Source organism: Ipomoea triloba, chromosome 9, assembly GCF_003576645.1.
Source record: "Ipomoea triloba cultivar NCNSP0323 chromosome 9, ASM357664v1".
NCBI lineage: Eukaryota > Viridiplantae > Streptophyta > Magnoliopsida > Solanales > Convolvulaceae > Ipomoea > Ipomoea triloba.
This window is the reverse complement of record NC_044924.1, coordinates 29,119,726-29,185,423: the sequence shown is the minus strand read 5'-3', so window position 1 is coordinate 29,185,423 and position 65,698 is coordinate 29,119,726. Positions and strand designations below refer to the sequence as shown.

The following is a 65,698-nucleotide window of genomic DNA, read 5'->3' as shown; positions in this document are numbered from 1 at the left end:
CAATCTGTCTAGAGATTAATTAAATCTCTCTAGCTCTCCCTCCCGGCCTCCCCAACCCCTGCTTCCCTTTTCTTCCTCTTTCTTTCTCCCATTAGAGCTGAGATACCCTAAATGCTAACATCACATACATAATGACTCACACTCGCATTAGCTACACAGCCCTGCATTGCCACATGAGTTGTATAAATAAGCTAGCATCTTGTACTTGCGATGCGCGAAAATTCATGCCCAATATTAAAACATTGATAAATATAAATAATAAAAATTATAAAATTATATATACACAAATAATTTTTTTTGAGTATCATTGACTCTGTTACAATGTAATATATATTCATAACACATATATATGATTTACCATTCATAGAAATTTAATTAAGATATAATCAATCATTAAATTAATTATATAGGCCCTGTTTGGTAAATAATCAGCCTATCAGCCAATTTTGGCTTATTTGACCACTATTAGTTGTTTGGTTAATAAGCTTTTTGTAACTCCAAAATGCTAAAATTCAAAAGGCTACTCAAAGTAGTCTTTTCAATTAGCTTTTTGAAAAAAGAAATTATACCAAACAGCTATCAGCTAACAGCTAATTTATCAAATAACTTTCTACAATCAGCTAATATTATCAACAAATCATACCTTCTAACTCAAACAGCCAACAGCCATTTACCAAACAAGGCCATAATGATTTTAATAAAATGATAATTAAAGAATAACAAAAAGATATGATAGATATAGGTGTATGGTAATTTTTGTCTAACAAGAATGTAGTAGGGACAATTTTGTCTAATAATATTAAAGTGTACAACATTTAAAGTAAAATGTATACAAATATTAGCATACAAAAAGAGGGACCTAAATCAAGGATATAACCTTAATTAAGGCTTATTATGTTTTTAGATAAATAAATATAAATAAATAAATAAATAATTTTTAGGAAGACAGGTTTACAATTCCACTCGTAAATTTTGTGGTTGAGATTAAATATATATTTCAAAAATATAATTAATTGGTTCACAATTGTAACGAAATTTCATTATTTCAAACACTCGTAACCCTTTTTCACTTAAAGAAATTTCCAAAGATCGCGCTGTAGTTACTGTTTCTTGCTTCTACACTGTTAAAAAGTTGTGGTGGATGCCGCCTTGATTTCTTCTAGATGGTTGAATAGGATTAAACAACAAGTTAATGAGGTCACAAAATTGGTTAATTTCCCAGCTTATCTTACCATCTTCCTAACCCCCTTTGACAATTTTAGAGTTAAATCATCATGGTCAATGCTGCCTAATTATACGTGAACTTCCACATTTTTGCATTGTAGAGATTAGACCTATCTATAAAATCTTTGGGGGGTTTATTTTTTGTTTACAACTGTTAACTAATAATTATTAAAGTGAATATACAATTATTTAAATTATAATAGTTTTAAATAAACAATAATTAAAATACAATTGACATTTCTGAGGATCAAACGTGATATATAACATCTATTTAGATAATACGTACTCTATATAAGATATTTGCATACATAATCTGAAATCTAAAGTACCCGGTGCTGCATTTATTCCTAAAATCATTCCTTACCTTCATTCTCTGACGTGTCATTATTGTACTGTTTTTTTTTTAATGTTACTTCTTTACCTCCTATCTGATAATATAACCCTTTAATATCTAATGACTAGATTAGACCGTGAATTAGCTTATCCTTCTATGTTAAAAATAATTTATTTCAATGATCATATTTAAAAAAAAAAAAAAAATTCATGTCACACTGATATCCATATGTACAATTAATCTAATTAAGAAAAAGATTTACCCTTTTATTTGAGTCAATCCCTCTATGTAGAGTATAATACAAGGAATAGAAGTGGGCGTATCCGTAGCATACAAGGAATAGAGGTCAAAGTTTAATCGTAAAACGTGTCTAAACATGGGTGATTCTTGAGGTCTAATTAAATTAGGCCTAAATCGAAATAATCAAAAAAGTTATAATCAAATTGACCAAAAAAATTAATGAGAAAATTCTAAATTGTTTTAAGTTATAAATTTAGTTATTTTTAAAATTTTTTACAAATGTAGCCTTTTAATTACTAAACAAGTTATAAATTTAGTTCCTAAATTAACTAAGCCATCAGTTAAGCTCCATTAATTGTATCTAAGCTCCTATTTTAAATGAGTTTCACTATGTATACTTTTAAATTTTACTGCCTGATATAACAAATAATGATAAGTTATTTTTATCACGTGAATCCACAGCAAAATGCTACACCAACAACTTGTGAGAAAAAATAAAAGTTGAAAGTAAAATATACGAGTCAACCAATTTTTTTTCATTTTCAATAGAGAATAGAGTTGCCAATTCAACTTTGATGTGTGGATAATCAATTAATCATGTCATAGATTGATGCAATAGTGTCGTACATTTTAGTAAAGTGAAAACTATGATGTATTGAAAGAAGAATAAAGTATTCGGAGGCAACCCAATAAAGTTGGTCATGATTAGTTTGTTAATCATAAGATTATAAATTTGATTTTTTGTGAAAATTATATGTGGAGTATTAGTTTTCTTGGTTTAAGCCGTTCATCTATATACAACCTAGATGGTTTACCTCCATATGGGTGACGACATGCTTTCTTGTAAATTGAAAAATAATGTATTTTCTTCGTCCCATTTTATGTGTTGGTTCGATTAACGAGACTTAACTGTAGTTATTTTCAAATCAATTTTTATGGTATTACATATGTTTAGTATTAGTATATAAAATTTATAGGATAAATTAGTCCTTCAGTGATATCCGTGGTACATATTTAGTCCCTAAATTATATGCATATCTATTTTTAACCCCTAAGTTATGTATGGAGTGACGATTTTAATCTTTGAAGAATAATCAAATCAGCCACTTTATTAAGTGACAAATTGGTGGCAGAAATAGTCCCCGAGAGACTAAAATCATCATTTCGTACATAACTTAGGGGTTAAAGATGATTGCACAACTCCTCGACTAAGTTTGCACCACGGGTATTGCTGAAGAGCTAAAAATGCAATTTTTCTAAATTTATATATTATCAAACAAAAAAAATTAAAAGTTATAAGAAAGTACTAAAGAAAATAAATAAAAAAGATATAATTAATGTGATAATGATTAGGTAAAAGGACAAGTAAAATCAGTCAGGAGAGTATCAAATTGTATGAAATATAGTATTTAACGACTAAATAATATGATTAATAATTAAAAGCGATAAAGTACAAATAAGTTATTGAAATATTTGGGAAACAACACATCGAACTCGAATAACCCTCAAATAAATCACTGAATTTGAAAAAAAAAAAAAAGAGCAATTAATCTACTGAACCTGGAAAAAAAAAAAAAAAGCAACTAACATTTTTAATAGATTAACTCTAAATTTTTGCTGACTGGATTGCCAAATGTGTTTTTTTTTTTACTTTATTATTATTACTATCCACCTAGATAGTAATAACTTTTAAAGTAATTATAATCCAAATAGTTTTGTCTTGTCGAGATCTGATTTATTTACTTATTATTTTTTTCACTGGATCTTCTGTTTATTTAATAAATCATATATCGACAAGACAAAACTATTTTGATCATAATTACTTTAAAATATATTACTATCCAGGTAAATAATAATAATAATAATAATAATAATAATAATAATAATAATAATAATAATAATAATGTAAAAATAAAATCAATTTGGCAATCCAGTCAGCAAGAACCTGGAGTTAACCTATTAAAAATGTTAATTGCTTTTTTTTCGAGTTCAGTGACTTATTTGGAGGTTATTCGAGTTTGATGACTTAATTACTGTTTTTCAAATAGTTTAGTAGCTTATTTGTACTCTATTCCTAATTAAAATTTAAAAATTAAGTAGGCATCTCAAATTTCGATAGAAAGTTACTAAAAGAACTATATTGTCAAACAATCAATTAAGGTGACCACTTTGGTTATCATCATACATGTTATACTCATGTGTGACTAAACTATCTATAAACATACCTTAACAATCAAAGAATAAAAATCAAACACACTTATTAGTAAACTAGTTTTATACGCGCATGGCGCGAATGGGTTGATGCCCAATGTTTATATTTAAATAAATATTTGAAAGTATATCAATGCAAGATTATATAGGAGAAGTTTATATATGGGTAATTGAATATCGATTTTTTTTTTTAAAATATCTAACTCAAAGTATATGAATCCAAGATAATATAGAAAATTCATTATAATTATTACTAAAATAAATGTTTGCAACCTTGTAAAATCGATAGTCTAAATATTTGGTCTAAAAATGATAGTCTAAATAAATACTACTTTTAATTTGAATTTTTCTAAGTGTTCTTTATTCTCTTTTGAGTAACATTGTCATTGTCTTCATCTTTACTATTTGTTCTCTTCTTTTTTTTTTGGTAGTGTGCTATTTGCAATTCGGTTATTGTTGGTAGCATAGATGACAACGTCATGCAATGAGATTATGATATAGGAGCTATGGACTTTCCTTTAGGTGTTCTGCTTGGGGTTCATTTGGTTCAACCATTATTGTTGAATGAGTTATTGTGGATAAAGAAATCCCTAGTTTAAGAAGAAAAGATTAAATAAATTAATAAAAATTTGAAAATTTAAAATATTATGTATTCCAAAGATATTAAAAGGTAGTTTCTCGCTTCAATTTGCTGGGTAATGGGTTATTTGAGTACTTTCATTGTCAACAAATCGCCCAAGTAGTTAATATGATTGGTTTCAAACTATTCTTTTTTATTTTTTTCATGGTATTAAAGAAATACATATGTATCATTTTTTGGTGTAACTACTAATTTATTTAATTCATTAAGAGTAAAATAGAGTGATTCCGCTTCAATTTGTTGGGTTATTTGAGTACTCTCTTTGTTAACCAATCCCCAAGTAGTTAATATAATTAGTTTCAAATTATTTTAAATTTTTTTTCATAGTATTAATAAAATACTTGGTAAATAAATATATAACATTATTTTGTAATATAACTTTGATATTTAATTACAAGATATTGTAAAAATAAGATAAATGGACAATGTAATGAATATCAATTGATAAATTTTAATGTAAAGAATCTTTGCATGAGAGAAAATAAAGACAATATAACTAATGAAATTATTTCTCTTATTTAATTTAATTTTTTGATAATGAATAATTTTTTCAAATAAAGGTATTGTAGACACATAATTCTAAATTAAAGAAATACATATGTATCATTTTTTATTGTAACTACTATTTTATTTAATTTAATAAGAGTAAAAATGTAAAATAGAGTGAGAAACTTAATTATGTCAAATTTGATTGAGATGAGGTTCGAACCTAAGACCTTTCTTATAAAAATTAATGGGTAAGTTAAAAGTTAACGGAATATTAATGGCGAAGAGATTATTTAACGAAAAACTTAACGGATAATCATAAAAGTAAGGTTAAAAAGGTTAAATTAGGTAATCTCTATTAATAATATTAATCTGAATTATCTTAACCATCTATTTGATTAAATAATTCATCTGAACCATCCATTACCGCCATTTTTCTACCCATTTTAGGTCTAACTCCCTTTGGCTCTTATTAGTATATAGTAGATATAATACTTAATGACCAATAATTTTTCAGTTTAGTACTATATTAAAACGTGAACACTAAAGAAATGTAAATGTGTGGTTTAAAATAAATTGAAAAATAAAATAGTAAGAGCAAATATGTCAAAAGCACAAAGTGCATCTTTCAAAGCTCGACATGCCAAAAATATAGAAGAAAAATGTTAAATATTTCATAATTTCACTAAGATTATGAACTATATATATTAAACACATATATATTACGAATTATTTTCCAAAAATTGCTTTATGACTGACCGACGGGGTTAAAATTGTAATTTTTCACTAGTCTTATTTTAGCAGGTTTTAGTACCTAATTTTGGTGTTTATTTTGGGTTTTAGTCTTTCATTTGATGTTTATGATAAGAGTTAATATATCATATTTAATTTTTTTTAATTATAAAAAATGCGTCTCCATTTAGTCGTCTTTCAATTCTACTTTATCAATTATTCAATTATTACATTATTTTTTCACTTTTCATTCTTAAATTCAAATTTAGTTACTTAATTATTAAAAATGTACTACTTTAAGTCTTGGAGTATCACACTCAAAGGACTAGAAATGGTATGTTATCAATCGTGAAGCGATTAGATATAAACAATTTTAAACTTGATCACTAGAAGACAAAATAGTGTAAATAGTCAAGGGATTTAAACTTAAATTAACCCTTTTATTGTAATTATGATAATATTATTGTGTAAAAGATTTGTATAGAAGTGATCAAATTAGACAATTTATTAAGGAAAAAAACACACATTTCCCAACATGTCTTACCTTATTGTTAACTTCCTCATTGACAAATGCTAAATATGATGTCAACTGAAGCCTTCATATTCTTAGCATTCAATTTGTTAATTGCATCTAAATGAATTTCTTCTTTTACTTGTTCCAAAAGCATTCAACTCTCCATATTTCATCACCTAATGTAACCTTGAGTTAAAAAAATCTTTGGTAAATTTCAAAACCCAGATTAAATTTGGTAAACTTGCCTGCTAAATGGTGTCATTAATCACTGTAAATCTAAGCCTTTACGTAAAGATGTTGCCATGTTGGGAATATATATTTGCGTGCAAGAATTGTTAAACGTATAACTAACCATCTCGAAATCGGTAGTCAAGTGGCTGGAATGTCACTCTCGTACTAAAAGGTTACTAATTTGATTTTTGCCAACACCTTCTCAATCTAACCCGTCACACAGGGTCACCTTTGAATAGTGGTTGTAGATTCCTCGTCATCCAAAAAAAACATATAACTAACAAATTGAAGATGTTTATAAATTTGTACATTTTTGTGTGAGTTCATATGTTCAGAGATTAGAATACAATGTCGAGTTTTAATTTCAGAAAGAGTTTATTACCGAAATGATCCCTCGACTATTGCGAAATTATCAATTGGGTCCTCAATAATTTTTCTTGCCCAATTAAGTCCTCGATTTTGAAAATTTTAACTAATTTGGTCCTCCGTTTATTTTGTTGTTAAACAACCGTTAAATTGGGACCAAATTGATAATTTTGTTATAGTCAAGGGACCATTTCGGTAATTAATTTTTGACTGAAATGGTCTCTTGACTATAATGAAATTACCAATTTGGTCCCGATTTAACGGATATCAAAATGGTTAAATTTTTCAAAGTCGATGACATAATTATCGAGAACCAAATTAGTAATTTCACAATAGTCGAGGACCATTTCGATAATAAACTCTTTCAGAAATTTATTTTTAAGTTGTGTTTTTACATATCATAATATGTACTTTCTAGTTTTGCATGATAAATTTTAGAGTTTGTACATTCATACCTAGACACGAGTGTGCACTTGGACATGAGTTCCCTTGAATACCTTTAATTAGCCATTAATTATGTTTTATTGTTTTGTTGTTACATGGTTCAAGTGGCAAATGAACTTCTTTGTAGAACGATTTTTGGTATATCTTGAATTTGATTTTCACAAGTAATAATTTTTTATTGGGCCAACTCCTGTGCCTCTCGAAGCGAACCAAGGTTAGTCAGGTGGGCCCGAATACAAAAAACTCATACCATAAGCGCGCACAAAAAAAAAAAAAAAAAAAAAAAAAAAAAAGAAGCCATATTTGCATATTTCACTGTCATACCTGAGTAACAACATAAGTTGCATAATCATATAACATATTAAACAACATAAAGATAAACCTAAGAATTTCTTTGACTCAAGATAAATAAAATCCCATATTCTTACCAGAGAAAGACCAATCTGGCCAACAGAACAACCCAGGGAAACTCAGTTTATACTAAAAAATGAAGAGACATGATGTTTTTTTTTTGTTCTTTAATTTCCCGGGCTCTATTCTCTGTCAATGATAACCTGCTGAGAAGAGCGGGGGATGGCTCGAGCAGATTGCTCAGAAGCAGTCGCGAGGCCCTGCAACATCCTCAGGATCTCAGAGGTGTCCTCGAGGTAGTACTTTGCCTTGCTGGGCTTCTGCCCGACTGTGCAAGCGAACACTTCAGCAACCGGGGACAGCGATTCTTGAGCCACCGCACTCATTATCACCTCGAATATATCCTCGTCTGACCTGTCATCCCCGATGCACAGCACGAAATCAGGCAGCATATCCTTCTGCTTCATCATCGCTAGCAGTCGTTCTGCCACAAGACCTTTGTTCACTCCCTGGAAGTTTTGTTCGAGAGTTACTTTACTACTTCGAGTCTTTGCCCGACTTAGATTCAAGCCGTTGAGCATATAATATACTAAATATAAACGCGTAGTCTCACTAAATAGTTTAAATATTTCTCCAATTTGGTATCAGAGTTAAGGTTCAAAGGGTTGAAGTATAGGACTTATTGTGCTAACCTGAGGCTTAACCTCGACAATGTGAGGGCCACTCTTGACAGAAACAGGCTCATTAGCAAGAACACTTTCGAGGTGATCTTGGAGCTCCTTGGCTTGACACGACCCGAAATCCCGATCTGCATATTGGTAATTCCAAACGAGGGCACTGTCCTTGGTCTCGATAAAAGAACCGTCAGTTGTCTCCGTGTAGAGTACCATTACGGGTTCAGCAATTTGCTTCCAGTAGAAATCTGGCACCGCAATAGAAGTTTCCCATTCTTCATTCCGACTTGGCCTGAAATAGGTACAACAATGATAGGAGAAAGCATTTTTCGTAAAAGAAAGAGGATATGAGATGAAACTCGATTGAATATCATCAAAACCGAACTCAGTTTTTAACAACAGACACAAATGTTTTAACATATGCAAGAACAAACTAAAGCAACTGCTTGGCCCCCCGTCTAATACAAGGCCTAAAAGCACCAGGCCAAATGCTCGTAATTATCTTGTACCTATGAGGTTTTGTTCCCGTTTTCAAACTCATAAATGAATCATACAATAATTTAAAGACAAGACTATGGCTTTCCCATTTTAGACTTCATTAAATATCCTTTAATGACTACCTCGATTATTCTGGTATCTAACCATCTGATCTTAACCCTTTCTCGGTATAGTCTTGAAAAGAACAGCATGCTTAAAATTTTTACTGATTATATATAGATTAAAAAAAAAATTAATACTTATTTCAAATCTAGGACTCCAAATTCAGTACTGAAATGGCAGAAAAATGTGTAGTAGTGTGAAAGTTTGATGTACTTACCGAACGAAATATCCATGCTCGGCTGCAATTCCCAAATTTTCACTGGAGGAAAACCATTGAGTTAAAGTCTGTCTGTCTTTTCCACTAACGAGGAAAACGACATTCTTGGGATCCTTGCACAAGTTATTTAGGATACCAACAGCCTCGTCGTTTGGACCCTTGCTGATAGAATTCGGGAGTGTCATAGCGCCATCGTAGTCCAAAAGAATTGCCCGGTTCTTGGTCCTTTTGTAAGCAGACACGATATGTTCAACCGATAGCTTCCTGAAGCTAGGGTCCAAGGCAATTACTCGGAAGCCTAAGCCAAACCCGATACCCCAACACCTCCTCTTCACGTGATCCCCACAGGCTCGGTCAAGGTCTTGCATAAAGCTATGTGCCCAATATGCAACGTCGTGAGTGCTCACATACTTGTAATGTTTCTCGTGCCTCATCTGTTTCTCAGGCTCGGAAACAACCAAAGCGGAATCCATTGCTTCAGCGACTGCATCAATATTCCACGGGTTGACTCTAATTGCACCGCTAAGCGATGGGGAGCACCCAATGAACTCTGATACCACCAGCATGCTCTTTTTAGGCGTTGTCGGGTTTAGCCCCAAGGTCTCGTCCAGCCTATCAGTTCCTTGCCGACATATAACATACTCGTAAGGTATTAGATTCATTCCATCCCGTACTGCTGTCACAAGACAACACTCCGCTACTACATAGTAGGCAATTCGTTCATAGAACTGAAGAGGGGTATCGATTAGAATAACTGGCTCGTATCCCGGCTTTCCAAACTTCCGGTTGATGTTCTTGACAGTGGTATCGGTTTCAGACTGGACCTCCTGCACGTCTTTCCCTCTGCCTCGGGCTGGATTTGCAATTTGAACCAAAACGATTTTTCCTCTTAGAGCAGGATGTTGAATTAGGAATTGCTCAAAGGCTAGGAGTTTAAGGCTTATTCCTTTGAATATGTCCATGTCATCAACCCCGAGCAACACTGTCTGGCCACGGAATTTATCTCGAAGCTCAGCAACCCTAGCTTCAGTCTCGGGAAGGTCCAGCACGGATTGAAGTTGCCCCATATGGATACCAACTGGCAAAATCTTAATGCTCACGGTTCGCCCATAGTACTCTAGCCCGATGTAGCCTCGTTTGGACTGATATGGAATCCCGAGCATTCTGCTACAACACGAAAGGAAATGCCTGGCATAATCGAAGGTATGAAAGCCAATAAGGTCGGAGTTGAGGAGAGCTCGAAGAAGCTCAGCTCGTACTGGTAGAGTTCGGTATATCTCTGAAGACGGGAATGGGCTATGCAGGAAGAATCCTAGCTTCACTCGGTTAAACCTCTTCCTCAGAAACGTTGGCAACACCATCAAATGGTAGTCATGAACCCACACGAAATCATCATCGGGGCTTATCACTTCCATCACTTTATCCGCGAATATTTTGTTCACGGACACATATGCTTGCCACAGGTTGCGGTCGAACCTGCCACCGAGATCCGGGGAGAGAGGAAGCATGTAATGGAACAAAGGCCATAGCTGCTGTTTACAAAAACCATGGTAGAATTTGCTGAAGAGCTCGGGAGGAATGAAAGCCGGGACACATTTGAATGTTTCGAGCAAAGTTTGGGCCACATCGTCTTGCTCGTTCGGATCTATTTCTTCCTTGAGACAACCAACATAAATCACTTCCACATCTTCCCCAAGCCCATCTTTGAGCTGCAAGAGAAGAGAATCCTCGTCCCAACTAAAGTTCCACCCTTCTTCCCCATCTGTTCTCCTATGCGCCCGAAGAGGAAGCTGGTTCCCAACAATAATCATCCTCTCTTGAGAAATCGAGGAGGGAACATCCGAACCACCATTGCTTCTACTCTCGTCGTCAAGCTCAGATAACACCCCGGCCACAGTGGCAACCCGGGAGAGTTTCTTCCCCGCCCGCCCAAAAGTTAGGGATTCGCCAGAAGCAAGGTCCAATAAGTTCGAGTATGACCTCGAAACCATTGTCAATTCACACAATATACACCTCTCAAAAATCAAGAAAACCAGCAAGTGATAGAAATCAAACTCTGGGGAAAATGGGAAACATCAACTGTTAAAGAGAGCAGAATATTATTAATAACACAAACTACATAGAGTGAATACAAAAAGTAGGAATTGGTCCCATTCAAGAAACACAATCATAACACAAACTACTAAGAGTGAATCAAGGACCCCTCACATAATTATTGCTTCTCACAATAATATAGCTCCACAAACACCACATCAGAACTAACAGAAATGATATGAAATTAACCACAGAATCTCCATGAATAATCATCAAGAACTAACACAAATGATATGAAATTAACCACAGAATCTCCATGAGAACACAAATAGTCATCAAGCAATCCAGAAATCACAGAAGCCAGAAGACAAAATCCATCTAAATATGTGATCAAACTTGAATTTAAAAGGAAAAGGATTTGAAGGAACCTGCAAAGGGAGATAAACACAACCCCAAGCTAAATCTAATCAGAGATTCAGAGAAAACAGTGAGCATAAGAAAAATCACCTGAGTAGACAAAATCAAGAAAACCCAAGCAGTAGATAATCCATCAGTAAAGATGAGAAAAAGCAAGAGCCACTGAAATCGAAAGCTACCAATCTTCCATCAAGAGCAATAAGGTCCAAGAGAGTGCGAGAGAATCCACTAGGCTAGTTAGTACTAGTACTAGTAAAAGCAACACTACAACTAATTCAAACAAAAATTTTGAGGTTTCAACAAAGTGAATAAATTACTATACTGTTTGCCAGTGCCCGCCCAGTAGTCGCACGTAGCAAAAACAAAGAACCCAAAAAAAAAAAAAAAAAAAGACCAATCAGTAAGCAAACTACAGTAAGAACCTTTGATAGTTTGAGAGAGAGCACAGCTTACCTCTCAAAGGCAGTGAAAGATGGCCATATAAATAAATAAAAATTTACCCAAAGATTCCCACTTTAAATATCTTAATACAAGATTCCCCACACCCTCTCTCTCTCTATATCTCTCTAGCAGCAACAATGGCATTATAACAAAAAAAAAATGACTTTTTTGAGTTTTTCCACTACCCAACAAAAGAGAACTGTTTTCCCTCCTTTATTTTTTCTTTTCAACAGAAATGGAAAATTTGGGCACATTTCGGGTGAAAGATGTGATTTTTCTCCGCCATCTCTCCACCCTTTGGCACAATATTGAAAAAAGGTGGAGTCTTTATGCAAAGAATGTGATCCTCACTCAGAAAGACAAAAAACCATCACGCTATGAACGACACTCACAATCTGTCATTCTGTTGTGTGTGTATGATTTGTGTGACGAGGGCAGAGAACAGATAACAGTGTGCTGCACTTCCTTGTCACCCTTTTAAAAGTTTGGCGTGAACTCTAATGTGTCTGTGTCTATATCATACTTAGTAAATTACTTCATCATATATACCGTGCACATCCTGGGCAGTGACTGTGCAGTCTTAGAGCACCCAAAACAAATTTAATAAAGTTAAAAGTCATTTAATTATCAGGTTGTTAATTTGGTAGCTATAAAATTATAAATTCATATTCTAATGAGAACTATATATAATTCAGTAGTTATAAGGTTGATTGTTTTTTTCATCATCTAAAAAAATAAAATTAAAGCATTTTAGTCCGTTTGGACTTTGGATAAAACTTAGTCTGCTTTTAAATATTAATAGACTGCCAAAGACTTTGTGGCTTTCCTAATGAGATGGTCACAAGTTTAAATTCCAGTAGTGGAACATAACTTTTTTTTTGGCGAATAGATAAGAGATTCAATAGTACTCAAAAAAAATAAAATTAATAGACTAAATTTGTTTAAATAGACATCTCAGATTTTCATTAACTTATTTATATCATTTCTCTTATTAAACTTGTCGTGTTTATTATTTATTGATTTTAAAAAGTAAAAGTATTCGTTTCCAAACAACAAAAGAAAAAAAAAAAGTAAAAGTATTTTGTTATTAGACCAAGAGGTATCATGGGTATGTCTTAACTATAAGAAACATATTTAATTCGTACGATACTTAATTAAGAGGCGGTGATATTGATTTTTTAAAGGTAAAGGTATATTTAATATTATTAAATGGAATATTAATTATGATTTATTGTAATTAAAGCTTCCCGTATCTCTCAAAATTTTAATGAGGGTACATTTCCCACGTCAATGTAAAAAGCGTGTCATACACGCGATAATCATTTGCGGGTCTCGGGGCCGGTGTAGGTCACGAAAACTACATGAACGGGCAAACAACAACAAAAAAACGTTTTCAAAGACTAAAACACTCAAAAAAAAATCCAAATTGAATAAAATTTATGATTGTAATTATAGGTGGCATGATTACACCTCAACTATGTTAGAATGAAAAACTCCCACTAATAAAGTAATAATTTGGGAAAATGTTTTTTTGGGAGGGAATAAATTCACAATCTCTATTAGAAGGTATGCAATAGGTAAATCGCATTTATGTGCAATATGAGTAAATTGTACTAGAAAGATTATATGTGACAGGTAGGATCAAAAGGGTGCTGACAAAAATAGAATTCATGACATTCTAAGTACAAGAATCATGTTATACACATTCAATCACCCATTTCAAAGCAACTTATTCAGTATTATTTGTTTCAAAGTAATGCTATATCGATTTGATTTTTTTATTTGAATAATAAGTATATTCATTTTTTTATATTTGGTGGCGTTCATCAATTCACGATAACTAATAAATAAATAAATCAACATATGCAAAATCAAGAAAGTAAATTAGCATTATTTTAGTTTTAAGAGTCTTAAAAAAAACAAAAAAACAAAAAACAAAGACAAAAAAAAAAAAAAAAAAAAAAAAAAAAAAACTCACGTGATTTGGACATAATCCTCACACTGCCACCGCTAAAGTTTGAACTTTGGTCTCTGCTCACGTGATTTAAGAAGATACAATTAAATTAGAGAAGCCTAGAAAACGTGGATGACCAATACTCACGATCTGCATTTTTAAAAAAAAAAACTTTTTAGAGAATGACTTTTCCATGTTTTCTAGCTTTTAAAAATTAGATGAAAACATGTTTTTCCCTTTCACTCTTTATCCTCCATCTGATCACATTTTTTTTATCCCTTTCACTCTTTATCCTCCATCTGATCACATTTTTTTTATCTCTGAATTATTTTTTCCATGTTTTCTAACTTTAAAAAATTAGATGAGAACATGTTTTTGCCTTTCACTCTTTATCCTCAATTAGATGAGAACATGTTTTTGCCTTTCACTCTTTATCCTCCATCTGATCACATTTTTTTTATCCCTTTCACTCTTTATCCTCCATCTGATCACATTTTTTTTATCTCTGAATTATTTTTTCCATGTTTTCTAACTTTAAAAAATTAGATGAGAACATGTTTTTGCCTTTCACTCTTTATCCTCCATCTGATCACATTTTTTTTATCTCTGAATTATTTTTTCCATGTTTTCTAACTTTAAAAAATTAGATGAGAACATGTTTTTGCCTTTCACTCTTTATCCTCCATCTGATCACATTTTTTTTATCTCTGAATTATTTTTTCCATGTTTTCTAACTTTTAAAAAATTAGATGAAAACATGTTTTTCCATTTCAATTGTTTTTATTACCATCTTGCATCTAATCACGTCTTTCATTTCTCTTGGTAGCCTTTCATTGTCTTTCTCTAATGTATTAAAAGCATTTGTATTATTTAATATTTATTTTGTGATCAATATCATTATTGAATGAATTGACTGATTTCATTATAAACTAATCAAATTACTTAAAATTACATAATTTTTTTTATTACAAATAGCATTACTCAATAAGGAACTTCATTTGTTTCAATAATAATAATAATAATAATAATAATAATAATAATAATAAGCCAACTGCGTGATGACATCTTGGTTACCATTTTAAATGAGTGGTCATAGGTTCGAACACATGTAGTTAAAAACTACCTGCAACCTCCCCAAATGCGAGAAGCATTTCTATACTTACAAATATTCTCAACTTTATTTTTCATACTCAAATATGTGTACACTTTGAGAATCAATTTTTCTTTTACCTATTATCCATTTTATGTGTATAATATATCAACTTAAACATCTCATTTACGAAAATTTGAACTTACCTTACCCAAATTAAAAGTGGACCCCATTGAAAATTATACCACAAAATAGTTTTTAAACCAATTTTTCCAACAAGATCAACATTAAGAAAGAAAAAAAAAAATCTACATATGTATTATGAAGTAATTTTAATTTTTTTTTATATATTTGCATATTTTAAAACGTCGATGACAATTATTTAAATGTTAATTGGAGATTTATAACATTTTTAGAGGAAAATTGGAATAATAGAAACATGTTTAGATGAAAATTAGAAATGAAAAATATTTTTCAAAGTTTACAATTTTTTTTATACAGAAAATTACGGCATCAATAATGTATCTCTTTATATATATATATATATATATATATATATATATATATATATATGAGTTTTCTCATACCCATCACGTACACAACATTTAACTACCTCCTTATTATCACTAAAATAATTATTTATATACCTATATAGTATATACTATATTTAGAGCAATAGAAAAAGACAAAAATAAACAATAATACTCCGTAATAATAAAGATGCATATAATAGAAAGTTAGGCGAGTACAACTTTAAAAAGTGCACATAACATGCATGCTGGCTAATACGTAAAATACAAATGTCTCTTATCTGTATTTTAATTATTATTTAAAATTTAAAATTATTACGATGTATTCAGACATTTCACGATAATACTCTAGAATTGTCAAGTCACACCATTTTTTCTCTATTTGCTTAAGTGAAGGAGATTTCTACTCACTTTTTATGCATTGGATGTGCCCTTAGAAAACATGAAAAATGATTCTCCAAAAGGAAAAAGAGAGTAAACAATACACCAAGTAATATTCATTTACCATTTTTTCACTACTTTTTGAAAAACTAAAAATAAAAAATTGAGTTGGAATTAAAAAATAAAAACAAAAACAAAAACAAAAACAAAAACAAAAGTACGCAAACTAAACAAATCCCTTAAATTTGTCGATTTGTCAATTGTCATACTTCTAAACAACAATGACAATGGGTCATATGTTAGTCAAAAGATTTATAATGTGGCCCTTATTTCCAATCCAACTCATCATTACAAAATACAAATGCATCGTTTTCCTTTACTCCTACATGGAGTTTTTGAATATTCATATAATCATATTTGAGAAGGAACATATAATCATATTTAGATAAGAGCATTCTCAATAGTTGTAATTTTGTAGGAGTTTTTGTAAATATAATTAGGAAAATAAAGATGTGATGGAAGATAAAAAAAGGAAAAAAATAAATAAATAAAGTTGAAAAAAAAAAAAGAAGCTTCATTAACGCGTCTAGTTGGACGCTGTGTTGCGCTTCACGCGACCAATAAGAGGAAAGTTGTTTTCCTTGGTAAGTCCCACAATTCTAATAAAATCAATGCATTGCAGAGAGATCTTATTTCTTTTCTCTCTTCTTCTTCTCCCTTCCACATAAGATTTGCATCCTCAAAAACCACACCAAAAGCCACTAATGGAGATGCCTAAGTAGTATTTACTTTATGAGGTGCGGGTATTAATTACAAAAAATAATAATAATAAATGAATTAAATGAACGAGTTCAATTTTAGTGTATTTATGTTATGTTTGCCTATTTATAAACTAATACTTGTATTATATCATCCCTACAAAGATATTATAAAATGGTATTTAATTTGAGATCCAACTTTCATTTTTGAGCTAATTTTTGTTGTGAAATTAGGACATTGATTTGAGTGTCTTAATGTTCTTGTTGAGAGACTGGTGCATAGTAGAAAATGACTACCTCAAAGCCAAATAAATTTACATTTTTATTAGTTACATTTAAGTTTCTAATTCTATGTAGGGACGTCTAAGTTGTCAAAATCCTTATATCTAATCAATTTCCTATTTATAATAATGAGGTTAGTTACTTTCATTACCTCTTCTTCTTTTTTTTTTCAAGCAAAGTGTAAATAGTTTGGGAATAAGATCTTAAATGGAATGGACCATGCTAAAGCAAATGACCCAACAATTACCACTTTTTATTAGTCACATGGGTCACCAAATTACTACTAATCCATTAAAAAAATTGAGAGTAAGAATGGTAATTTTAGGGGTGAGAAATTATCCAATTGGAATAGAATTAATGACCGTTTTGTTCCCTCGATTATTTTGTAATTACTAAATTGATCATTGACTATCAATTTTGATCAATTAAATTCTCAACTATTGATTTCGTAACCGATTTAATCCTCCGTAATGACCAAATTGGTCCTCGGTCAGTTTGGCGGAGGACTAAATCGGTTACGAAATCAATAGTTAAAGATTTAATTGATCAAGAATGATATTTGATTACCAATTTAATAATTATGACATAACTGAGAGATAAAACGGTGATTAATTCAATTATAATATATAAGAAACAGGAGTCAACTACTTGAAGTGGAATCTTAAGCAAAGTGGAAGTGCATTATGGATCCTTGTAATGGAATATAAAAGACACCAGTGAATATTGGGCTGTGCACTATTCTATTAATATATGTTGTTGTATGTATTCTCAAAAAGAGGTTATTCAACTTTCGTTACCCGATTATAATGATATTTTCATTTTTAGTTTTCAATTTTAAAAGTCATTTTAATTTTAATACATAATAATTTTAAATACAGTAGGGGAGTATTTGAAGTATTTTGAACTAAGGACTATTTGAAAACTTAGAAAATATTTTTTGAAAAGTTATTTTAAAAAAACTCATTTTTCGAAATATATTTTTAACTTTGTAGTGTTTGGTTGAATGTTAGATTTTTTTTTTATTTGGTTGAAAATTAAGAAATTGTAGTTCCTCTGTTTGGTTTCATTTTTCTAAATTAAACATATTATTTGTTATAATAATAATAATAATAATTGGTGGTGATGTGGTAGTGGTTGTTGTGTGGTAATAATAAATTGAAAACTAATTTGAAGAGAGATTGAGAGAGAAAATATAATCACGAAAAAGTATATTGAAAATGTCACATTTTCCAACAAATTGAACATTTTCTCTATTGACCAGATGAATATTTTCATTTGATTTTATTTTTCTTAAATACCCAAACACGTAAAAATCTAAAAAATGACTTTAGTTCCGAGTTTCGAAAGAGTTTCGAAATAGAACCTAAAAGTATGAAACATTTTTAAAGTTAAAATCAAATGTAAAATTGTCAATATAGTCAAAGAATAAAAAATAAAATAAAATCATACTAAAAATTAATAAATCATCTGTTAATTATTCTTAGGTTGTAATAACATATTTCAAGGATACAAACAATTTTTTGATACATCCAATGATTCAATGAAGAATGAGAATACCATTTGAACTCCAATCTAAAAAGACGTTTATACTTTATCGTACTACCAAGTTAGACCCAAGATCCTACGACCAGACTATGGGTCAATAAATGATATGTAGATGTTTTTATTCATCTGCTATTATTATTTCAACTGAATCAGATAAGGAGGCTCTATATTACTATATACAATCATCACGAAGTAATCTTATACTAATCATGAAAAAACCAGCCCAAAAGTGTTGAGAGAGGAACTTGAGTCACTTAAACATGTTTGACCGAGGGTCTAAAGCATCTGAGCCGAGAGAGGAACTTGAGTTGCTTAAACATGACCGTCATTTTTGAAACGAACTTAGAACTTGGTTCCAGACTTCCAGTAGTACAACATGCAGAGCCATAACTTTCTTTTTGGATGACGAGAAAAACATACAGCCACTGCCCGTGAGTATGCACTTGGTAAATCCCGCCTGTGACCCTAGTCGGCAAAGAACCATAAGGAGGTAAACCAGCTTAGATTTCGCATAGCTAACTGGCTCAAACCAAAGAGATCAAAAACTGTTTCCACTAGGAGTCAAACTTAGAACCTTGAGGTTACCAAACCAACAGCCCAACCAAATTGGTTATCTGCAATGCCACAACTTTTTCATACAATATATGTAACCTAAACTCCATTTCCTGTGTAAGAAGAAGTATCAGTCACTCTATTTTCCCTGAAAATTAAGGTATTTTGGCACATCTCAAAGTTAAGGTGAGCATTTGTCTCTCAAAGTAATTACTCCCTATAAATCTGGCATAAAGATGCATATGTTCCACCAATTGTACGAAAATTGGAACAGATATTAGCTATGTTCCACCACTTAGAAAATTGAAATAGCCATCAGTCAATCCACCTATGCACATTTGGTTAACTCCGCAAGCTGGATGAACTGACAAGTGACAGATATCACTACATTGTGACACTTTCGAGAACAAAGATACAAGGCATATACAAATTTTGCAGAGCAAAAGCACACTTGAACGCCTAAAAAAACAGTAAATGGAGCAAAATGAAATGACCTTACCTCAGTTACTCCTTTGTGCATTGTCTGCATCGAAATCCACGCCCTCATCATCATCACTATCCTCGTCTGTGTAATCGGATCCAACATCACAATCTAAATCAGAAACCAAATCCTCTTCACTATCCCCATTACGAGAAGCAATTCCTTGAGGTATTGCATGATCAGTTCCATTATTGACATACTTTCTTCTAACATGAGCTGCTTCATCGTCTTCTCTATCTCTCCTATAACTAACCAATTCTTTATCTACCTTGGCTTTTCTTGGACTCAATAAGACAAGTTCAGCCAACTTTCTTCTAGCCAAATACAAATTGTTTGGCTCAACCAGCTCCCCTTTCTTATAAGCCTCTCTGAGGAAAACTGTATGAAGTTTCCCATGATTTCCCCGAGTTGAAATGTAAAATATCCCCTGGTGCTGCAGGAGAAAGTCTTTGAGCTTCTTTGGCAAATTCATAGTCAACCTAAAATGTGCAATCCTCTCTAAAGTTATCTTCTTTTCAACGGTCAATGACAACAACTCATGAATGGTGGCAACAGCCCTCTTCTCCATTCTTTTCTGTGCTTCAAGTGACCTCAAATCATACCCAGAGATATCCTCATATGGAGACCAATAAGGCAATCTTTGCCATTTCCAAACCGCAATCTTATAGTACTTCCCAATCTTGAAACCAGGAGGGAAATTCACAATAAATGAAAACCGAATATTCTCAGCTTCCCCGCCCTTTTCTCTATACTCTTTCTCCCTTGCATTCTCAATAGAACACACAGCTAACCTTGGGTCTTTCTCTACAATCTCAATGTACTTGTTTCTAGTCTCTTCTGCATCAAACAATCTAAAATACTGAGGGTACTTGAGAATTACTGAGTACTCAAAATCATCTGGCAGGCCAAACTCCTTCCTTGCAATCCGAACATGTTCCAGTCGGAGCCGACCTGTATTTGACAGCATCAGGAGCTTCCTTAGCCGGGTCACAGCGTCAGGGATTTGAGCTAAAAGGGCTTGATTTTCTTGATCAATTTGCATGTGAGCTTTCCGGGTAAACCTGCAGTACAGGATTCTCTGAACCGGGTGTTCAAATATCTCAAAAACATGGGGGAATTTGAGGATGAAATGGCCTGCTTCAAACTGTTTGAAACCAATCCTGCGTGATAGCATGTCCAAGCGAGAAACTGAGAGCATAGAGCTTGGCTGAGTGAGGATGAGCTCCTGGAATTTTAGGACTTTGCGCATTTTCTTTTCCACCTCCATGTAGTTGTCAAAGCCATGGTCTCGCACCCGCTGCTGCTTCTTGGGAATGGAGGTGGACTGGGACATGAGCCTTTCAGAAGTGTATATAATGGTGTGCATCAAGGGGAGGGCTCCGACAGGTTCAAACCGGCTTTTCAAAATTTTAGTTGAAATAGATACAACAGCTTGCATTTTGAGGTGAAGACAGACTGGCTATTTGGGGGTTCAGAGGCTATAAGTTTATTTTTCCTGTTTTTATTTTTAGGCCTAGTTAAGGATTTTTATACAAGAATAGAAGCTCTGCCAGTGATCAGTCAGCTTCAGAAAAGCATAGGCAAGGGCAAAAATATAACTCTTCTGCTTTCAGTCTTCTTCTCCAACCTCTACTGGCAATCACAAATAGAAGATAAACGAATTACACAAAAACTGAAATACAACATTACAAAAACGGAGATAGGTAAGAAATGCATTGGTATTCCTGTTCAAACAAAGCCAGGACTTGCAGAAAACCATTACTAATAGTACTGCAAGGGTGAGCAACATTGATTTCAATAAAAAAATCGAAATAACCAATATGCTATCTGGATCTTCCATACCAACCAACAATCATTATAACATATACCATGGTCCAGGGCTGAAGTAAGATTCATTTTTAATACATTGAATGTTCATTTTTTTGTCTATTGAAGATCCATTATTTGATATACTGAACCTTCAATACCAAAAAATAAAATAAAAAATGCACCACATTGCAGCACAACAACGTCGACCATGGTCTATAAAGTCACCAACCAAGACTAAACCGATGCAGCAAGATAACTATAACTTATAGGTTTCAGTAGGTTTAAAGCCTTAATTTTTAGTTGTCTACTCCTCAAGAGCATATCAAAACTACCTCAGACAAATCTTCTAATAACATTTAGATTCTTGGTCCAAGAAAGTCAATCATATTTCAATATACAAATAATCCTTTTCATGAAAACATTAATCATCAAATTCACAAATTGGGGTACTTTTCACTTGTAAAAAATTCCCAAAATTTCAGGAAAAAAAAAAATTAATGGGCATTGGGTCATACCATACCTCAATAGGACCTGGCTTTCCACGGTAGCCAGTAGAACACATCTCCAGTCTAGACATAAATTATTTTTTTGAAAAAATGGCACATTTGGTGCTTTATATCCTAAGTATGAACTCAAATTATTGAGAGATGCAAGTGCAACTTCAACATCCCTACACTTAACCTCTACGGCCATATCTCTCCATAAAGAATAATAAATTTCAGCAGCAAAAAAGCAGTAAATTAACAGATAAAATTAAGAAAGAAGGAAACTTGAGGACTGAAAATAAACCAGAGACCCGGATGATAAAATTAAAATTAATAAATTACCGGTGGTCTGGAGGAGAAACGGCGGCGACGGAAGAGTGGGGGCAGTGGCGGCGTAGCACAGAACAGTGAGTCTGTGAGGACATAGGATTACATTACAGTCTCGGGCTTGAATTTGACCTGCTTGAACTTTCAAAGCAGTACAGCAGTATTGCGATACTGCAAATCCACCAATTAGTTTCAACCAAATTAATTTTTATCCTCTATTACCTACAAATCCATAGCAGTACAGCACAGAGCACACATATACATATACTGCAAAGTTATTTTTTTTTGAAAAAAAAAAAAAAAAAAAAAAAAGAAACTTACCGGCGGGCGGCGGTGGGTGAAGGCGGAGACGTTGGAATCGTGGTGGGCGAACTGGTCGCGGCAGCAGCTTCGTTGGAATCGTCGTCGTCGTCGTCGTCGTCAGTGTTGCGGCTGGACCCTGGACGGCTGGAATACTGCATACATTAGGATTTAGAAATTTAGGGATTCAAATTAGTTTCCTATTTTAATATTATAGTTTTTAAATATTAAATTCTAATATATATATATATATAGTTCGTGAGCGGCTCGGCGCGTTACGAGCCTAAAATTTTTGAGCTCGAGTTTGGTTCGAGCTCAAATTTGACCGAGTTCGAGCCGAACATTGATCGAACGGCTCGATTCATTTGTATCCCTACATTACATACGTAATACGTTGCTACTTTATTATTAAAATTTATTTGGTTTGTGTTTTTGTTAAATTTAGATTAAAATTTATTTGATTTAAGAAACTAATAATTTGTTTTTTTTTTTTGTTAAACTTAGATTATTCCTCTTTGTCGGACTAATTCTACTTTATAGGATCATGCTCCTAAAGTCATTATGAGGTAAGCCATGAGTTATGTAATAAGACAAGACAAATGTTCATATTTCATCATTCTTAACTTTTTTACCATTAATGTTTTCAGTGAGATTCAATCTCTCACTTTAGTGACTGATAGGGAATATACCATAAATATAGTCCTCTGTGTGTTACGTATTTCATGCATATACCAGTATATGAATACGAGTATTAACTTAGCCCTATTTAGGGGACCTTATTCCACCGTGCAATGGGCTTTTTTCCCTTCTCCTCTTCTCTCTAAAACTCTCAAGTGCTATCTCTTCTCTCTAAATTATATAGAGCAATGAATAAAAGAGTTATTTTGGGTTAAATTCTGGGATCAATTTTTATACCATGCATTCATTGTTATACATACAACTAATGCAGGAGAATTTAGTTTTATTAGTGACACTGCCACCTTTAATCATGATATTTAAATTATGCGACGAACAAATTATGTTAAGTTGTAGGCTGCAGGGGTAACTAATAAATTTATCATTCGCTGAAGTGACCAAACGCCTTGTATTCAAATGACACTTTTATAATTTTTTCTTGAGGGAATGTCACATGATCAAATTTTTGTAAAAAAAGTATAAAATATATACTATTTTACATGGTTGAAAAAATCGTTAAGAGCTCCTCGGCGCTCCGGGAGCGTCTAGAACACATAGGCGGGAATTAATCGGCGCCTAGGCGTTTGTGTATTTTTTTATTTTATTTTTTATTTTTTAAAAAATTTGTTTAAATATTTTTAATTTTTAAAGACTAATAATTATAATATTAAAAAAAAAAAGACTAATAATTATAAACTATATAATACTTTAATAGTTAATACTAAAATATTAAATATTAACCTAAAAAAATATCTAGAGTTTGTACAATTTAAGGGTTGTTTCACTCAAAATGATGTTGTTGTGAGTTAAACAACCCATTAAAAAAGATGAACAATAGTTAATCGGCCGACTAGGCGACTTAGGAGGCCTAGGCAGTCAATGCCTAAGCGGCCTAGACGGAGCTTATGCGGCTTAGGCGGTCGCCTAATCGGCCAGCCACCTAACGCTTAGGCAGGGATTAATCGGTGTTTAGACGAGATATTTACAACACTGCTATTTTATAATAAAGTTAATAGGACTACCAAAAATTTTGGCCTAAAACTAAAAATGAAGAGAAATGAGAAGAAATGGAAAAGTAAAATATTATATAGTGGCAATCTGATAACTTCACTTTCTTCTGTCGTGACCCGACAATAAAGTGTCCGTTCCCTCCGGGCTCCGGTCATCCCCGTCCTTCACATGCTCTCTTACTTACTTTCTCTCTCTAAAAATTAGGGTTTTACTTTATCATCCATGGTTCCCATTTCAGGCCCCTCTGAAACCCTAATACAGTAATACTATACACAATTGACCGGAAATAGGCAAATATTGGATGATAATTGCGCGGTCGGCTGTTTTAGTTTTTTATTTTTTTGATTTTTTGATTGCCCGAACGAAATGGAGTTGAATTCTAGTAGCGGCGGAAAAGGCGCCGCTGCAGGGGATGGAGCTCAGCCGTCTCTTCCGCCGCAGCCGGCGCCGATGCCCAGCACGAACTCTCCGCCGCCTTTCCTTGTGAAGACTTACGACATGGTGGATGACCCGAGCACGGATAAAATCGTGTCTTGGAGCCCTACTAACAACAGCTTCGTGGTTTGGGATCCCCCGGAGTTCGCCAAGGACTTACTCCCCAAGTACTTCAAGCATAATAACTTCTCCAGCTTCGTTCGCCAGTTGAATACTTATGTATGCAATTCTTCAGCTTCTTTCTCTCCTTTTATTTTTTATTTTATTTTTGTTACTGAAAAGTAAGTAAGTAATTTGCGATTTTGTGTTGGGGTAAATTTCATCAGATTTAAATTAATCCCATACCTGGTTTATAGTGAATTGTGGTGTCAATTGTCTGAGTTTGCGGTTGATAACTGGGATTTTTACTGTAATATTTGGAACTTAAGAATGTTGGTGGGAAAGTAATAATCAAATAAAGATGATAGTGCTTGAGTGTTTAGAAGATATAGTGCACCTAGGTAAGTAGGTGTGCCATGGTGCACACAATAATGATTTAAAGGAATCTTCAATCTTTGTTTTATATGCTCTTGTGCTAAGTCTGTATTATACTCTCGAATTGCTGGAGGTATTAAGACTTATAAATCAACATTCAACAAGACTTAGGTTTAAAATGAAAGAGATAAGTGTTCATTGATTGTGTGTTTGCCGTGCTATGTCTTCATTTTACAAGTTTAAGTGCTTTCATCAGTGAATATCATATGTTCTGTTTAAGATTATATGATTTATGTCCTTTATATTGGCCTTTTAACTCACATTCTTTTATTCATTGTTGCTTTTTATTTTTTTACCCTCTATTTTCTATCCGTTCTCATCTGTGTTCTTTTACCCCCCTCTGCCCTACCCGTTGGGAATTGTGAACTTGCACCTCTGCCTCGTTTACCCCTGAGCTGTGAGATGAACTTCTCTAGAACTGATGCTTTTATGAAGTTTACATTTGTTGGTCCCAAGGATCTCCTTTAATGCTTCCATAAAGTTTGAGTTTGTTGGTCCAAAGAACATCCATATAGAACATTTTAGATATCAAAGATGGTTGTGGTGTACAATTTAATGAAAACTAACCAGATGATGAATATAGGAAAGTTTTACTATGATACATGAAGGATGTTGCAATCAAACTTCCCTTTTGACAAGCCTTTTGGACAGGTTTTTAAGCATGTGTTTCTTACACCAATTTTGGTGTCTTACAGATCATGAATGAGCATTCTGTACAGACCTATCTATTCAATACATTGCATGTCTAACTAATACAGAAACTTTACTTATCAAAGAAAAAAAAAACCTCATACACATACTTGTTGATGGTGATGCCTATAGTCAACCCTGAACTGTGTTTCTGGTACAATTTTCCTCTTAAACAGAAAAGAAAGATAAGTGATTTAGTGTGCCTATAAGGCTATAATCTGATTCCTTGTCAGATTGATGCATCCTACTCCAACTAGATTAGGATTAATGCTTGATAGAAATGAGCATATGTGTTATATTTGTAAATTGCACATCAAATTCTTGATGAAAGTAAAGAATTGACAATTTCTTTTGAATGGTCAAAACAATATAACTTAGTGCTGGTACTGTCATGGTGGAGGCTTCATGAAGGTCTGATGGTTATTTTGTTATTGACGTTGTTATGATGAATGCTTCAAAATCATTTCTATTTAGATGTTGCTCTGTTCTAGATTTCGTAATTTGCCAGATTCTGCAGTAATATTTAAGTTTTAAGCTTAGTTCTGGAACTTAGTTACAATTTAAGCCATTAGATTGAGACAGCTTCTTCCTCAGGGTAACTTTCTTGATCCTTTCAGAAGCATGTGATCAGTAGTAAGTTTGCATAATTTCCAGTGCCCAGTTCTTCACTGTGCTGATGTGGGTGTGAGTTTTGGACTACATAATCTATCTACGAACTACAGGCAGCACTAAGTAGAAAATGACATAAGACGTATGACTACTATATTAGTATTTCTTCCATTTTTCATAAATGAATAATTCTACTTTGAGCATTTGGATCTTGAATGAACTGCCGAGGACCTAATTATATGTGTGCTGTCTGAATTAGATGAGTCAGGAAAAATAGGTAAGGAGTTCTTTAAAAAATGTCATCCATTTTGAAGCTTTCACTGCCATATTTTCATAACCATATCTTGTTTGCTCTCCAGCCCTGAATGCCAACTTGTATTTGGATGCATATAAAGATATTCTGCTTCAATCCATATGTTCATTAATAACAATTCATTTTCAGAGTGTTTGGACACATGAATTCATTAGCTTGCTGATAAAAATGTGGAACTGTCCTACTTGTATCTTATATCTACTTGGATTTCATTGTGGAGCAGGGTTTTAGAAAGGTCGATCCGGACCGCTGGGAGTTTGCTAATGAGGGATTTTTAAGAGGTCAAAAACAGCTGCTTAGAAGTATTAGTCGGCGAAAACCTGCTCATGGACAGAATCACCCACAGCAACAACCACAAGGACAGAGTTCATCTGTTGGGGCGTGTGTCGAGGTCGGGAAATTTGGTCTTGAAGAGGAAGTTGAGAGGCTGAAGAGAGACAAAAATGTACTTATGCAAGAGCTTGTTAGGTTGAGGCAGCAGCAACAGTCTACTGACAATCAGTTGCAAACAATGGTGCAGCGCCTACAGGGTATGGAGCAGCGGCAACAACAGATGATGTCGTTCCTTGCAAAAGCCGTTAACAGCCCTGGATTTCTGGCACACTTTGTGCAGCAACAAAATGACAGCAATAGGCGCATAAGTGAAGGGAACAAGAAACGAAGGCTTAAGCAGGAAGTTGGTTTGGATGATCACTCTGTCAGCCCTGCCGACGGTCAGATTGTAAAGTATCAACCTATGAATGATGCAGCAGCGGCAATGCTTCGGCAAATAATGAAAATGGATTCTTCTCCTAGACTGGAGAACTTTGGCAGCAGCAGTCCTGATAACTTTATGATTAATGATGTTTCTTCTCAATCTAATAATACATTAGACCATGGGAGTTCACCCGACCATGTTTCAGGAGTTACACTTCAGGAAGTCCCACCGGTTTCTGGGCAGCCTTTTGTGCCTGCAACTTCCTCAGTTACTGCTCAAGGTTCACTACCCACTATATCTGAGATTCAGTCTTCCCCACTCGTCAATTCTGTTGAAATGACCAGTGATCAATTTTCAGATATAAGCCCACTGGTTGGAGCTCAAGAGTTGCCTCCTGTTTCACTTTCTCCTTCAGATATGATGATGCCAGAGATTTCTCAGTTTCGAGATATAGTGCCTGAAAGCAACATGAATATCCTAGGATCCGAAGCTTCTAGTGGTAATCTTATAGATCCAACATCACTGGCAGGGAACGGGAACATGCCCTTAGAAATTGATGGATTTTCTCCTGATCCTCAAATCGAGTGGCAGAATGGCCTAATGGATGACGACATACCTCTAGACTCCTCCTTCTGGGAGAAGTTTCTTCAGAGTCCACCACCAGTAGAGGTTGACCAGATGGATTCAACCATATTAGAAGATTCTATGGTGGACGAAACCAAGAAAGTTGAAAATGGATGGAGCAAAGCGGATCACATGGAACAACTTACCGAACAAATGGGGCAGCTGACTTCCAAAAACAACAAAGATCAGCCTCTTCTCTAGACAAATGTAAATGAGGTAAAATCACATTGTTTGTTATACTTCACTTTTTCTAATCATGGGCCACTTTCCTAGCTTCCCATTAAAGAGCATATACTACTTTTTGTTTACTATTGGGGCCTTCAACCCTAGATTCCTCTTCCTACTTTACCTTTTAGTTTGTTGCTTAATTGTTAATTAGTTTATCCTTCCCTCCTTAGGCCATGCTCTGTAGTGCAAGGTCCAGTGGACTTCATTGGGATGTGGTATTTAAGGCTTCTTTCTTGTACTTTCACTTTCTTTCCCATAATGCAATCTGTAGCTTATTTATATGCTGAATCAAAAGTTTGTTTGTTAATGTGATTCATTGCTTTGGTTAATATGCCTTCATTTCACATTTTAGACCTTACTTGATGTAAATGACAAATTATACCATGGACCAGGGTCTATATTGTTGATTCTGGTCTAAAAGTAACTTTTAAATTATGTGTTTGCAATTAGACACATTAATAGTTTATGTACTTGTAAACAAACAAATTGAAGGCACATAACATGATAATTAAAGACACAAATTGTTAATTGTAAGTACAAATTATGTTAACGGCTGATACAAATCATGTTAGCCAACACCTTATGTGTCTACAATTAACATATTTTGTATTTGTTGTTAACAATTTATGCGTTTGTAATTATCATATTATGCGTTTGTAATTAACATATTTTGTACTTGTAGTTAACAATTTATGTGTTTGTAGTTATCATATTATGCGTTTGTAATTACCATGTTATGTCGCTTAAATTTGTTTACAGGTAGAGAAACTGTTATTTGTAGGTAAAGAATGTGTCAACTGCATACACATTTTTTGGATCAAGGGTTCACAATGCAATATGAACTCTGATCCATGCAATATACATTTACTGTGGTTTTGAAATTAGAATTATACACTATTGTTCTTTTATTTTTGTGGCTAAAGTGTCATTTCGTACAATGAAGTAACGGATTCTTTATGCCGCACTCTGACCTTTGCCTAGAATTTTTTGCAGGTTTCCTTCCTAGGTAATAATATGTTGATTTGGAGGTGTTTTTTATTGACTTATTTAAATAGATATTAAAAATATGACATGGCAGCCATTTCATCATTTCACTTAATAAACAAAAGCCCTAATTTCTTAAAATATCAGAACAATAACAGGATTGCCGTTCGGCCATTTATGAAAATGGCATTAATAAGATTTCGTAAAATATCCCTAATTTCCTAAAATATCAGACTCCATAATAATATCATAAAATCTCAACAGTAACAATCTCCAATATTGTGACCCAAAGGGTGGCAAATATAAAAACGTACACTGCAAATTAAATTTTTCGATAAATTATTGGTGAACACTTTCAAAGGGCATTAGAGGTCATGCACCAACCTGGCTACAGAGTGCCGTATTAGACAATAACACTAAAATCATAATATATGACAATCTACAATCAATTAATTTACCTATTACAAGATCCATCATAATAAAAACTTCTAATTGTTCTGAAAAACAATTAAATTTAAAAAAAAAAAAACACAAAGTATACATATACGTGTGCATCAGCGCATACTAAATTTCGCAATCACCTATTAATTAAAAAAAACTTCCTCTCACCATCTATGATTTGGGAAATCAAAATTTTTGGAATGTGAGATATCTTTGCATAGTTTTCACCATTTGGCTTTAAAGTTGCCATCAATTGGTCATCCATATCACGGATACCAATTCTCTTAAGATTAGACAAATGTTGAATACCTAGCGGCACCTGCTCAAGCAATTTGCATTTATCCAGGTAAATATGTTCGAGCTGATGTAATGCACCTTCCTCAATTCTTATCCATTTCAGTGCCTCAAAGTCCATGATAAGTAGATGCTTGAGCTTTGAGAACTTTTTGGCCTTGAAGCACAATCCTTCCCCTTCATAAGACTTTGAGAGATCAAGATATGCTAACATGGGCAGATCTTGGAGAAACGGTAATGGATCTTCAACAAGTCTATTCCATTGCAAGCGTAGAGTAGTTAAGCCTACAAGTGAGGATAACCATTGAGGTACCCTTTCCAAACGCCCTTTTAAATATAACCTTTGAAGACTATGAGGAACCCTACGTAGAGGATATTGGATATCAAGGATATCATCTTCTGAAGCTGACTTAAGAGATAAAGCGCAAAGAGTTGTCAACTTTTCCAAAGACAAACAAAATTCTTTGCCATCTTCATGTCTCAACTTTGTAACTCCTAGTCTTCTTAGTTGTGTTAGCTTTCCGATCTCAGACACTATTTTGATGCCATGAGTATCATTTGCTTGTATAAAACACAACTTTTGTAAAGACAATAATTCTCCAATCTTAAATGGAGCATTAAAGCTTTGCATACTAGCCCAAGGATTACTCCATTCATCTGTGTAACGGTATACAAGGAGATGTCGAAGTTTACAAAGTTTTAAGAGCTCAACGGGTAACTCAATCACATATGTGTGCTTCAAATCAAGTGTCTCTAAGTTTAGAAGACGTCCTATAGATTTGGAAACGCTTCTCAACTTTGTTCTTCTCAAACTCAAGTACTTCAGTTGAAACAAGTTGAAAACTTCATCCGGAATTTCCTCTAGTTCAGCACCCCTTAAATCCAATACCATTAGAGGAATATATTTGGCAGTAAACATCTTTGATAATGAAGATGATGCTGCTGAGCTTGAAAGCGGTTCAAAGAAATGTAGAGAACGAAGATGCATTTTTGATGAAGTGCACTTCAGAATGTGGTCATTAAGCCTATGGATTGCTAAGCGTCGAAAATTGTTGGAAGATTCTATGTTTTGCCCAATGGCAATGATTGCAAAGTTTTGCTCTATTGACTTGGAAAGAATAACTTCTCGCAAAATGTCGTGCACTCGAAAGCCCTTTATCCTTCCATCGTAAGAATTCTTTACTATTTGAATTAAGTTTCTATGATGTAATTCATTGAGATAATCTTCAGCAACATCTTCATTTTCTTGTTGTTGGTTGTTCTCCATGACAAATCCTTCTGCAATCCATAGTCGAATCACTCTCATTTTCTCGATGATGACATCTTCCGGAAAGATGCTCAAGTACAAGAAGCAATACTTGAGATAATATGGTAGATCATAGTAACTGAGAGAAAGCAAATTCTTCATGTTCATCATCCCGTCATTGCTTTCCATTTGGATGTTGAGGCAACTCTGGAATCTTTTCCATTCTTCAATGCTCTCACTCTTTGTAGCCAACACCCCAGCTATCACCACAATCGCTAGGGGTAGACCATCACATCTCTTTAAGATGTTCTTAGCAATGTCCACCAAGTGTTGAGGGCAAAAACCACCTAAGAATGCCTTTCTACAAAACAAAGTCCATGAATCTTTTTGGGACAATGGCTCTAAAGGGTAGACAACGCCGCTGTGGGTTTCGTTGCTTGTGTAGGAACCGATTTTGCTATTCCTAGTTGTGATAACTATACGACTACCAAAACTCTGTCTAGGAAAAGCATATTTGATAGCCATCCAAGCATTAATGTTCCAAATGTCATCGAGAACAATGATGTATCTTTGGCCCGAAAGAATGTTCTTAATGAATTCTTTCAATTTATTTGAGTCCATGGCTTCAAAATCTTGAGTGGGCTTTTGCTTAGTTTGCTCCACTAGTTGCGTAATTACATCATTCAACAACACCTCAATCTTAAATGTTTCAGAAATTGTAACCCACACACGATATTGAAAGTGATTTATCACTTTAACATCATCATAAACCTTTTTAACCAAAGTAGTCTTTCCCAAACCCCCCATGCCGACAACAGAATGAATCCTTAAATCATCATCAACATCAAGCAAGAGGCTAACAAGAAAATGCTTGGGATTTTCAATACCTACCAGATCCGACTCTTCTAGCAAAAGGGCATCCCCTCGGCAATCATACCACCATTTGTTGTAGCTGTGGACAGGGTGAGTAGAGGTTGTTAACAAGCTTGGCTGTTCCTGAGAGATGTGGTTGACTCTTGCCTTGATCCTTCGCAGCTTATGAGCAAGCCTTCGCCGAGCTCTCAAGTTCTTGACGGAAGTGTATATGTTGTTGATCTTAGCATAGAATCCCCCACTTCTCTGCCCACCTCCAACTCGGAACAAGAATTCGTCAAGGACATCTTCAGCGTCATAAGCCAGCTCCCTGACTATCTTCACCCAAGCTTTAACTTGAGGATCAATTTCTTCCCTCTCGTCCGCAACTCTCAAAACCGCCGTCAAACGATCGAAAGCATTCATGACGTCTTGCGCATCATCTCCAATCCCTCCCAAGAGTGAGTACTCTTCACGGATCAACTTTGATAGTTGGTCCAATACAAACTTTACAGCAGCGTCCGCCATGGTTACAACAAGGAAGTTCACTATGAACTGTTACTGGCGAAGAATTGTTAGCTACTTGGCAATGTTCTTTTTTCTTACGGAGTATTTTCTGTAATCAGTTCAGAACAGGATAACTGAAAGCTAGAATACAGTGGACCGGAATAACAAATTGAATATTTTTATTACTTTTTATTTTTTTTAATCTCCATTTGCACTATATATATACACAGACTAGGACGGCAAAGTGGACCAAAATAACAAAATGGTTTTTTATGCTTTTCTTTTTTAAGTTTATTTTTGAATATTCACCAGCCGGCAATCTCGACAGCGATTTTATTTTATTTTATTTTCATTTTAGGTGATATTTTTTTTCATTCTCTGTTTTTACCTTCATGGATGACCCAGCTGACTCGGGTTTCGACTTTGAATCCATTGAAGAAGTCATAGTAGAATACAATCAAATTCGACAGAGTTGCAAAAAGAAAGAAACAACAATCAATAAAAGACAAAACTTGTTAGGTAATAGAGGTCCAGAAAAAGAGGTATGCAATTGAGAAATGTCTTCATCATAAACAAGAAACTACTATCCTTGTAACAATACAGGCGAGTTCTCTGATGTTTGTTTCCCCCTGTTTTAAGATTGCAACATCGGAAATAAATATTGTGTAATGAGTTTCCCACTGAGCGCGTTGAGGGTGGTCACCAACTGGCAACTACCCTTATTTATTACTTTTTTTTTTGAAAAATTATTAATTTGGTTCCTCAATTGTTTCTCAATTATCAATGTAATCCATAGTTTTCAATTTCAACCAATTTAATTCATATTATTTTATTTTTGAAAACAATTTAATTCATATTATAATTTGCCTACATTGGCATGGTCTACTAGTCAGACTCAGGAGCCGTTATTGCATGAACCATGGTCTACACAGCTGTGTGTAGGGGTGTAAACAAATCATATAATTTTGATTCGATTCGTGATTCGAATTCGAATAGTTATATTCGAATTCGAATACACATTTTGATTCGAATGTTATTCAAATCCAAATACAAATCAGGATAGATTCGATTCGAATAGTATTCGAATATTCGGATATATATATATATATATATATATATATATATATAAAGAAACTAAACTAGTAAAGACATAAACCCTAAGCTAAAATAAAAGTGAGAGTTAGGGTAGTCGCAGTTCCCAACTTCGCCTCTTCCACCAACTGCTTCGCCATCTTCTTGTCCTCCCCTTTTCACGGCAGACCACCGTCGTGGCAAGGAAGCACGGCAACAAGGAGAGCAACTCAGCAAGGCAGGACACCAACTCCTCACGGCCACTGTTGTTCGGCGAAGGCAACAATATTTACGGTCGCGGCAATTTTTGTTATATTTTATCTTAATTTATTAAAAAATTTAGAAAGAAATTTAAGATACTCATTTCAAATTCGAATATTCGAATCGAATAGAGTAATTTGAATAAATTGGTCGAATCGAATACGAATCGGAATTTAGGATTCGAACACTAAACGAATTCGAATTCGAATACTCATCAAAATAATCGAATTCGAATCGAATACTGAAGTATTTGACTCGATTCGATTCATTTACACCCCTAGCTATGTGGACCACAAATAAAAAGCATATTATTTGTGTACATAAAATATAGAGCAAATTTTCATTTTGGTCCACTGACTATAGGGATCCTGTTAATTGCAATCCACGACTTTCAAAACTGTTAATTTCATACCTTAACTATGCAATTTTTATCAATTTTGGTCACCCCGGCCAAATTTTTGATCAAATTTCACCGAAAAATTTTAAAAGTTAAATTAAAAAGGGTATTTTAGTCCTTTCACCCCTATTTTTTCTTCTCCGGCGAGCTACCACTTTCCTGACAACGGCACGCTTCATCCTTCTCCTCTCCGGCGAGCCCTTCACCCCATCTTTCACCTTTTCTTCTTCTTCTCCGGCAACCTGCAACGCGAAGACAGAACATGGCAAGACACACGACATGTTTGACGAAATGACTGAGAGAAAGAATTCAACGCAGACCGCAAAAGCGCCGGAAAAATCCAACCAAATCTACCACAGTCGCAGCAACGAGCAGTAGTTTAAGGAAAGAGAAGAGAGGCGGTGAGAAATGCAGTTCAGCAGCGCATTTTTGGTGTCAGTGGTTTACCGGCGAAGAAATGGTAGCTACTTGAATTTGCGGTGCTGTATAGAGTGCAAAATGAAATGATTTCCTTTAGATGAATTATTGTATTCTCAATAATTGAAGGCCAAAGTCGTCCAAAACTACGGACACAAATTATTTTATTACACTAACTATAAATATAAAAAGTTAAAAAGTTTAACATTCATTACCTACTCCAAGATTGTCATTACTTAAATTTTCTGTACTTAGTTCAGAAGACGATAACTGAAAGCTAGAGTACAGTGGAACGGAATAACAAATTGAATATTTTTATTTTTTTTAAAAATCTCCATTTGCACTATACTATATATATATATACACAGACTAGGACGGCAAAGTGGACGAAAATGGCTATGTTTGGCAAACCTAGCTGAAAAGGTAGCTGAAAGCTGAAAAGTGGCTGAAAATTGAAAAGCTATAAGCTCGAAGCTGGAATCTGAAGATTTGTTAAGCTAGCTGTTATGCTTAAAACTGTTTGGTGAAATTAGATTTTGATAAGCTGATAAATGTAAAAAGACTAAAAATGGCATCTTCACACAATTTAAATAATTTAAATTTAAATAGGTTTGTTTAATATTAAAATATAAAATAATGAACTCAATATATTTTAATAAAATATAAAGTAAGAACATATATTTGAAAATATATAAAGTAAAACAAAATGTTTATAATTCATAAGATTAGTTCATAAAAAAATTAATGTTCAAACACAAATGTCAAATTGAAATTATAACCAAACATATTGAAGAGAAAATAACAAAAGGATTTTAATTGGGGGAATACATGATGTCATTTATTTAAAATAATAAGGATAAAGATGGAAAAAAGTTAAAAAGCTAGTAGCTTATTTTGAAAAGCTACCTAAAGTAGCGTTTCAAAATAAGCTCTTATTTTAAGCTACTACCTTATTTTGAGAACATTACCAAACAGAGCTTATAGCTTATTAGTAGCTTAAAATAAGCTATAAGCTCCTAAATAAGCTCTGCCAAACAGAGTCATTAACAAAATGGTTTTTTATGCTTTTCTTTTTTAAATGGATGGAACAAAGCGGATCACATGGAACAACTTCGGTCGTTATATCGTGGACCACGGTACCGTGGTCACAAAACGACATTGTTTCAGTAAGTGGGAGACGGAACTCCGTAATTGACACTACAGTTCATCTCAACATTAGTGTTGGCTAAATCATTTGACAAACCTTAAGTTATTTTATTTTATTAGTATAAGTTAGTTCATATATTAGTTTGACTATTTCAAAGCTCATTGTGCTCCTGGATCACAACTTGCGAATTCTGTAACTGCTTCAGTACTCTCAGCGTTTTTTCCTAACAATATTCAGTTTTATCTCAGCAAGTCTTGTGGTTGGTTTTTTGAGTGGACAATATTTTTTAGAGGAGAATATCAATAATATTTTTGGGAGAGTTTGTTAAGTGACTTTACTATATAAGGGATGAGTTTTGAAGCCTTAATTGACAACTGAGAAGTGAGAATTTCGAACTATATTAACCGGAAGAGTTTCCTGACAGTGTGCCAGCATAATCTGTGTTCTTACTACTGGTTTCTATGTTCATGGCGTGGTGCTGATTCAGCGTGTTGAGCCTGCATGAATCCAATCACTTGAAGATGTTTTGAAGATGTTTAGAAACTCAGCGACGAATTTTTTCTTGACCTAGCGACGGATTTTCCGTTGCTAGATTTAGCGACGGATTTTGTCGTCGTTATTCCCTCACAAATTTAATTATCAAATTCGTCGTCGGAAGAAACTTAGCGACGGATTTATTTTACTTAGCGACGGACAAAAATTTTGTCGCTAAATTCTAGCGATGAGGGTTTTAGCGACAGACATAATCCGTCGCTAAACCCTTTTAGCGACGGATTTTGTCCGTCACTAAAAACGCGTTTTTTTGTAGTGCTTGATATAATTTTTTCTTTAATTCACGAAAGTCAATTCAATTTAATAACAGGTTGTGACACCGCCAAAGAAGCTTGGGAGATCCTAGAAACGACTTATGAAGATACCACTTCTGTCAAACAATCCCTTTGAGATTTTCACCACGCAATTCGCTAGATACCATCTCTTTCGTCAAATTATTGATGCAAACTCTCCTCTCTCCCATGAATCTGAAAATCGAGTTCTTGCAACACTCAAGCTTCATCAAGAACTAATGGATGAACTTTCGGCCAAAGAGTCACGGCAACTCCTACCTCTGGCTCGTAATGTCGTCACCGATCTGTGGCCCCTACCCGAAACCAAAGCTTCTGGAGATGAAGAGATTGACGAGGAAACGCTTCTTGCATCGCTCCGAATTCTGAAAAACAGCTCCCAACCAGTGGTAACATCTGATCCTCTTTTCTTAGAGGGTACAACCTCCGTACCTAAGTCTAAGCCGCCTTCTTTTTTATTAATATTCCTAGATTTCGTAGCTCTCACATTCCTTTTGTTGGTACCATATCTGCTTCATTTAATATACCCTCTGTGAGCTTTACTGATGCTATATGTGTTACCCCATTATCTACTATGGCTGGCTCTGTTTCTATGCTTACATCCTCTACTGTTTATCTCTCTGAATCTGTTCCAGTCTGCGTGTCTGAATCTGTTCCTATGTCTGTTCCGTGTGTGCCTTCTCTGTTTGCGTCTGAACCTGTTCCAGATATTATTGCTACCCAGTCCAGCGCGTTTCACATTCGTGACGTTGCCTAGTTTGTTGATCAACCGGGTGAACCTGTTCCAGGATCTGGGTTGTCCATTCCTGTGTTAGTTACTGTGTCTGCTCCGAGTGTCTCTGTTCCCGTTGTTTCCTTTGCAGGTACTGAATCTGTTCTAGAGCCGCCTGCTCAATCTTCGAAAGATAAAGACCCCATTCCCTCCTCGGGCAAAAGAAAACTTGATGATTCTGATGAAGTGTTTTTTGTGTCTGAAACTCGAGCCCGCAAAAAATCTACACCCCAAGCTTCGGTCAGAATGACTCGGTCAAGAGCCTCCTAAATCTGCTCCAGCGTCTTCCTCAAAGAAGTCAAAATCCAAAGCTTTTAAACCAGTGCTGTTACATTTAGACTTAACTGAGGATTGGAATACTCATTGGGTTAGGTCACTTCTGTTTGAAAGAACCATTGTCGAAGATGATCTTATTGCGCACTACAATATTCTATCTCTTCTTCGTGATCAAAATCTTTTGCATACTGTTCAGAATATTGGTCCGTACTCACCATGGCTGGTTCCCGAGTTCTATACGAATTTGCAGGAGGATGCAGATGCTTTAGTTTCTGCCCACTATCATGAGGTTTTTATTCGCCACAAATGGTATTCCATCAGCTCGGAAACCATCAACAAGTATCTGAATCGTTCCTCGTCCGATCACTCTGTTACTATGAGTCTCAATTCTCTGGCTGGTATTCTCACTCACAATCGGGTTCTGGTTTGGCCTAAAACCGGTCTTCAATCTTAAAATTTAACAGCCGTGTACTCTGTGCTTCTGCGCTTGGCCTCTACTAATTGGTTACCATCGGTCAATGCCAATTTGGTGTCCGAAAAGATGGGTTTTCTTCTCTACAAAATTCGAAATAGGCTAGATGTTGATCTTGGTTCAGTTATTTTCTCACATATGATGTCTTTTACCAAGAAGAAGAAGGAGGCCAAGGTTCACCTTCCGTACCCGAGTCTCATTTACGGGGTCTTGTCTGCTCAAGGGTTTACCACGTATGATCATGAGCCACTTCTGGAAAATGAGCATTTCTATCAGTTTGATCTGCGTCTGGCTCAGGGCCATCATCATGATGATCGTGATTCTCTTACTGCCCAAGCTCCAGCTCCAGGAACTTCCACTACTGAGCCTTCAGTTCTTATGCCTCCTCCAGCGCTGATCTCTCACCGACAGATGGCTAGCTCTATTGAGTCTTCTCTGGAACTCATTCGGACGTCCATTGCTGCGCAACAGGATGCTGCTGCTGGTTTAGATCGCAACCTACACGAGCATTACCGTGAGATTGCTCGCTTAGAAGCTCGACATGCTGAAATTCTTGCATCCCAAGCTGGTACTCCTGGTTCTGCTTCTGACTCGGATTCTGATGGGGACTCTACTCACTCCGACACTCCGGCAGCCCGTTAGATGTTTGCCTTTGTCACTTATTTGACAAAACAGGGGGAGAAATTGCTAACCGTAGGGGGAGTATTTTCTGTTGGGTGGTTTGTTGTTTTGGACTGTTGGTTGGTTTGATGTTGGTTTGTTGTTTTGGACTGCTCTACTGATGAACTTTTGTTGGGACTGCTTGCTACTACTTACTCTGGTAATTTGCTTCGTATTAGTAATAATTTCGTTCTTGCATATTATCTTTGATTTGTTAGCGGACTTTATCTCGATTGTTATCTTAACATTGATTATGGTTAATCTATTTGGTTTTCATATATATGATGGTTTTCTTATATCTGAGTCTTAAGTATGGTTGGATATATCTCAATTGTGATGTGTGGGATGTCTTTTTATATGATCGGTCGAAGTTGTTAAAAGGCTTTGTTTTCCAAGAATGATCTTATGGAATAGTGAGCTTTGAAATAGGTCTTGTTTTGTCTAGGCTTTAATTCTAAACAAATATACTTGTGGCTTCGTGAAATAAAATATGTTTGTAAACTTTGTTTAGCCCAAGGTATATTTGTCTGTTAGGTTTTGTCAAATAATTGTCAAATGGGGAGTTTGTAAGTGCACAAATGATGCACATTAGTGTTCGCTAAATCATTTGACAAACCTTAGGTTATTTTATTTTATTAGTATAAGTTAGTTCATATATTAGTTTGACTATTTCAAAGCTCATTGTTCTGCTGGATCACAACTTGCGAATTCTGGAACTGCTTCAGTACTCCCAACATTTTTTCCTAACAATATTCAATTTTATCTCAGCAAGTCTTGTGGTTGGTTTTTTGAGTGGACAGTATTTTTCAGAGGAGAATATCAAGCATATTGTTGGGAGAGTTTGTTAAGTGACTTTACTATATAAGGGAGGAGTTTTGAAGCCTTAATTGACAACTGAGAAGTGAGAATTTCGAACTATATTAACCGGAAGAGTTTCCTGACAGTGTGCCAGCATAATCTGTGTTCTTACTACTGGTTTCTATGTTCATGGCGTGGTGCTGATTCAACGTGTTGAGCCTGCATGAATCCAATCACTTGAAGATGTTTTGAAGATTGTTTGATGAATGTTGATGTAGTGGGTTTTGGACCTTGTGTATGATTAGCATTTCATCTCCCTATAATCTTGGCAAACATCTAGTGGATTGGGCTGTCGTGAATGCCCCACAGACGTAGGAGTGTAGCTCCGAACTACGTAATCATTTGCTGTGTCCTGGTTCTATTCTTTTTATCTTTTATCTTTTTATGTTTAATTCAAACTAATTAAAGGATAAGATAATCTGGTTTTAAAATCAAGTAGAACTTTAAGTTTTCGTACATTCAAGACCCACGATTACAATTTCAAATGTGATGATGCTTATATTCATTGCTTTGGTTAATATGCCTTCAATTCACAACTTAGACCTTAGTGGATTATGTACATGGCAATTATACCATGAACTAGGGTCTACCATGCATTGTGGACCCTAGTCTAAAAATAACTCTTAGATTTTGTGTCTATAATTGAGACATTCTATACCTGCAGTTAACCGCACACAAACTATTAACTGTAAGTACAACATAAGAATAAAAGCACAAAGAATCAATACACTCTCATCCCCACTGAGGCTCAAATTCAGGACCTCCCATTTGAGAGAGCCACTTTGTGCTACTAGATCACAAGGCTATTATTTTTTTAAGTTCAGAATTAAGTAGCCAGGATTAGTCTTATTACACGAGAAGTTCAGAATTAAGTAGCCAGGATTAGTCTTATTACACGAGAAGTAGATGCTTAAGTAGCCAGGATTAGTCTTATTACACGAGAAGTAGATGCTAGTGCAGGATGCAAAAAATTAACTCTACTAAAGGAAAAAGTTGTTATAATTTCAAGTTCAGAATTAAGTAGCCAGGATTAGTCTTATTACACGAGAAGTTCAGAATTAAGTAGCCAGGATTAGTCTTATTACACGAGAAGTAGATGCTTAAGTAGCCAGGATTAGTCTTATTACACGAGAAGTAGATGCTAGTGCAGGATGCAAAAAATTAACTCTACTAAAGGAAAAAGTTGTTATAATTTCAAATGCACCTTCATTAAACCCATGATCCATATTTGCCCAAACTACTTAAATGTTAGCCCCACATATAAGTAAGCTCACAGTAGATAAAGTTTGTTAGCGAGGTTTAGAAAACATTCTCAATTTATATTGTGTGACATATCGTACTTACAAAAAGTCTAATTACATTCTCGCCTTTAGAGGTCATGCACCAACCTAGCCACAAAGTGCCGTATTAGACAATAACACTAAAATCATAATATATGACAATCTAAAATCAATTAATTTACCTATTACAAGATCTATCCATCATAATAAAAACTTCTAATTGTTCTGAAAAACAATTAAATGAAAAAAAAAAAACACACACAAAAAGTATAGATATACGTGTTCGCGCATACTAAATTTCGCAATCACCCATTAATAAGAAAAAACCTTCCTCTCACCATCTATGATTTGGGAAATATAAATTTCTGGAATGTGAGATATCTTTGCATAGTTTTCACCATTTGGCTTTAAAGTTGTCATCAATTGGTCAGCCATATCACGAATAATAATTCTCTTAAGATTAGACAAATGTTGAATACCTAGCGGCACCTGCTCAAGCAATTTGCATTTTTTCAGGTAAAATTGTTCCAGATGATGTAATGCACCTTCCTCAATTCTTATCCATTTCAGTGCCTCAAAGTCCATAATAAGCAGATGCTTGAGCTTTGAGAACTTTTTGGCCTTGAAGCACAATCTTTCCCCTTCATAAGACTTTGAAAGTCTAAGATATGCTAACATGGGCAGATCTTGGAGAAACGGTAATGGATCTTCAGCAAGTCTATTCCATTGCAAGAGTAGAGTGGTTAAGCCAACAAGTGAGGATAACCATTGAGGTACCCTCTCCAGACGCCCTCTTAAATATAACCTTTGAAGACTATGAGGAACCCTACATAGAGGATATTGGATATCAAGGATATCATCTTCTGAAGCTGACATAAGATCTAAAGCGCAAAGATTAGTCAACTTTTCCAAGGACAAAAATAATTCTTTGCCATCTTCTTGTCTCAACTTTGTAACTCCTAGTCTTCTTAGTTGTGTTAGCTTTCCGATCTCAGACACTATTTTGATGCCAAGAGTATCATTTGCTTGTATATAACACAACTTTTGTAAAAATAGTAATTCCCCAATCTTAAATGGAGCATTAAAGCTTTGCGAACTAACCCAAGGATTTATCCAATTACCTGGGTAACAGTACACAAGGAGATGTCGGACTTTACAAAGTTTTAAGAGCTCAGTTGGCAACTCAACCACATTAGTGTGCTTCAAATCAAGTGTCTCTAAGTTTTGAAGACGTCCTATAGATTTAGAAACACTTCTCAACTTTGTTCTTCTCAAACTCAAGTACTTCAATTGAAACAAATTAAAAACTTCCTCTGGAATTTCCTCTAGTTTAGCACCCCTTAAATCCAAAACTTTTAGAGGAATATATTTGGCAGTAAACATCTTTGACAATAAAGATGACGCCGAGCTTGAAAGTGGTTCAAAGAATTGTAAGGATCGAAGATGCATTTTTGATGAAGTGTACCTTAGAATGTGGTCATCAAACCTATGGATTGCTAAGCGTCGAAACTTGTTGGAAGGTTCTGTGTTTTGTCCTGTGGCAATGATTGTAAAGTTTTGCTCTACTGACTTGGAAAGAATAACTTCTCGCAAAATATCATGCACTCGAAATCCCCTGATCCTTCCCACTTCATCCTTATCTGCAAGTATGATTAAGTTTCGATGAAGTAATTCATTCAGATAACCTTCAGCAACTTCTTCTTTTTCTTGTTGTTGGTTGTTCTCTCTAACAAATCCTTCTGCTATCCATAGTCGAATCACTATGTTTTTGTTGATGATGACATCTTCAGCAAAGATGCTCAAGTATAAAAAACAATACTTAAGATAATATGGTAGATCATAGTAACTGAGAGAAAGTAAATTCTTCATGCTCTTCATCCAGTCATTGCTTTCCATTTGGATGTTGAGACTGTGCTGGAATCTTTCCCATTCTGCAATGTTGTCATTCTTTGAAGCCAAAACCCCAGCTATCACCACGATCGCTAGGGGTAGACCATTGCATCTCTTTAAGATATTCTTAGCAATGTTCACCAAGTGCTGAGGGCACAAATCACTTAAGAATGTCTTTCTACAAAACAAAGTCCATGAATATTCAAAGGACAATGGCTCTAAAGGGTAGACAACGCCGCCGTGGGTTTCGCGGCATGTGGAAGCACCAATTTCACTATTCCTTGTTGTGATAACTATACGACTACCAAAACTCTGCCTAGGAAAAGAATATTTGATAGCCATCCAAACATTAATGTGCCAAATGTCATCAAGAACAATGATGTATCTTTGGCTTGAAAGAATGTTCTTAATGAATTCTTTCAGTTTATTTGAGTCCATGGCTTCAAAATCTTGAGTGGGCTTTTGCTTAGTTTGCTCCACTAGTTGCTTAATTGCATCTTTCAGCAACTCCTCAATCTTAAAAGTTTCAGAAATCGTAATCCACACACGATACTGAAAGTGATTTATCACTTGTGCATCATCATAAGCCTTTTTAACCAAAGTAGTCTTTCCCAAACCCCCCATGCCTACTACAGAATAAATCCTCAAATTATCATCAACATCAAGCAGGAGACTAACAAGAAAATGCTTGGGATTTTCAATACCTACCAGATCCGACTCTTCTAGCAAAAGGGCATCCCCTCGGCTATCATACCACCATTTGTTGTAGCTGTAGACAGTGTGATCGGAGGTTGTTAACAACTTTGGCTGTTCCTGAGAGATGTTGTTCACTCTGGCCTTGATCCTTCGCAGTTGAAGACCAAGCCTTCGCCGAGCTCTCAAGTTGTTGACGGAAGTGTATATGTTCTTAATTTTAGCATAGAATCCTCCACCCGTCCGGTCACCTCCAAAGCGGAACAAGAATTCGTCAAGAACATCTTCGGCGTCATAAGCCAGCTCCCGGACTATCTTCACCCAAGCTTTAACTTGAGGATCAATTTCTTCCCTCTCGTCCGCAACTCTCAAAACCGCAGTCAAACGATCGAAAGCATTCTTGACGTCTTGCGCATCATCTCCAATCCCTCCCAAGAGCGAGTACTCTTCACGGGTCAACGTTGATAGTTGGCCCAATACAAACCTTACAGCAGCGTCCGCCATTTGTACAGATCCAAACTTCGAAGAATTGGAGTGCTCAAACAGGATATGATTGTAGACTGCAAAATGAAATGATTTTCTTTATTTCTTATTTTCTATGGCCAGTAGTTAGTGGCTGATTCTTTGGTTGTCGACCAAAGCTATCCAATGGACAGAAATATTGATGTTCTAAAAGTTGGATAAATATAAAGAAAGTAACAATTTTGTTACCGTTTCCCAGCAGCAAAAGGACAAAAAGTTTTCTCTCTTTCATCAGTATAATGCTCCACAATACATACAGTATTTCTCTCACTCTTCTCTCAGCAGAATACTCCCTCATCGTCATCAACATAAGGTAAAGCATTTATACATCTCATTCTTGTACAGCTTATATACATACATCTCCTCTCCTTTTTCACTATTTTTACTCCTTCAACTCTTTCCCTTTAATTTTTATTTTCTCAAATTTTATTTGTTCAGTGAGAAGTTTTTTGACCGTGGCGATAATACATTTTACGGCGGAGATGTTTTAATTTTTGAAATGATATTCCGGTGGTGGTAGCGCATTATACTGTTTCAACCGTTATATTTTTTGTCAAAGTTTGACGAAGGTAATTATATTTTAGTTATTTTATATTATATTGTATCATTTTTTTTTGAGTTCTACCGACTCTGTTACATTGTAGTATCTGTTCATATTATATTGTATCATTGAATTAAGTTCGCATAAATTATATATATATATATATATATTAATTATTAACTTTGAAATTATTTTATTAATTAACATTTAATTTGCATACCTACTGGAAATTAACATTTATTTATTTTTATAGTATGTGATGATATTAATGGGAGCAATATTTTAAAGTGAAGGCAAGATTTACAAAACTGTACAAATCTATTTACGTAAAGTTTGTAAAATTGTACAAATCAAAAAATCAAATCCATAATGCTTTTCAAATTGCGGATCATATTTACGTAAAGTTTAGATTATGCCTAAACTGTTTTAAAATGTCAATATTTACGTAAAATCTGAAACATTTTTGTACTGCCTTTTATTTAAAAAATTATAATTGATTGTGTGTCATACACTATTTATGAAAATTTAATAGTCTAAAAATTATATAGTTGTTGGATTAAAAATGGAAACGGTGATAACAATGTAATTTTGCACTAAATACAGACAGATTATTAATGTGAAATAAGTGAAAACAGTAATGGTATTATAGTTTTATTTAAAAATATTTAGGGGGTATTTGTTGAATTTTTTAGTTAAATAAATAAATAAAATTAAATTTTAGGTCCCACAATGAATTAATTATAATTTTATTAAAAAAATATTTATGCGATAGATTTCATAGGTGGGAAGAAACTGAAGTCATGCATTGAGTATGCTTTTGATGAAATAGATTAGCACTCAAGTGTTCTCCAGCTAATAAATTATACTATCGAATTAAATTTGATAGAAAATAGACACCTTTTTAAAATTAATTGGCACCTTTTTTTACTTGATAGAAATTTTTTTGCAATCATATGAATTATAATTGGTTTTAAAACAAAAAATAAAAAACAAATTTATTGTATTTGGCAGTTATGGATGTAGCACCATTTAATCCGGGTTAGTTTATGTGTTTTTGGAAGTTCGGTGATTTACCATACGGGGCAAGGTTAGTTTATGTTTTTTTTTTCTCTCTTTTTCTTTTTGTAATTGTAATATATATATATATATATATATATATATATATATATATATATATATATATATATATATATATTATTTCATTTATAAAATATATTGTATGATAATTTGGTACAATGATCACTTGCAATATAGTTGGGTGTGCATGTGATCATAGATGGCCTAATGTAACGGCTTATGTTATTTGTGTGTATCGAGATCAACTTGATCATGTGCAGGTTGACAACGTAAGTGCCTAATGTAATGGCTCATGTTAATTATTTGTTGTTGTTTGTAAATTAAATTAAGTAATTTTTTTTTATTGTATTCGGTTTAAATTCACCCTATACGGTGTTTATTTGGACAATTATTGTGTAGCCGGAGCAAATATATGGAGAGTGTGTGTACCATTAGTGTTTTTCAATGTTATTGAGTATTACTATCCTGAGCGCTTTTGCAGACAATTCCAATACTTGCAAGAAAGACTTGGACGTAGCAATACTTGTACCAAGATAGACTAGTGGCCCCAAGCGTACCCATACTTGTCAGAAATCCCGAAGCAATCATGGGCATTGTCTTATGATTGTGGTTGAAGGTTTGACATTATGACTACCAACAGCTCAGAATCCTTCACAATACGTTAAAGGGTTGTCAAATGTTGCATGTAACTACTATAGCTCGGCTAACGTACATTCAACAAGTTAGTTGCTATATTTTGAACAGGCATACTGCCGAAAGGTTAATGCTACAATTCGACTTGCGTTGGTTGAAGAATATTTCTAAAGAGATGCTAGTGAAGGAACAATTCAAGCACATTGCCTCGGTGAAGCCATATAATCACCAGATTTTAGAAGGTACAATCTTGTATTCATATGTTACTATGTCTGCATGTGTACTATCATGGACCGAATTTTTTTTTTTTTTATAACTTCAATAAAATCTAAAATAATTAATAGTTACAAAATAAACATAAGAGCCTTGAAACAATATTTTAAAATTTTACAAGCAAGAATAACCATCCATTTTACAATCTCATCACCAAAAAATCAATCATGAGTGCATCACTACATTTAGGGGCCATGCATGCACGTTAGAAATTACCCAAACAAATAAACACTTACAACTAAAACTGACATGTATAATGTATTGCTGCACATGCTATGGATAGAAAAATTATGATGTAAAATTATATAGTACGATAAAATTTCATATTTATAGACTTATTTAAATAAAAACAAAATATTAAAAACAAAAAATTTCAACAGATTCAATCATGTCTTAAAAATCTCTACAATAGCTATCTCTAATATTGTGCCCCAAAAGGTAGCATTATAAAAACCTATGCTGCAAATTAAACTTGTGGATAAATCTTTGGTGATGAACACTTTCAAAGAGTACTAGGGCCATCAAAGTGCCATATCAGACAATACAATAAAATCATATGATCAATTAGTTTAATATTACAATCAAAGTTTTTAATACACTGAAAAATAACTAATTAAAATCACAAAGTATAGATATACAACACATTTTACACATACAAAATCTCGTGACGCCGGCCATTAAATTAAAAGAAAAACTTCCTCTTACCATCTATGACATGGGAAATGTAAATTTTTGGAATGTGAAATATCTTTGCATAGATATCACTCTTTTCACGTTCTGACTCGAACTTTGCATTGAATTTGTCACCCAAGTCATAGATTGTAATTACCTTAAGATTAGACAAATGTTCAATACCCATCGGTATATGCTCAACCAATTTGCAGTCTGTCAACACAAACTCTTCAAGATGATCCAATGTACCTTCCTCCATTCTTATCCATTTCAATGCCTTGAAGTTATCGATAACCAGTTCCTTGAGCTTTGAGAACTTTTTAGCCTTGAAGCACAATCTTGCCCTTCATAAGACTTTGAAAGATAAAGACATGCTAACATGGGCAGATCTTGGAAAAACGGTAATGGATCTTCAACAAGTCTATTCCAATTCAAGTGTAGAGTGGTTAAGCCTACAAGTGAGGATAACCATTGAGGTACTCTTTCCAGACGCCCTATCAATTGTAATGTATGAAGATGAAGAGGAACGACACATAGAGGATGTTGAATATCAAGGATCTCATCCTCTGAATTTGACCCAAGACTTAAAGAGCAAAGGTTTGCCAACTTTTCAAATGACGAACAAAATTCTTTGCCATCCTCATGTCTCAGTTTTGTAAGTCCTAGCCTTCTTAGTTGTGTTAACTTTCCTATCTCTGACACTACATTAGTATCATTTGCTTGAATATAACACAACTTTTGTAAAGACAGTAATTCTCCAATCTTAAATGGAGCATTAAAGCTTTGTGTATCCGTCCAATGATAAGTCCACCTATCTGGGTAACGGTACACAAGGAGACGTCGGAGTTTACAAAGTTTTAAGAGCTCAGCTGGCAACTCAACCACATAAGTGTGCTTCAAATCAAATGTCTCTAAGTTTTAAAGACGTCCTATAGATTTAGAAACGCTTCTCAACTTTGTTCTTCTCAAACTCAAGTACTTTAATTGAAACAAATTAAAAACTTCCTCTGGAATTTCCTCTAGTTCAGCACCCTTAAATCCAATACTTTTAGAGGAATATATTTGGCAGTAAACATCTTTGACAATGAAGATAACGCCGAGCTTGAAAGTGGTTCAAAGAATTGTAAAGAGCGAAGATGCATTTTTGATGAAGTGTACTCCAGAATGTGGTCATCAAACCTATGGATTGCAAGGCGTCGAGGCTTGTTGGAAGGCTTTGTGTTTTGCCAGTGGAAATAATGATTGTAAAATTTTGCTCTGCTGACTTGGAAAGAATAACTTCTCGCAAAATATCATGCACTCGAAATCCCTTCATCCTTCCATCTCTAGCCTTCTCTGCAAGTATGATTAAGTTTCGATGAAGTAATTCATTCAGATAGGCTTCAGCAACTTCCTCTTTTACTTGTTGGTTGTTTTCCCTAACAAATCCTTCTGCAATCTTGAATCACAAGTTGAATGAATGAAAGCATACGTAGGAGTGTAAGTTGGGAAGTGGCCTTCAATGGAGTTGAGGGCTATGAGATTAAAAAGTAGTGTTACAAAAATCCCGCCTAGGCACTAGGCAGCGCCCGGCCGCGTCGAGGAATGCCGAAATCGGCCTCCTCCGCGGCCGGGCGCCTAGGCGGCGCCTAGCCTGCCTGGGCCGCCTAGGCCGTCGGCCGACTAGGCGGCGCCTAGGCCACCGGTCGACTTTTTTTTTTTGTAATATATATATATATATATATATATATATATATATATATATATATATATATATATATATATATATTATTTCATTTTAAAAATATATTGTATGATAATTTGGTACAATGATCACTTGCAATATAGTTGGGTGTGCATGTGATCATAGATGGCCTAATGTAACGGCTTATGTTATTTGTGTGTATCGAGATCAACTTGATCATGTGCAGGTTGACAACGTAAGTGCCTAATGTAATGGCTCATGTTAATTATTTGTTGTTGTTTGTAAATTAAATTAAGTAATTTTTTTTTATTGTATTCGGTTTAAATTCACCCTATACGGTGTTTATTTGGACAATTATTGTGTAGCCGGAGCAAATATATGGAGAGTGTGTGTACCATTAGTGTTTTTCAATGTTATTGAGTATTACTATCCTGAGCGCTTTTGCAGACAATTCCAATACTTGCAAGAAAGACTTGGACGTAGCAATACTTGTACCAAGATAGACTAGTGGCCCCAAGCGTACCCATACTTGTCAGAAATCCCGAAGCAATCATGGGCATTGTCTTATGATTGTGGTTGAAGGTTTGACATTATGACTACCAACAGCTCAGAATCCTTCAACAATACGTTAAAGGGTTGTCAAATGTTGCATGTAACTACTATAGCTCGGCTAACGTACATTCAACAAGTTAGTTGCTATATTTTTGAACAGGCATACTGCCGAAAGGTTAATGCTACAATTCGACTTGCGTTGGTTGAAGAATATTTCTAAAGAGATGCTAGTGAAGGAACAATTCAAGCACATTGCCTCGGTGAAGCCATATAATCACCAGATTTTAGAAGGTACAATCTTGTATTCATATGTTACTATGTCTGCATGTGTACTATCATGGACCGAATTTTTTTTTTTTTTTATAACTTCAATAAAATCTAAAATAATTAATAGTTACAAAATAAACATAAGAGCCTTGAAACAATATTTTAAAATTTTACAAGCAAGAATAACCATCCATTTTACAATCTCATCACCAAAAATCAATCATGAGTGCATCACTACATTTAGGGGCCATGCATGCACGTTAGAAATTACCCAAACAAATAAACACTTACAACTAAAACTGACATGTATAATGTATTGCTGCACATGCTATGGATAGAAAAATTATGATGTAAAATTATATAGTACGATAAAATTTCATATTTATAGACTTATTTAAATAAAAACAAAATATTAAAAACAAAAAATTTCAACAGATTCAATCATGTCTTAAAAATCTCTACAATAGCTATCTCTAATATTGTGCCCCAAAAGGTAGCATTATAAAAACCTATGCTGCAAATTAAACTTGTGGATAAATCTTTGGTGATGAACACTTTCAAAGAGTACTAGAGGCCATCAAAGTGCCATATCAGACAATACAATAAAATCATATGATCAATTAGTTTAGATATTACAATCAAAAGTTTTAATACACTGAAAAATAACTAAATTAAAATCACAAAGTATAGATATACAACACATTTTACACATACAAAATCTCGTGACCGCCGGCCATTAAATTAAAAGAAAAACTTCCTCTTACCATCTATGACATGGGAAATGTAAATTTTTGGAATGTGAAATATCTTTGCATAGATATCACTCTTTTCACGTTCTGACTCGAACTTTGCATTGAATTTGTCACCCAAGTCATAGATTGTAATTACCTTAAGATTAGACAAATGTTCAATACCCATCGGTATATGCTCAACCAATTTGCAGTCTGTCAACACAAACTCTTCAAGATGATCCAATGTACCTTCCTCCATTCTTATCCATTTCAATGCCTTGAAGTTATCGATAACCAGTTCCTTGAGCTTTGAGAACTTTTTAGCCTTGAAGCACAATTCTTGCCCTTCATAAGACTTTGAAAGATAAAGACATGCTAACATGGGCAGATCTTGGAAAAACGGTAATGGATCTTCAACAAGTCTATTCCAATTCAAGTGTAGAGTGGTTAAGCCTACAAGTGAGGATAACCATTGAGGTACTCTTTCCAGACGCCCTATCAATTGTAATGTATGAAGATGAAGAGGAACGACACATAGAGGATGTTGAATATCAAGGATCTCATCCTCTGAATTTGACCCAAGACTTAAAGAGCAAAGGTTTGCCAACTTTTCAAATGACGAACAAAATTCTTTGCCATCCTCATGTCTCAGTTTTGTAAGTCCTAGCCTTCTTAGTTGTGTTAACTTTCCTATCTCTGACACTACATTAGTATCATTTGCTTGAATATAACACAACTTTTGTAAAGACAGTAATTCTCCAATCTTAAATGGAGCATTAAAGCTTTGTGTATCCGTCCAATGATAAGTCCACCTATCTGGGTAACGGTACACAAGGAGACGTCGGAGTTTACAAAGTTTTAAGAGCTCAGCTGGCAACTCAACCACATAAGTGTGCTTCAAATCAAATGTCTCTAAGTTTTAAAGACGTCCTATAGATTTAGAAACGCTTCTCAACTTTGTTCTTCTCAAACTCAAGTACTTTAATTGAAACAAATTAAAAACTTCCTCTGGAATTTCCTCTAGTTCAGCACCCCTTAAATCCAATACTTTTAGAGGAATATATTTGGCAGTAAACATCTTTGACAATGAAGATAACGCCGAGCTTGAAAGTGGTTCAAAGAATTGTAAAGAGCGAAGATGCATTTTTGATGAAGTGTACTCCAGAATGTGGTCATCAAACCTATGGATTGCAAGGCGTCGAGGCTTGTTGGAAGGCTTTGTGTTTTGCCCAGTGGAAATAATGATTGTAAAATTTTGCTCTGCTGACTTGGAAAGAATAACTTCTCGCAAAATATCATGCACTCGAAATCCCTTCATCCTTCCATCTCTAGCCTTCTCTGCAAGTATGATTAAGTTTCGATGAAGTAATTCATTCAGATAGGCTTCAGCAACTTCCTCTTTTACTTGTTGGTTGTTTTCCCTAACAAATCCTTCTGCAATCCATAGTTGAATCACTATGTTTTTGTTGATGATGACATCTTCAGGAAAGATGCTCAAGTATAAAAAACAATACTTTAGATAATATGGCAGATCATAATAACTGAGAGAAAGTAGATTCTTCATGCTCTTCATCCAATTATTGCTTTCCATTTGAATGTTGAGACTGTGCTGGAATCTTTCCCATTCTTCAATGCTCCCACTCTTTGTAGCCAACACCCCAGCTATCACCACAATCGCTAGGGGTAGACCATCACATCTCTTTAAGATGTTTTTAGCAATGTTCACCAAGTGTAGAGGACAGGAACCATCTAAAAATGTTTTTTTGCTAAACAAAATCCATGAATCTTTAGGAGACAAAGGCTCTAAAGAGTAGACATGGCCCTGGGTTTCATTGCTTGCATAGATACCTATTTCGTTATTCCGTGTTGTGATAACTATACGGCTACCAAAGCTTTGACCCGGGAAAACATATTTGAATGCCATCCAAGCAGGAATGTCCCATATGTCATCCAAAACAATAATATATCTTTGGCCTGAAAGAATGTTATTGATGAATTCTTTCAATTTATCAGTGTTCATGGCTACAAAATCTTGAGGGATCTGTTGATTGGTTTGCTTTACTATTTGCCGAATTGCATCTTTTAGCAACTCATCAACATTAAAAGTTTCAGAAATTGTAAGCCACACACGAGGCTGGAAGTGATTTACCACTAGTGCATCATCAAAAACTTTTTTAACTAAAGTAGTTTTCCCCAATCCCCCCATACCCACTACAGAATGGACTCTCAAACCTTTATCTACAGCAAGTAGGCGGTTAACAAGAGACAGCTTGGGATTGTCAATACCTACCAGATCCGAGTCTTTTAGCAAAAGGGCATCCCTTCGGCTATCATACACCCATTTGTTGTGGTTGTGGATAGTGTGATCAGTCGTTGTTAACAACCTTGGCTGTTCCTGGTAGATTTTGTTGACCCTGGCCTTGATCCTTCTCAGTTCAAGAGCAAGCCTGCGCCGAGCTCTCAAGTTCTTGACGGAAGTGTATTTGTTCTTGATCCTATTGCGCAAACCTTCATTGGTTCGGCCACCTCCAAAGCGGAAATGGAACTCGTCAAGAACATCTTCAGTGTCATAAACTAGCTCCCGAATTATCTTCACCCATTCTTTAACTTGAGTATCGATTTCTTCCCTCTCGTCCGCAACCTTCAAAACCGCCTTCAAACGACGGAAAGCATTCATCACCTCTTCCGCATCATCTCTAATCCCTCCCAAGAGCGAGTACTCTTCACGGATCAACGCTGATAGTTGCTCCAATACAAACGTTACAGGAGTGTCCGCCATTACAACAGTAGTTAACTTCACCGGCGAAGAATTGGAAGCTACTTGGCGGTTTTGTTTACCGGAAGCTCAAACAGGATATGATTTTAGAGTGCAAAATGAAATGATTTTCTTTATTTCTTATTTTGTATGGCCAGTAGTTAAGCCGTGACCAAGACGTAGAACTACTGCATTCTCCATAATTGAAGGCCAAAGTGGACCAAAACAACATCCATGACTCCACGAGTCAACTCAAATGCTATCTGATTCACAAGAAAATTCTAGCTAGGTAAAAAAAAAGTACTTTTATCGTCCCTCAATTATTCTTTACTAGTTGTTTAGTCCTTATCTTTTTTTTTTTTTTATATAGTAAATTTACTGGGTCTTTATCCGTCCGTTTAATGGTCCGGGTCCATCTGTGTCCGCTCTGGGAGGCACGGTAGCTGGCCCAAGGAGAATCGTCAAAAAAGTTACAATATAAACGCTTAACTCTTCAAAAAAGTTACAGTTTTGGCCTATGGAGTAGGAGTGTAAGCAACAGAGCTTTCAGTAAACTATTTGCTTTCGTGTTCGATAAGCATTTGTTTATGTTCGCTTACTAAGGTAAACGAACATAAATGAAAAATGTTAGTGTTCGTTTAATAAATGAATAGAGTCTGAACATTTGTATGCTCGTTTGCTAAGAGCTCTTGAATAATATCGTTTATTGTTCGTTTAGTAATATTCATGAACAAACTCGCTTTTTTATTTTGATATTAAATGTTACTTTTGGACTTATTTATATTATTTTTATAGTTGTTATGTTGTTTGTTTGTTTTTTTGTTCGTGAACAAAGAATATTTCTTGTTCACGAACAATTTATGATCATGAACATGACACGTGTTTGTTTGTTTAGCATTCGTGAATAAAGTTACTTGGTTGTTCACAAATATATTTAATTGACCAAACAAATGAACATGTTCGCGAACGTTAATAAACACTAACAAACAAACGCAAACATGATTTTAAAAAATCTTAACAAATGAACACAGACACTACTCCACAAATCTTAACAAACAAACATGAACACGCTTTGTCTGTTCGTGTTCGATTAGTTTATAGCCCTACCCTGGAGGCTGGAGCAAGAAAACTATTAAAACTCTATTAAAATTTTACTTAGTACATGTGTATTTTAATATTTATTAATGTTTCTTCATTAATTATAATCTTTCATTAGTCTCAATATTTTTTTTTTTGTAAAATAAAAAATTTGATTTTAACAGGTTCGAGTTGAGAAAATAAGGACGATGTACCATAGTTAAAGAGGAAAATTTTAGAGAAGAAGGTTGTTAGTTCTCTATTTTGTAGATCAAATGCCAAATTTGAAAAAGTTCTAAAGAATAACGATCTTAAAATTTTAACTTCGGCTTCCACCGCCGGCCTCCGGCCGGAGCTCTAATGGAGCTTTGAGCCGGCGGTTTTGGTCACCTTCTATGTTTGCTCTCCCTCTTCTTCTGCCCGACCACCATCGTAGCTCCGTCCGCCACTGACCACCGCCACAGATCTTCTTCTTCCGTTTTCTCTCCCTTTGAATAAAATAATAGTAGGTAGGTATTGGGGTTTGTGTTGGTAGTCTTGAACTCCCAACCCTACTTTGACTTTACCCACTTTTTATTTTCTCTATTATTGTGTTTTCCTCTCGTTAGTTTCACGAGCTTTTTTCATCTCGTTACGTTCACGAGCTTTTCATTTTCATTAGCATAAATCGTTTAGTTTGGTTTCGACAAGTGTTGATCTTATCTTGGGCGAGCAAAAAAGAATGATGACGAAAACCCAAATAATTTGATAAAGCTTTAAGCTCCCTGAAGGAACATAGCTTCATAGTTATAAAACAGTCTGCGATTCAAGTTTTCTATAGCATAGTTAGAAAAGTTGTTTTTATGTCTTACTCTAAGGAATGGTTTACCATTTCATTGATCATTGATGTAAACGTTTTATGTTATGAATTAATGGAATAGCTACGTTTATCTTCAAAATAACGATATTAAAATTTTAAAATACACATGTACTAAGTAAAATATTAATACAGTTTTATAGTTTTGTTGCTCAATGGATTAAAGTTATCATTTTTGAAAAGTTAGAGGTGTATATTGCAACGGTAAAAACTTAATTAGGGACTAAAATAGCTAGTAAGAAATAATTGAGAGACTAAAAGTGCATTTTTCCTTATATATATATCCAATAGTTATAATGTGGACAAGGGTCCAAAAACGACAACGTTTCAGCTTTCATGATTAACAAGATGTTAGTGTATATGTGTTTCTAAACATTAAGGATACATTTACTAATTGGAGAATTATTTATCCAGTTTTTTAAAAAATTAGAGAATTAAACAATAGAAAACAGAAAACATGTTTACTAGCATAGTTTTTCATTCTAAAAACTTGAAACATTTTTCAATTTTCTAGAAAATTGGAAAACTTTTGAAAACTGTTTTCTAAATGGAAAACATAATTGATAAGCCGTGAATTAACATATAAATATGCTTTAATTGTACTAACTTTTAAGTTAATTTTATGTGTTCGTGCAAGAACGAAGTATATTTCAGGTGTTTATGGCGCAATGATTGAAAACCGGGACTAGGCATGATGAAGCGTAAAATGAAGGCGAATCGGGATGAATTCAAGACAAAATGGTGCAATAATAAATGGCCAAAATCATAACAAAGTTCAACGGAGCAACGGAACAAGGATTTAAGTCAAACCGTACCACCGGGAGGGTGTCAAGCTGCTGGTCACACCGTGACCAGCAGAGTGACATCTTTGACACATTCTGATTAGTGTCACGGTGTGGCCAGCAACTTGATGACCACTGATAAGAAAGTGGTCATGGGAGTCACGGCACCGTGACCACTTTACTGATTTCAGTGGTCACTCTGCTGGTCACGGCGTGACCAGCAGAGTGACTAGTGAAATATGCAAAGTCGTGGGTTGGTCACGATGGTGGTCACACCGTGACCAGGCAAATTGGTGGCGATTTTTTTGGCGCAATTTCATTTGTATAAATAGGGTTAGGTTTTATTTTGAACTTATCTTTCAAATTTTGAAGTCATCTTTTAGTTTTTCCTCTCCACAAACACTTGATGAACTTGTGTTTAATCCCTTGCTACTCGAATCCCTCCTAGCCATTCCTATAGGACGATACTCACTAATTCAACCACTAAAATTACAACTTTCAAATGGCGCCGTTGAATTCATCAAGTGTTTGAAAGTTAACCAAAATGATGTATTTGATTTAATGAGATCAAGATAAAATAAGTAATTGATTAAAGTACTAAACAATGATAAAGAATAGGATTTAAATCAAATAATCATGTACAAATGCTTCTTTAATGCTCTAAGATTCTAGGCTAAACAATACTCAACTATGAAGTGAGGGAATCACGTTAATGCCAATGCTACTCTTGTGGACATTAGCTACCACCAAAGTTCTAATCACATTCTCATAACAATTAGTCTAAGTGAGGTATTTAATCAAACACCTTGTGAGCATAATCCCTTCCAACTTCCCTTTCTCAAGGGCAAGTTAGAAATGTGGGAAGGATTGGCTATGGTGAATCCCTATTCTCATAGGTGAAACACCAATTCCATACATCACTTGAAAGGTTGGATCCTAACCAAACAAGTGTCAATTAATTCCCTAAGTCCACAATCACATTCATACTAAAAGCAATGCAAAACCTAGATTAAACAATTTAATTCATGTAAGCATTCATACAAGGCAATTTAATTCAAATCCCTAAAGAATTTAACTACTCATCATGGAATTGATAATTAAAATCAATTGGAATACTATGTAATGGATTTAAATACAAAAAGGAATTGATAATTGCAAGAAGAAGAAATAGAAAATCTTACTTGAATGAATTTATAAAGGTTGAATCTGAAATTGTAATGGAATGTGCAATTACAAAGTATGATTCTCCTATAAATCTCCCTAAAAAGTAATGGAATTACAAAGGATAAATGATCTCAAGTGTTTGTGGAGAGGGAAAGCTAAAAGAGGACTTAAAAATTTGAAAGATAAGTTCAAAATAAAACCTAACCCTATTTATACTAATGAAATTGCGCCTAAAAAACCGCCACCAATTTGCCTGGTCATGGTGGTGACCACCACCGTGACCAAGCCACGACTTTGCAGATTTCAGTAGTCACTCTGCTGGTCACGCCATGACCAGTAGAGTGACCACTGAAATCAGCAAAGTGGTCACGGTGGTCACTGTGGAGGTCACGGCGTGACCTCCACCGTGACTCCCATGAGCACTTTCTTATCAGTGGTCATCAAGCTGCTGGTCACGATGTGACCAGCAGCTTGACACTAATAAGAATGTCTCAATTCAAAGATGACACCCTCCCGGTGGTACGGTTTGACTTAAATCTTTGTTCCGTTGAACTTTGTTATGATTTTGGCCATTTATTCTTGCGCCATTTTGTCTTGAATTCATCCCGATTCGCCTTCATTTTACGCTTCATCATGCCTAGGTCCCAATTTTCAATCATTGCGCCATAAACACTTGAAATATATTTCGTTCTTGCACGAACACATAAAATTAACTTAAAAGTTAGTACAATTAAAGCATATTTATATGTTAATTCACGACTTATCAAATATCCCCACACTTAGACCTTGCTTGCCCTCAAGCAAGACAAAACCAAGTTAAGCAAATTGAATACCAGGCCTCTTTAAAAACAAAAATACAATTCCAAAGATCAAACAAATAAGTTGTGCAAAAGAAGTAAATGATATGTTAGTTGTTCCTCTTCCTACTTTGTACACATGGAGAATTGAGTATGGTACCCTCAATTGGCTCAAAATGTAAGGACTCCAAACAACCCCAAGGTCACTCACTATTTTGCATGGTAAAAGCTCTCAATCATATTAATTCACAAGCAAAGGGTTTGATTCAATCCACAATTTCCACAGGCCTTCCAAGCTGATCCCACTAATGGGAACGATGCACACGGCCTTTCTAACTTTACCTCGTTTGGCCCCAAAAACCCATTTAAACATGTGTGATAGTGTGACACAAGCCTCTCCATGCATTTTGGCTTAGCGTGAGAACCTCTCCATTTTCTAATTACCTCTAGGATACCCCGTTGAGTCAACCGCCTTCTCGTAGAGCTCTATGCTTTTTTGAAGTCTGTGCAATGGTTGCCCAAATCCTACGAGATGGCTCACCTCATGTTTTTTTTTTCTCTCAATTAAGGATAGCTTAAAGTCTTTTTTTAGCTTTTTCTATTGACTCTTTTTGCATCCCCTCATGCCTTTTTCATTGCGAGTAGGGAATCACACATCTCACCAAAAGAAAAATCTCTCCTTTTGCCTTGTGCCACAAAAAAAAAAAAATTCAATTCCAAGTCATACCACCTTACTTACAACAAACATTACCGTATACACTCCCATTTCAAGAGATCTTTAACTGAGGTCTATGGAAATTGCGCATTGAACCACAAACAAGCATGCAAAATTGAATTAAAACCCTACTTGGGTTCTATACAAATCTCACTCGGTGTAAGGGTGGTTTCCAAACATTTTCAATCAATTGAGCCTACAACACCCCCATTTTCACACTTACAAAGTAAAATGAACAACAACATATCCAAGAATTCAAATGCACATCCTACCTACCTAATCTTAACAAAAGTATGATCACAACGAAGGTACATGGTACTCACAAGAATCTCAACCCTCCCCAAACTTAGACCTTGCTTGCCATCAAGCAAGACAAAGCATTAGGCAAGCGACTAGTGGGAGGGTGGGGATAAAATGAGGTAGGGCATGCAACAATGAAACAATTAGGCATTAGGTATTCTAAAAACTTGAAACATTTTTCAAATTTCTAGAAAATTGGAAAACTTTTGAAAACTGTTTTCTAAATGGAAAACATAATCATCTATCACATTCTCACTCTTATCTACTTATTACGTACATATTTATTCATTACTATGATTAATTGATTACATTTGCTATTAGCGGGTTTGACTACTTGATAGCATTAACTGGTTATTGTTAAAAGATGTTTGGTAAATTAGTTGCTAGTTGATAGCTGATTACATGCAAAATGACCTTTAAGAGTATAATTTATTTTCTCAAAAAGCTTGTTGAAAAAGCTGCTCAAAACAAATTTTTGAATTTTAAACAGTTGTTTGGCGGTTTAACCAAGTTAAACAACTAATACTAGTCAAACAAGTCTAAATTGGCTGATAGACTAACTATGTTACCAAACAAGGCCAAAGTGTTTATGTAAAAGTATTACATTTTTTCATAAAAAATATTACACTTTTTCTTATAAGTAACAAACACTTTATTCTTTATCAATATTATTACTCCGTATTTTTTGTATAAGTATTACATTTTCATATTGACCGACTCGACCTGCATATATACCATTTTCGGTAAAACGTGTTTAATTTCTACCAATTTTCATTCATGACTATTGTTTCAACACTAATTTTTATCAACGATTATTATTTTAGTGTCAAATCTATCAAGCTGGTCATCCAATCCCTTCGTTTAAGTCTTTAAGACATGCTGAAATATGAAATTATTAAGGATATTTTCATGCTTTTCAAATTAAGATCGCAATTTAAGTATGAATAAATAAATTTAAGCATCTTAATTCACAATTCTCTTCCTTAAATTAAGGTGGAATGAAGAGGAGAATTGCGAATTGGGATCAAAGCTTTGATTATCGATCAGTAGTGATAGTTGCTCCAATACAAACGTTACAGCAGCGTCCGCAATTTGTACAGAACGAAACTTCGATGACTTGTTGACTTCACCGGCGAAGAATTGGAGTGCTCAAACAGGATATGATTTTAGAATGCAAAATGAAATGATTTTCTTTATTTCTTATTTTGTATGGCCAGTAGTTAAACCGTGACCAAGACGTACAACTACTGCATTCTCAATAGTTGAAGGCCAAAGTGGTCCAAAACAACAACCAAGACTCCACGAGTCAACTCAAATGCTATCTCATTCATAAGAAAATTCTATGTCGGAATAAATATATTTTTAATCACTCAATTATTCTTTACTCGTTGTTTAATCTCTAAAATTTTGTAGTTTTAATATATACCCTTAACTTTTCGAAAGAGTTACAGTTTTAACCCCTGGAATATAAGTATAAACAACAAAGCTTTTGGTAAATTACGTGTGTTCGTGTTTCGTTAAGCATTCGTTTATGTTTGCTTATTAAGGTAAACGAACATAAATGGATAAATTTTAGTGTTTGTTTAATAAACGAATATAGTCTGAACATTTCTATGCTCATTTGCTAAGAGCTCGTGAACAATATTGTTTATTGTTCGTTTAATACGTAATAACATTCATGAACAAACTCGCTTTTTTATTTTGATATTAGATGTTACTTTTGGACTTATTTGTATTATTTTTATAGTTGCTATGTTGTTTGTTTGTTTCTTGTTTGTGAACAAAAACTATTTCTTGTTCACAAATAATTTATGATCATAAACATGTACACGTGTTTGTTTGTTTAACATTAATGATAAAGTTGTTTGGTTGTTCACAAATGCATTTAATTGAACAAACAAATGAACATGTTCGTGAATGTTAATAAACACTAACAAACGATTAACAAATAGACCCTAATTAGGCATTATCCTTACAAACGATTATCTTTATCTTATTACTAGCGCTTGTTGATATTTGGTAGTGGTAGTTTTTACCCCTATATGTTTCATGTGTTGTGAGATGCATGTCATAAATTATCATGTGGAAGTATTGAACAAAATATTACTACGTAATATTTATTATATCTATATTAAATACTTGGTAAATAAATATATAACATATTTTGTATTATAACTTTGATATTTAATTACAAGATAGTATTAAAGGAAGACAATGGACAATGTAGTGAATATAATTAATTAATGAATTTGAAGATAATGAATCTTTGAATTATAGAAAATAAAGATAATATAACTAATGAAATTATCTCTTTTTAAATTTTTTATAATGTAAATTTTTTTAAATAAATGCATTATAGACAACTAATTCTAAATTAATTAAATGAATATGTATTATTTATGGTTGTAGCTACTAATTTATTTAATTTAATAAGAGTAATAAAGTGTGGTACTTACTTTTCATCCACAACAATGAAGTCATTGATTTTTTTTTATTTCCATTCGTTGTTGAGATAAATTGTTTTTGAGAATTTGTCAAATGACAATTGCTACAATTGCTGCCAATAGAGGATGATAATAAATAATTCAAAATATATGATTACAATGATGTGCAAACTTTTTCAATTAGAGCCATTGAGATGTCAACATTAACAATTCTTTAAAAAATGATAATATAGTTTTAGAGTCCATGTGTAGTTGTATTTATGATTAACAACTTTGTAGTTATGTCGTGCGGGTTTGACAATGATTAAGAACAATTTTGTCGATAAAAAATTAATAGTACAATATTTGTAAATTAATGTATAATTGCAACATTATAGAAATACATACAAAAAATATCAATACCATAATGACCTAAATCATTCCAATAATGAAAAAGCATAATTGAAATATTGAGTCTTTTTTTTTTTTTTTTGAGAATAAGAAATTTTGAGTCTCGTTCTAAATAATAATAAAAAAAGATTAATGAAATGAAAAAAAAAAAAAGAAGACATAACCGAAATTTGTAGCTCTCACATAACCTTTTATGATTACAACACTTCTTACAACGACATAAGAATCTCCCATTACAATTTGGAAGGTTAACCTCTGCAAATTCTATAAAATTTTTAACTCCGTCTTCGTATTCCTCACTAATTCGTGAAGCATTCATTCAATTTTTATCCATCACAAGGCAATCTAATTAAACTTAAGTTAACACTAATTCAACAAATTCTATAATAATAACAAACAAAAGAATTTAAACATAGACCACGGTGTGCTTAATCAACGGATACATAATAAAAAGCTGAAAACATAAACTATATTAACATTAATTTTTAAAAATTAAACTATATTAACATTAATTCCTAAAATTTAAATTAATTAACATTAAAATTCAAATTAATTTAATTAGCATAAATTTCAATATAAAATTCAAATTAATTAGTATTAAAATTCGAATTTCAACATATAATTCCTAAATTTCAACATATATTAGCATTAATTTATAAAATTCGAATTAAATTAACAATAATTTCTAAAAAATAAAAAATAATTTATTAAAATTCAAAATATATCAACAATAAATTTTAAAATACACAATAACCTTATAAATTCATAATATATAAATATATACCCTAAAATTCAAAATATAAATCCAAAATTTGAAATATAACCCTAAAATTTGAAATATAAATCAAAAAATTGAAATATAACCCTAAAATTCGAAATTTATTAACAAATAATTAAAAATAATTTTTTTATTACCTTAATACAATGCCACCGACGTTGCGACGACGGGGACAGGGAGTGTGGCGTGTCGACGGCACGGTTGCAGAGCTGAGGCGGCGGCGGAGGAACCTGGGCGACGGCAGAGAAGCTGGGCGACGGCATAGAAGCTTGGCAACGGCGGAGAAGCTGGGCGACGACTGGGCGGTGGTAGTGGCGTGCGACGGCAGCTGCAAGGCGATGAGACGACGATGATCGTGGCGAGACCGGTGCGGTGGCGAGACGATGGCGATCGTGTCGAGCCGGTGTTGTGGTGTCGTGGTTTTGTGGCTCCAAAAAAATAGGAAAGGGGTTTAATCTTATATGGTTTGTTATAACAGAACTTACGACATCGGTTGTTAGAGACAACTGACGCCGTAACTAATTTAAAAAAATAATAATAATACCTATATAACGTTAGTTCATCCAGAACCGACGTCGTATGGGTATATTAATAATTTTTTATAATTAAAAAACAACACATACGATGTCGGTTATATATGGAACCGACGTCGTATAATTTACACCCAAAAAAAATAAAATGATGTATGACGTTGGTTTGTTGATCTAACCGACGTCGTATTGTAAATTATTTTTTAAAAAATATTTTAAATGTGATACGACGTCAGTTATATGGGATAGCCGGCGTTGTATCAGTTTAAAAAAAAATTCAAATAATTTTTTGACGTCGATTTTGTTAAAGACCGATGTTATTTCGGCGACGTTATATATCTTTTCAGTAGTAGGGCAGCTAACTTCCAAAAACAACAAAGATTAGCGTCCTCTCTATCTAGACAAATGTAAATGAGGTAAAATCACATTGTTTGTTATGCTTCACTTTTTCTAATCATGGGCCACTTCCCTTCCCATTAAAGAGCATATACTACGTTTTTTTTTTTTTCTATTCGGGCCTTTAACCCTAGATGGCTAGATCCCTCTGCCTACTTTTCCTCCTAGTTTGTCGCTTAATTAGTTTATCCTTTCCTCCTTAGGCCATGCTCTATACTGCAAGGTTCAGTGGACTTCATTGGGATGTTGTATCGAAGACTTTTTTCTTATACTTTTACTTTGTTTCCGATAATAACGCAATATGTAGCTTATTTATATGATGAATCGAAAGCTAGTCTTTGTTAATGTGATGATTCTTATATTCATTGACTAGTTTTTTCACGCGCGTTGCGCGAATAGAATAATGCCCAACATTTATTTTTAAATAAGTAGTTTAAAGTATATCAATACAAGATTATATAGGAGATGTTCATGCATATGTAATTGAATGTTGAATTTGTTTATTTAAATCGGTAATTCAAAGTATATGAATACAAGATAATATATGAGAGATTGATTATAATTATCACTAAAATAAATGATTGCAATTTTTGTAAAAACGATAGTCAAAATATTTAGTCTAAAAATGATAGTATAAATAAATACAGAGTACTACTTTTGGTAATAAAAATTTATACATTTTAAATCATATTAATAAAGAAATACGATTTACCTTAAAAGTGAACAACTGTGATGTAGTCCAAAAAATATTACGGGGTAATTTCTCGCTTCAATTTATTGAGTTATTTGAATGTCTTCTTTGTCAACAAATTAAATCCTCCCTAAGTAGTTTATATGATTGGCTTCAAATTATTTTTAAAAAAAAAATTTTCTATGTTATTAATAGAATACTTGGTAAATAAATATATAACATTATTTTGTATTATAACATTGATATGGAATATTTAATTACAAGATAGTGTAAAAAGAAGACAATTAATAATGTAGTGAATATAATTAATTAATGAATTTGAAGGTAATGAAATTATATCTCTTTTAAATTTTTTTTGATAATGAATAATTTTTATTGTAGAAAATAAAGACTACATAACTAAGGAAGAAATTATATCTCTACCTTTTTAAATTTTTTGATAATGAATATTTTTATTGTAGAAAATAAAGGCAATATAACTAATTAAATTAATCTCTTTTATAATTTTTTGATAATGAATATTTGTTTGAATAAATGCATTGTAAACATCTAAATTAAAGAAATGCATATGCATTATTTTTTGTTGTAGCTACTAATTTATTTAATTTAATAAGACTATAAGAGTAATAGAATGTGTATTTAATTCTCAATAATATACTCTAATATATTTTTGTATATCTTAACAATTATACCAATTCTGATTGGGATGAGATTCGAATCTAATACCTTTCTTATAGAAAATTAGTCGATATATAAGTTAAAAGTTAACGGAATATTCCGTTACTAAAGTTTATACTAACAGAATGTTGGGTTATTTAAGAGAAGAAAATAATATAATAGAGGGTAAAGAAGGAAAATCATAAAAGATTACTAAAATCAAAATAATATGAACCATTCGTTTAAGTAAATAATTGAGTTAATTCCAGAAATGGTCTTCCGACTATTGACTTATACCAATTTTTGCCCTCGACTTTTAATTTGACCAAAGTTGGTCCCTTAACTATTGATTTTGTACCAATTTTGGTCCTTCTGTTAAATAGGTGTTAAAATTGAGGGCAAAAATATAAAATTAAATATTTTAACATTTCTTCTTCACTCTGTTTCCCCTCCTCCAAGTTATAAAAAAACGTTTAATTTGTATCAAGTAATAATTTAAAGTCTTATTCGTTTTTAAATTTTATGTGATGTAATAAGCGACATTGTTCGTCACTTATAATTTTTTTATAATTAGTGAATAATTACTTA

General features: G+C 34.0%; 5 protein-coding genes and 1 pseudogene across 11 annotated transcripts; 1 reads left to right on the top strand and 5 right to left on the bottom strand.

Annotated features, from left to right (window-relative positions):
* Window positions 1-7,707: 7,707 nt before the first annotated feature.
* Window positions 7,708-12,185, bottom strand: LOC116029345 (alpha,alpha-trehalose-phosphate synthase [UDP-forming] 5). Of its 3 annotated transcripts, XM_031271301.1 has the most exons (5): window positions 12,169-12,185; window positions 11,806-12,036; window positions 9,265-11,320; window positions 8,466-8,739; window positions 7,708-8,282 (listed from the first exon to the last, which is right to left on the bottom strand). In XM_031271301.1, the coding sequence occupies exons 3-5, from the start codon at window positions 11,253-11,255 to the stop codon at window positions 7,956-7,958; spliced, it is 2,592 nt and encodes an 863-aa protein (XP_031127161.1). In that variant the 5' UTR covers window positions 11,256-11,320; window positions 11,806-12,036; window positions 12,169-12,185; the 3' UTR covers window positions 7,708-7,955. The 3 variants fall into 3 exon arrangements, with proteins under 3 accessions (XP_031127161.1, XP_031127162.1, XP_031127160.1); XM_031271302.1 differs by lacking the exon at window positions 12,169-12,185 and having other exon boundaries at window positions 9,265-11,343; window positions 11,806-12,103; XM_031271300.1 differs by lacking the exon at window positions 12,169-12,185 and having other exon boundaries at window positions 11,806-12,103.
* Window positions 12,186-18,606: 6,421 nt separating this feature from the next.
* LOC116030390 (protein ROOT PRIMORDIUM DEFECTIVE 1) lies at window positions 18,607-22,819 on the bottom strand. Of its 4 annotated transcripts, none has more exons than XM_031272623.1 (4): window positions 22,672-22,819; window positions 22,366-22,521; window positions 19,748-21,361; window positions 18,607-19,361 (listed from the first exon to the last, which is right to left on the bottom strand). In XM_031272623.1, the coding sequence occupies exon 3, from the start codon at window positions 21,165-21,167 to the stop codon at window positions 19,749-19,751; it is 1,419 nt and encodes a 472-aa protein (XP_031128483.1). In that variant the 5' UTR covers window positions 21,168-21,361; window positions 22,366-22,521; window positions 22,672-22,819; the 3' UTR covers window positions 18,607-19,361; window position 19,748. The 4 variants fall into 4 exon arrangements, with proteins under 4 accessions (XP_031128483.1, XP_031128485.1, XP_031128484.1 ...); XM_031272625.1 differs by having other exon boundaries at window positions 18,607-19,161; XM_031272624.1 differs by having other exon boundaries at window positions 19,748-21,358.
* A 1,639-nt stretch (window positions 22,820-24,458) lies between these two features.
* LOC116029993 (heat shock factor protein HSF8) lies at window positions 24,459-28,819 on the top strand. Of its 2 annotated transcripts, none has more exons than XM_031272066.1 (3): window positions 24,459-24,990; window positions 27,141-28,454; window positions 28,637-28,819. In XM_031272066.1, exons 1-2 carry the CDS (start codon window positions 24,703-24,705, stop codon window positions 28,437-28,439), a joined length of 1,587 nt encoding a protein of 528 aa, XP_031127926.1. In that variant the 5' UTR covers window positions 24,459-24,702; the 3' UTR covers window positions 28,440-28,454; window positions 28,637-28,819. The 2 variants fall into 2 exon arrangements, with proteins under 2 accessions (XP_031127926.1, XP_031127927.1); XM_031272067.1 differs by having other exon boundaries at window positions 27,141-27,894; window positions 27,973-28,795.
* Window positions 28,820-30,013: 1,194 nt separating this feature from the next.
* Window positions 30,014-32,868, bottom strand: LOC116030712 (disease resistance protein RPM1-like). The gene has a single exon (XM_031273025.1). It carries the CDS (start codon window positions 32,809-32,811, stop codon window positions 30,028-30,030), a length of 2,784 nt encoding a protein of 927 aa, XP_031128885.1. The 5' UTR covers window positions 32,812-32,868; the 3' UTR covers window positions 30,014-30,027.
* Window positions 32,869-41,261: 8,393 nt separating this feature from the next.
* Window positions 41,262-44,461, bottom strand: LOC116028823 (disease resistance protein RPM1-like). The gene has a single exon (XM_031270651.1). It carries the CDS (start codon window positions 44,328-44,330, stop codon window positions 41,556-41,558), a length of 2,775 nt encoding a protein of 924 aa, XP_031126511.1. The 5' UTR covers window positions 44,331-44,461; the 3' UTR covers window positions 41,262-41,555.
* Window positions 44,462-50,559: 6,098 nt separating this feature from the next.
* LOC116028590 lies at window positions 50,560-53,658 on the bottom strand (annotated as a pseudogene).
* Between the last annotated feature and the right edge of the window lie 12,040 nt (window positions 53,659-65,698).

Excerpts from the sequence above, each read along its gene's own strand:
- LOC116030390 (XM_031272623.1), bottom strand. The coding sequence starts at position 21,167 with ATGCAAGCTGTTGTATCTATTTCAACTAAAATTTTGAAAAGCCGGTTT.
- LOC116029345 (XM_031271301.1), bottom strand. The coding sequence starts at position 11,255 with ATGGTTTCGAGGTCATACTCGAACTTATTGGACCTTGCTTCTGGCGAA. Across the intron at positions 8,740-9,264 it reads GAGCATGGATATTTCGTTCG|GCCAAGTCGGAATGAAGAAT; the intron begins GTAAGTACATCA and ends TACCTATTTCAG. Across the intron at positions 8,283-8,465 it reads TTGTCGAGGTTAAGCCTCAG|GGAGTGAACAAAGGTCTTGT; the intron begins GTTAGCACAATA and ends CAAAACTTCCAG.
- LOC116030712 (XM_031273025.1), bottom strand. The coding sequence starts at position 32,811 with ATGGCGGACGCTGCTGTAAAGTTTGTATTGGACCAACTATCAAAGTTG.
- LOC116029993 (XM_031272066.1), top strand. The coding sequence starts at position 24,703 with ATGGAGTTGAATTCTAGTAGCGGCGGAAAAGGCGCCGCTGCAGGGGAT. Across the intron at positions 24,991-27,140 it reads TTCGCCAGTTGAATACTTAT|GGTTTTAGAAAGGTCGATCC; the intron begins GTATGCAATTCT and ends ATTGTGGAGCAG.
- LOC116028823 (XM_031270651.1), bottom strand. The coding sequence starts at position 44,330 with ATGGCGGACGCTGCTGTAAGGTTTGTATTGGGCCAACTATCAACGTTG.